General features: G+C 39.1%; 1 protein-coding gene across 2 annotated transcripts; it reads left to right on the top strand.

Annotated features, from left to right (window-relative positions):
• Nucleotides 1-56,799: 56,799 nt before the first annotated feature.
• On the top strand, nucleotides 56,800-71,626 carry LOC117324519 (transmembrane protein 178B-like). 2 transcript variants are annotated; one of them, XR_004532005.1, is made up of 5 exons: nucleotides 56,800-57,214; nucleotides 63,233-63,334; nucleotides 67,103-67,258; nucleotides 69,444-70,230; nucleotides 70,406-71,626. XR_004532005.1 is itself a non-coding variant. In XM_033880427.1 (4 exons), the coding sequence occupies exons 1-4, from the start codon at nucleotides 57,016-57,018 to the stop codon at nucleotides 69,668-69,670; spliced, it is 684 nt and encodes a 227-aa protein (XP_033736318.1). In that variant the 5' UTR covers nucleotides 56,800-57,015; the 3' UTR covers nucleotides 69,671-71,626. The 2 variants fall into 2 exon arrangements, 1 of the variants encoding a protein (XP_033736318.1); XM_033880427.1 differs by having other exon boundaries at nucleotides 69,444-71,626.
• Nucleotides 71,627-72,089: the final 463 nt, after the last annotated feature.

Below are 72,089 nucleotides of genomic sequence, written 5' to 3'. Positions count from 1 at the left end.
TGACTGTTAATGTGTATATAACAACAGGTACACTGACTGTGTTAATGTATATATAACAACAGGTATACTGACTGTGTTAATGTGTATATAACAACAGGTATACTGACTGTGTTAATGTGTATATAACAACAGGTATACTGACTGTGTTAATGTATATATAACAACAGGTATACTGACTGTGTTAATGTGTATATAACAACAGGTATACTGACTGTGTTAATGTGTATATAACAACAGGTATACTGACTGTGTTAATGTATATAACAACAGGTATACTGACTGTTAATGTATACATAACAACAGGTATACTGACTGTGTTAATGTATATATAACAACAGGTATACTGATTGTTAATGTGTATATAACAACAGGTATACTGACTGTGTTAATGTATATATAACAACAGGTATACTGACTGTTAATGTGTATATAACAACAGGTACACTGACTGTGTTAATGTATATATAACAACAGGTATACTGACTGTGTTAATGTATATATAACAACAGGTATACTGACTGTGTTAATGTGTATATAACAACAGGTATACTGACTGTGTTAATGTATATATAACAACAGGTATACTGACTGTGTTAATGTGTATATAACAACAGGTATACTGACTGTGTTAATGTGTATATAACAACAGGTATACTGCCTGTGTTAATGTATATATAACAACAGGTATACTGACTGTTAATGTATATATAACAACAGGTATACTGACTGTTAATGTGTATATAACAACAGGTATACTGACTGTGTTAATGTGTATATAACAACAGATATACTGACTGTTAATGTATATATAACAACAGGTATACAGACTGTGTTAATGTATATAACAACAGGTATACTGACTGTGTTAATGTATATATAACAACAGGTATACTGACTGTTAATGTGTATATAACAACAGGTACACTGACTGTGTTAATGTATATATAACAACAGGTATACTGACTTTGTTAATGTGTATATAACAACAGGTATACTGACTGTTAATGTGTATATAACAACAGGTATACTGACTGTGTTAATGTATATATAACAACAGGTATACTGACTGTGTTAATGTATATATAACAACAGGTATACTGACTGTGTTAATGTGTATATAACAACAGGTATACTGACTGTGTTAATGTGTATATAACAACAGGTATACTGACTGTGTTAATGTGTATATAACAACGGGTATACTGACTGTGTTAATGTGTATATAACAACAGGTATACTGACTGTGTTAATGTGTATATAACAACAGGTATACTGACTGTGTTAATGTATATATAACAACAGGTATACTGACTGTTAATGTGTATATAACAACAGGTATACTGACTGTGTTAATGTATATATAACAACAGGTATACTGACTGTTAATGTGTATATAACAACAGGTATACTGACTGTGTTAATGTGTATATAACAACAGGTATACTGACTGTTAATGTATATATAACAACAAGTATACTGACTGTTAATGTGTATATAACAACAGGTATACTGACTGTGTTAATGTGTATATAACAACAGGTATACTGACTGTGTTAATGTATATATAACAACAGGTATACTGACTGTGTTAATGTGTATATAACAACAGGTATACTGACTGTGTTAATGTGTATATAACAACAGGTATACAGACTGTGTTAATATATATAACAACAGGTATACTGACTTTGTTAATGTGTATATAACAACAGGTATACTGACTGTGTTAATGTATATATAACAACAGGTATACTGACTGTTAATGTATATATAACAACAGGTATACTGACTGTGTTAATGTATATATAACAACAGGTATACTGACTGTTAATGTGTATATAACAACAGGTATACTGACTGTGTTAATGTATATATAACAACAGGTACACTGACTGTTAATGTATATATAACAACAGGTATACTGACTGTGTTAATGTATATAACAACAGGTATACTGACTGTGTTAATGTGTATATAACAACAGGTATACTGACTGTTAATGTGTATATAACAACAGGGATACTGACTGTGTTAATGTATGTATAACAACAGGTATACTGACTGTGTTAATGTGTATATAACAACAGGTATACTGACTGTGTTAATGTGTATATAACAACAGGTATACTGACTGTGTTAATGTGTATATAACAACAGGTATACTGACTGTGTTAATGTGTATATAACAACAGGTATACTGACTGTGTTAATGTATGTATAACAACAGGTATACTGACTGTTAATGTGTATATAACAACAGGTATACTGACTGTGTTAATGTATATATAACAACAGGTATACTGACTGTGTTAATGTGTATATAACAACAGGTATACTGACTGTGTTAATGTGTATATAACAACAGGTATACTGACTGTGTTAGTGTATATATAACAATAGGTATACTGACTGTTAATGTGTATATAACAACAGGTATACTGACTGTGTTAATGTATGTATAACAACAGGTATACTGACTGTGTTAATGTGTATATTACAACAGGTATACTGACTGTGTTAATGTATATATAACAACAGGTATACTGACTGTTAATGTATATATAACAACAGGTATACTGACTGTGTTAATGTATATATAACAACAGGTATACTGACTGTGTTAATGTGTATATAACAACAGGTATACTCACTGTTAATGTGTATATAACAACAGGTATACTGACTCTGTGTTAATGTGTATATTACAACAGGTATACTGACTGTGTTACAGGGGGCTTTATCGGGCAATACAACAACAATGTAGATTGAAGAACATAATAATACAATCAAAAGAACCGTTTGATAGACCATTTATACCTTACGACATACAGATACTACTTAAAACAAAAGGGGAGTCAAGATATGTTTAAAACATTAAATAAAGCAAACATCTAAAGAAACACAGCAGAGATAAAATGGGGAAAAACAACACAATACACACCAGAAGTTTGGAAACAGTATTATATAATACCATTCACCACAACAAAAGATACAAACACATTGGTGTCAGTTCTGGCTACAGAACAGAATACTCCCAACAAACTACTATTTAAAATTAATAAACAAAATTCTTAATGACACTTGCAATTTTTGTACCGATCAGAAAGAAACTATAGAACACATATTTTGGAACAAGCTAGAACAATCTGGAGGACAATCAACATTGAAATTTGGGTATTGGAAAAAATCACAAATAAATCTAACACTAAATATCAAAATCATTTTATTCGGTATTTCAACAACTGATCAAAAACTAAAAAAATTCAAGCAATTTAATAATAATGTATTCAAAATACTTCATTCATCTTACACCAGGAAAAAAATCAGACATACATATCAATGGATTAAAAACATACATAAGGAAAAAAAAATATAAAATACATAAAACAATTGCACAAAAACAAAATAAATACATTTTTATTCAAACATGGGAAGACTTCCAACAATTATTTTCTCAATAACTTATATTTTACTAAGTTAACATTAAAATAAAATACTAAAATACATTGGTTTACTCAATTCTAGTCAATAAAGTATTTGTTTATTATACCCTATGTGGCCTGATCTTATTCTTGTTTCCTAACAAAGAATATTTAAAGTTAATAGGTATATATAGCACATGTATATTTGTACTTGTGTATCTGGCTATGGATTTACTCAATTTTAGTCAACTATATTTTATGTGCCTTGATCTTATTCTTGTTTCTGAACAAAGTATATATAAAGTTAATATATATACCACATGTTAAACTTGTGTATATGGCCATGGATTTACTTAATTATAATAATATAATAATATATTTAAATTGGTTTATTTCATCTTTTATGTGCCTTGATCACATTTTTGGTTTCCTAACTAAAAGTATTAAGATGTTGATAAAAATATGTAGCACAAATTTGTATTTCTATGTGCCTGGATATATTTTTTATTATTAATATTTTTTTATTCAGAAAACAGTTTGCTAGTTATCATTTATTGATAGAATGGGTGAGAGAAGGAGTGTGAATAGTTTGTGTTATTGTCATGTGGTAATTTAAGTGTGAGAGGATGAGATGTGTAACATGTGTCAGTTGTGTGGCGAGTGAGAGCCCCCCTGTGTGGAGACATGGCGAGTGAGAGCCCCCCTGTGTGGGGACATTGTTTATATTTTGAAGGCTGACCCCAAGGCCCCAACCTTGGCAGCCTTCCAATGCATACATGTTCTGGGGGATTAAATGTTTGTGTAAAAAAAGAAAATATTAGGTGACTCAGGCCTAGGGGTCCTTGTTTCTTTAGAGTACAGCACCAGTGGACGAATGGTCTATCTATTCAGAGGTACTGGATCAATGCAACAAATATACTTATATCAAAAACGAAATGGGTTATTAAGATTGAGTATTTTCAACTTCCTTTGTTTTAAAATTCATCCTTCGAACCAGAAATCTAAATTTTAGCTAAAGAGTTACTTTCCATACATTACACTGAAAATCGAATACCAGAATGAGAAATATCTACAAAAAAAAATACTGATGAAAGTGTCACAATATCTTAAAGGATTTTGCATCGGATCAGCACATAATATCGCTTTTTATGAAATCGTGTCCCATATCCTTTAATATTCCATGTGAGTGAAGCATGCCCTCTTATTGAACTTAGCGTGACAATGATCAAAAGTAAGATCTAACTTATTTCAGTCAGAAAAACAACTTCGGAGTTTGTATTGAGCAATCAGAGTTCTAAACGACTTCGGAGTTTGTATTGAGCAATCAGAGAAACGACTTCGGAGTTTGTATTGAGCAATCAGAGTTCTAAACGACTTCGGAGTTTGTATTGAGCAATCAGAGTTCTAAACAACTTCGGAGTTTGTATTGAGCAATCAGAGAAACGACTTCGGAGTTTGTATTGAGCAATCAGAGTTCTAAACGACTTCGGAGTTTGTATTGAGCAATCAGAGTTCTAAACAACTTCGGAGTTTGTATTGAGCAATCAGAGAAACGACTTCGGAGTTTGTATTGAGCAATCAGAGAAACGACTTCGGAGTTTGTATTGAGCAATCAAACACTTGGTATTAACCATAATTGATTTTTTGAACTTGTACTTGTTTTCGATTCCTTTGTGGTAACAGGATTAATCTGGCAAATGACGTACTCTCTGGAACATAAACTACGTCATAGTTTGTATGTAAATTATCCTGGTACAGCCATCTAATTATGTCGTAAGTTTAATTTCCAAGCCTTCTCCGCGTCTGGCGCCAGAGTCTAGCATCACTTGGGGAATCATCCGTGTCCCTCCAGAACTACCCTCATCACCAGTTCCCGGCTCCCCTATATGCCACCATCGAAAAGAACACTGCTGTATGTGCGGGTACGTGTCACAAGAAATCTAAGCATACAATTATGGCGCGACAATTTTAGAGAGATTTGACGACATTGCCTCGTGTATCTGTTAGGGGTGATTACGTAAGTGTTCATCATACTGATTACAGTTTTTTAAAATGAGAATTGTTTTTAAAAAGTTGACATGTCATGCTCAGGATATTCCAGCAAATCCAGTGTATGGTGCTTGATGTCCGATATCAGTAGCTCGTCGATAAGTTAGATCACATCGGATTACATATATCAAACAGAACTCATAAACACTAGCCACTCACCAATCTCTTAACTTCAACCAAACTAAAACTAACACAGATATCTTACCTCAAACATTCGCTCTTATCAGACATTTCTCATGTAAGATATCTTTGATACTCCTCGTAAGATATTTGTGTTACCCTTTCTGTTATGTGTCTGTGTTACCCTTTCTGTTATATATCTGTGTTACCCTTTCTGTTATATGTCTGTGTTACCCTTTCTGTTATATATCTGTGTTACCCTTTCTGTTATATGTCTGTGTTACCCTTTCTGTTATATATGTGTGTTACCCTTTCTGTTATATATCTGTGTTACCCTTTCTGTTATATATCTGTGTTACCCTTTCTGTTATATATCTGTGTTACCCTTTCTGTTAAGTGTCTGTGTTACCCTTTCTGTTATATATCTGTGTTACCCTTTCTGTTATATATCTGTGTTACCCTTTCTGTTATATATCTGTGTTACCCTTTCTGTTATATATCTGTGTTACCCTTTCTGTTATATAGTCTGTGTTACCCTTTCTGTTATATATCTGTGTTACCCTTTCTGTTATATATCTGTGTTACCCTTTCTGTTATATATCTGTGTTACCCTTTCTGTTATGTGTCTGTGTTACCCTTTCTGTTATATATCTGTGTTACCCTTTCTGTTATATATCTGTGTTACCCTTTCTGTTATATGTCTGTGTTACCCTTTCTGTTATATATCTGTGTTACCCTTTCTGTTATATATCTGTGTTACCCTTTCTGTTATATCTGTGTTACCCTTTCTGTTATATCTGTGTTACCCTTTCTGTTATATGTCTGTGTTACCCTTTCTGTTATGTGTCTGTGTTACCCTTTCTGTTATATGTCTGTGTTACCCTTTCTGTTATATATCTGTGTTACCCTTTCTGTTATGTGTCTGTGTTACCCTTTCTGTTATATATCTGTGTTACCCTTTCTGTTATATTCTGTGTTACCCTTTCTGTTATATAGTCTGTGTTACCCTTTCTGTTATATGTCTGTGTTACCCTTTCTGTTATATATCTGTGTTACCCTTTCTGTTATGTATCTGTGTTACCCTTTCTGTTATATATCTGTGTTACCCTTTCTGTTATATATCTGTGTTACCCTTTCTGTTATGTATCTGTGTTACCCTTTCTGTTATATATCTGTGTTACCTTTCTGTTATATATCTGTGTTACCCTTTCTGTTATATATCTGTGTTACCCTTTCTGTTATATATCTGTGTTACCCTTTCTGTTATATATCTGTGTTACCCTTTCTGTTATATATCTGTGTTACCCTTTCTGTTATGTATCTGTGTTACCCTTTCTGTTATATGTCTGTGTTACCCTTTCTGTTATATATCTGTGTTACCCTTTCTGTTATATATCTGTGTTACCCTTTCTGTTATGTATCTGTGTTACCCTTTCTGTTATATATCTGTGTTACCCTTTCTGTTATATATCTGTGTTACCCTTTCTGTTATATATCTGTGTTACCCTTTCTGTTATATATCTGTGTTACCCTTTCTGTTATGTATCTGTGTTACCCTTTCTGTTATATATCTGTGTTACCCTTTCTGTTATATATCTGTGTTACCCTTTCTGTTATATATCTGTGTTACCCTTTCTGTTATATATCTGTGTTACCCTTTCTGTTATGTATCTGCGTTACCCTTTCTGTTATATATCTGTGTTACCTTTCTGTTATATATCTGTGTTACCCTTTCTGTTATATATCTGTGTTACCCTTTCTGTTATATATCTGTGTTACCCTTTCTGTTATGTGTCTGTGTTACCCTTTCTGTTATATATCTGTGTTACCCTTTCTGTTATGTATCTGTGTTACCCTTTCTGTTATATATCTGTGTTACCTTTCTGTTATATATCTGTGTTACCCTTTCTGTTATATATCTGTGTTACCCTTTCTGTTATATATCTGTGTTACCCTTTCTGTTATGTGTCTGTGTTACCCTTTCTGTTATATGTCTGTGTTACACTTTCTGTTATATATCTGTGTTACCCTTTCTGTTATATGTCTGTGTTACCCTTTCTGTTATGTGTCTGTGTTACCCTTTCTGTTATATATCTGTGTTACCCTTTCTGTTATATATCTGTGTTACCCTTTCTGTTATATGTCTGTGTTACACTTTCTGTTATATATCTGTGTTACCCTTTCTGTTATATGTCTGTGTTACCCTTTCTGTTATGTGTCTGTGTTACCCTTTCTGTTATATATCTGTGTTACCCTTTCTGTTATATATCTGTGTTACCCTTTCTGTTATGTATCTGTGTTACCCTTTCTGTTATATATCTGTGTTACCCTTTCTGTTATATATCTGTGTTACCCTTTCTGTTATATGTCTGTGTTACCCTTTCTGTTATATATCTGTGTTACCCTTTCTGTTATATATCTGTGTTACCCTTTCTGTTATATGTCTGTGTTACCCTTTCTGTTATGTATCTGTGTTACCCTTTCTGTTATATATCTGTGTTACCCTTTCTGTTATATGTCTGTGTTACCCTTTCTGTTATATATCTGTGTTACCCTTTTTGTTATATATCTGTGTTACCCTTTCTGTTAAGTGTCTGTGTTACCCTTTCTGTTATGTGTCTGTGTTACCCTTTCTGTTATATGTCTGTGTTACCCTTTCTGTTATATATCTGTGTTACCCTTTCTGTTATATGTCTGTGTTACCCTTTCTGTTATATATCTGTGTTACCCTTTCTGTTATATATCTGTGTTACCCTTTCTGTTATATATTTGTGTTACCCTTTCTGTTATGTGTCTGTGTTACCCTTTCTGTTATATATCTGTGTTACCCTTTCTGTTATATATCTGTGTTACCCTTTCTGTTATGTGTCTGTGTTACCCTTTCTGTTATGTATCTGTGTTACCCTTTCTGTTATGTGTCTGTGTTACCCTTTCTGTTATATGTCTGTGTTACCCTTTCTGTTATATGTCTGTGTTACCCTTTCTGTTATGTGTCTGTGTTACCCTTTCTGTTATGTATCTGTGTTACCCTTTCTGTTAAGTGTCTGTGTTACCCTTTCTGTTATATGTCTGTGTTACCCTTTCTGTTATGTATCTGTGTTACCCTTTCTGTTATATATCTGTGTTACCCTTTCTGTTATGTGTCTGTGTTACCCTTTCTGTTATGTGTCTGTGTTACCCTTTCTGTTATATGTCTGTGTTACCCTTTCTGTTATGTGTCTGTGTTACCCTTTCTGTTATATATCTGTGTTACCCTTTCTGTTATGTATCTGTGTTACCCTTTCTGTTATATGTCTGTGTTACCCTTTCTGTTATATGTCTGTGTTACCCTTTCTGTTATATGTCTGTGTTACCCTTTCTGTTATGTGTCTGTGTTACCCTTTCTGTTATATGTCTGTGTTACCCTTTCTGTTATATGTCTGTGTTACCCTTTCTGTTATGTGTCTGTGTTACCCTTTCTGTTATATATCTGTGTTACACTTTCTGTTATATATCTGTGTTACCCTTTCTGTTATATATCTGTGTTACACTTTCTGTTATTTATCTGTGTTACCCTTTCTGTTATATGTCTGTGTTACCCTTTCTGTTATATATCTGTGTTACCCTTTCTGTTATATATCTGTGTTACCCTTTCTGTTATATATCTGTGTTACCCTTTCTGTTATATGTCTGTGTTACCCTTTCTGTTATATGTCTGTGTTACCCTTTCTTTTATATGTCTGTGTTACCCTTTCTGTTATATATCTGTGTTACCCTTTCTGTTATATATCTGTGTTTCCCTTTCTGTTATGTGTCTGTGTTACCCTTTCTGTTATATGTCTGTGTTACCCTTTCTGTTATATATATGTGTTACCCTTTCTGTTATATATCTGTGTTACCCTTTCTGTTATGTGTCTGTGTTACCCTTTCTGTTAAATTTTTGAGCTTCCCTTTCGGTAAGTTATCTATAATACCGTTCCTTTGATATATCTAGGTGACTTTTCTTAAGTATGTATGTGTTATTCTTCATTCGAGATATAGAGGTTACACAACGAGTGGTTGTTGTATTAGTCCTTGTAAATTTTGAAAAATAACCAGAGTGAAAGAAATGCCATATACAACAACGACTAGTTGTGTGACCTGTTTCTATCACAACAGAAAAAAAAGCTATTCTGATAATGAAATGACCTGTTTTATGTCAATGTGTGCTCTTTTCACAATATCAGGTGAGTGTTATGATATGACCTAATTTGATACGCAGGTAATTAATATGCAAAACTGACAAGTATGAAAATGTATGGAAATATTACAATTTAATACAAATCATAATAAAGTACTAAGTAGGTTTATTGTTTCAAAACAATAAATCTTCAAGAATACTACAAAACAACTGCGAACTGATTCTTGTGTATTATCATTTCAAGGACATTGGGAAGCGGCCTTCAAGCGTTAGAGTGTTAGCCAATCAAATTGCATTGACCCAAGTGATTTAAAAATAGTCCCGGTCAAAGGTCATCGTGTCAACCAATCAAAACGAATTTAGAGTTTATTCCACGTGTGTCTGAATGTTATTCAACGGTTGTAATGATTATTTCATGTCTTGGGAGTTGAATAACACCTACCTATAGTGGTAGAAATCTGTTTTACCCATTTGATACCCTTTCTAGAAGATATCCCCATGTAAGATATATGGTACCCTTCATGTAAAAATTCTGAGATATCTGTATTAACCTCCATGTGAGATATCTGTATTAACCTCCATGTGATATATCTGTATTAACCTCCATGTGATATATCTGTATTAACCTCCATGTGAGATATCTGTATTAACCTCCATGTGATATATCTGTATTAACCTCCATGTGAGATATCTGTATTAACCTCCATGTGAGATATCTGTATTAACCTCCATGTGAGATATCTGTATTAACCTCCATATCATATATCTGTATTAACCTCCATGTGAGATATCTGTATTAACCTCCATGTGATATATCTGTATTAACCTCCATGTGAGATATCTGTATTAACCTCCATATCATATATCTGTATTAACCTCCATGTGAGATATCTGTATCAACCTCAATGTGAGATATCTGTATTAACCTCCATGTGATATATCTGTATTAACCTCCATGTGAGATATCTGTGTTAATCTCGATGTGAGATATCTGTATTAACCTCGATGTGAGATATCTGTATTAACCTCCATGTGAGATATCTGTATTAACCTCCATGTGATATATCTGTATTAACCTCCATGTGAGATATCTGTATTAACCTCCATGTGAGATATCTGTGTTAATCTCGATGTGAGATATCTGTATTAACCTCCATGTGATATATCTGTATTAACCTCCATGTGAGATATCTGTATTAACCTCCATGTGATATATCTGTATTAACCTCCATGTGAGATATCTGTATTAACCTCCATATCATATATCTGTATTAACCTCCATGTGAGATATCTGTATTAACCTCAATGTGAGATATCTGTATTAACCTCCATGTGATATATCTGTATTAACCTCCATGTGAGATATCTGTGTTAATCTCGATGTGAGATATCTGTATTAACCTCGATGTGAGATATCTGTATTAACCTCCATGTGAGATATCTGTATTAACCTCCATGTGATATATCTGTATTAACCTCCATGTGATATATCTGTATTAACCTCCATGTGAGATATCTGTATTAACCTCCATGTGATATATCTGTATTAACCTCCATGTGAGATATCTGTATTAACCTCCATATCATATATCTGTATTAACCTCCATGTGAGATATCTGTATTAACCTCCATGTGATATATCTGTATTAACCTCCATGTGAGATATCTGTATTAACCTCCATGTGAGATATCTGTATTAACCTCCATGTGAGATATCTGTATTAACCTCAATGTGAGATATCTGTATTAACCTCCATGTGATATATCTGTATTAACCTCCATGTGAGATATCTGTGTTAATCTCGATGTGAGATATCTGTATTAACCTCGATGTGAGATATCTGTATTAACCTCCATGTGAGATATCTGTATTAAGCTCCATGTGAGATATCTGTATTAACCACCATGTGAGATATCTGTATTAACCTCCATGTGAGATATCTGTATTAACCTCTATGTGAGATATCTGTATTAACCTCCATATGAGATATCTGTGTTACCCTTCCTGTAAGATGTCAGTGTTACCCATCCTGTAAGATGTCTGCTTTTCTCTTCATTTAATATAGGTTTTACTCTTCATGTAAGATATCTGTGTTACCCCTCCTGTAAGATATCTGTAGTACCCCTCCCGTAAGATATCTGTAGTACCCCTCCCGTAAGATGTCTGTAGTACCCCTCCTGTAAGATATCTGTAATATCCCTCCTGTAAGATATCTGTAGTGCCCCTCCTGTAAGATATCTGTAATACCCCTCCTGTCAGATATCTGTATACCCTCCTGTAAGATATCTGTAGTACCCCTCCTGTAAGATATCTGTAATACCCCTCCTGTAAGATATCTGTATACCCTCCTGTAAGATATCTGTAATACTCCTCCTGTAAGATATCTGTATACCCTCCTGTAAGATATCTGTGTTACCCCTCCTGTAAGATATCTGTATACCCTCATGTAAGATATCTGTAATGCCCCTTATGTAAGGCATACATAAAAAGATAAAAAGAACAATTGATGGGTGATATCTGTTATGTACATATAACGATAATTAGAACAGCTGTCGGCCTCATTACTACGGAGCTGTGCTTGACACCTGCATTATCATTGTGTAATACTGCTAATGACTCAGGCTCTGGTAAGCGCTACAGACAAACATAATTAACAAATAGAAACTTAAAATAGAACAGAACATTTGGAATGTCACCATCACACTAGAATACCGAAATATAGTATGGAATGTCCAAGTATTGTATTGTAAGTAGACCCACGAGGAATTAGCCTGTCCCTAACAGTGGTAAGCTGCATTAGGGTGATACTGGGTGGAAACCTCAAGTTGGTTCCCAGTTTCTAATTCTGTTTAAAAAACGAAACTGGGAACCAGACCAAAACCATAGTCAGGGTGTCAGTTCCGTTTTAGATAAATTTAACTGAAGTTTGAGTGTCAGTTCCGTTTTAGATGAATTTCACTGAAGTTTGGGTATCAGTTTCCTTTAAGATAAAACGTAAACGGGGTCAAGGTGTCAGTTCCGTTTTAGATAAAGAGTGTCAGTTCCGTTTTAGATAAATGAAATTGACGTTTGAGTGTCAGTTCCGTTTTAGATAAATGTAACTGGAGTTTAGGTGTCAGTTCCGTTTTAGATAACGTAACTGGAGTTTAGGTGTCAGTTCCGTTTTAGATAATGTAACTGGAGTTTAGGGGTCAGTTCCGTTTTAGATAATGTAACTGGAGTTAAGGTGTCAGTTCCGTTTTAGATAATTTAACTGGAGTTTAGGTGTCAGTTCCGTTTTAGATAATGTAACTGGAGTTTAGGTGTCAGTTCCGTTTTAGATAATGTAACTGGAGTTTAGGGGTCAGTTCCGTTTTAGATAATGTAACTGGAGTTAAGGGGTCAGTTCCGTTTTAGATAAATTGTATCTGCAGTTTAGGTGTCAGTCACGTTTTAGATAATGTAAATGGAGTTTAGGTGTCAGTTCCGTTTTAGATAATGTAACTGGAGTTTAGGTGTCAGTCACGTTTTAGATAATGTAACTGGAGTTTAGGTGTCAGTTCCGTTTTAGATAATGTAACTGGAGTTTAGATGTCAGTTCCGTTTTAGATAATGTAACTGGAGTTTAGGTGTCAGTTCCGTTTTAGATAATGTAACTGGAGTTTAGATGTCAGTTCCGTTTTAGATAATGTAACTGGAGTTTAGGGGTCAGTTCCGTTTTAGATAACGTAACTGGAGTTAAGGTGTCAGTTCCGTTTTAGATAATGTAACTGGAGTTTAGATGTCAGTTCCGTTTTAGATAATGTAACTGGAGTTTAGGTGTCAGTTCCGTTTTAGATAATGTAACTGGAGTTTAGATGTCAGTTCCGTTTTAGATAATGTAACTGGAGTTTAGGGGTCAGTTCCGTTTTAGATAACGTAACTGGAGTTAAGGTGTCAGTTCCGTTTTAGATAATGTAACTGGAGTTAAGGGGTCAGTTCCGTTTTAGATAATGTAACTGGAGTTAAGGTGTCAGTTCCGTTTTAGATAATGTAACTGGAGTTAAGGTGTCAGTTCCGTTTTAGATAAATTGTATCTGCAGTTTAGGTGTCAGTTCCGTTTTAGATAACGTAACTGGAGTTAAGGTGTCAGTTCCGTTTTAGATAATGTAACTGGAGTTAAGGTGTCAGTTCCGTTTTAGATAATGTAACTGGAGTTTAGGGGTCAGTTCCGTTTTAGATAACGTAACTGGAGTTAAAGTGTCAGTTCCGTTTTAGATAATGTAACTGGAGTTTAGGTGTCAGTTCCGTTTTAGATAATGTAACTGGAGTTAAGGTGTCAGTTCCGTTTTAGATAATGTAACTGGAGTTAAGGTGTCAGTTCCGTTTTAGATAAATTGTATCTGCAGTTTAGGTGTCAGTTCCGTTTTAGATAACGTAACTGGAGTTTAGGTGTCAGTTCCGTTTTAGATAACGTAACTGGAGTTTAGGGGTCAGTTCCGTTTTAGATAACGTAACTGGAGTTTAGGTGTCAGTTCCGTTTTAGATAACGTAACTGGAGTTTAGGTGTCAGTTCCGTTTTAGATAACGTAACTGGAGTTTAGATGTCAGTTCCGTTTTAGATAAATTGTATCTGCAGTTTAGGTGTCAGTTCCGTTTTAGATAACGTAACTGGAGTTAAGGTGTCAGTTCCGTTTTAGATAATGTAACTGGAGTTAAGGTGTCAGTTCCGTTTTAGATAATGTAACTGGAGTTAAAGTGTCAGTTCCGTTTTAGATAATGTAACTGGAGTTTAGGTGTCAGTTCCGTTTTAGATAATGTAACTGGAGTTAAGGTGTCAGTTCCGTTTTAGATAATGTAACTGGAGTTAAGGTGTCAGTTCCGTTTTAGATAAATTGTATCTGCAGTTTAGGTGTCAGTTCCGTTTTAGATAACGTAACTGGAGTTTAGGTGTCAGTTCCGTTTTAGATAACGTAACTGGAGTTTAGGGGTCAGTTCCGTTTTAGATAACGTAACTGGAGTGTAGGTGTCAGTTCCGTTTTAGATAATGTAACTGGAGTTAAGGTGTCAGTTCCGTTTTAGATAAATTGTATCTGCAGTTTAGGTGTCAGTTCCGTTTTAGATAACGTAACTGGAGTTTAGGTGTCAGTTCCGTTTTAGATAACGTAACTGGAGTTTAGGGGTCAGTTCCGTTTTAGATAACGTAACTGGAGTTTAGGTGTCAGTTCCGTTTTAGATAACGTAACTGGAGTTTAGGTGTCAGTTCCGTTTTAGATAACGTAACTGGAGTTTAGATGTCAGTTCCGTTTTAGATAAATTGTATCTGCAGTTTAGGTGTCAGTCACGTTTTAGATAAATGTAACCGTATTTCGGTGGTCAGTTTCGTTTATTTTACTTTATAAAGGCTATGACAGGTTTTTAGCGAACGTTTGTTCGATTCTTGCACTGAATTCACATAATACTAATGTGCCTTGGGCTATTCGTTTTGCGAAGTAGAGTGAGCTGAGCACAAGAATTAGAAAGAAAAAACATACACGTATGCCTTTTTCTATAACGGAACTGGGGGTGGGGGGCGCTGGTTCCCAGTTCTATTTAGCTATACAGTTTGGATGTCAGTTCCGGGTTTAAGATGCATGTAGCTTACTCAGTAGAGGCTATGGTAGCCCTTGATTGAAATGTTGTAGATTGCTGTTGTGAGGCAAACAGGATCTTAAACCGAACTAGGGCCTGGTTACCATATTATATAACGTAATTCTGATACAGATCTAGTGTTTTGATATAATTCCGTTGTTGTTTGTATTTACATTTTGAAAGAAACGGAAACGGAGTCTGGTTCCCACTTCCGTTTATCTTAGGAACTTGGAAGCAACAGAAGGCTCTCATGCGAGGTGGTGCCATACATTTGAAATGTGAGTTATCACAGACATTTCACGGTTGCCTGGTTAGTAACAACTTACATATAACTGGCGCTATAATATGTATATTTAATTATTTTATCTAACTTGGCGAATTGATTAAATTATCTTTTTAACTATTTTGGATTGATCGCAAAAATTCAGGAAGGACAAGATGAGGAAAGGGAGTATTGAGATCATCTAATGTAAAAGTAGCATGTGTAGAAGATATAACACGTAACACGACTTGTTCATGAAATATTAGATCTATTGATCAGGTGTCCAATAGTAAATGTTTAATGAAATGTATGTTACACCAATACATTTAGTCCTGATATGATTGGGACAAGGTTGAACCGTAGAATTATCTTATTTACATGGTAGTGAACGTAGGTCCCATGACGTTACGGTAGTTTCTGTAAACTATTTACATGAACTTATGAATTTGAATGTGAAATATCCAAATTTGATAATACGTGATTTCCATTGAAGTGTGGTATTACGTGATTTCCATTGAGGTATGATGTTATGTATTTTCCATTGAGGTATAATATTACGTATTTTCCATTGAGGTATGATATTACGTATTTTCCATTGAGGTATGATATTACGTATTTTCCATTGAGGTATGATATTACGTATTTTCCATTGAGGTATGATATTACGTATTTTCCATTCAGGTATGATATTACGTGTTTTCTATTGAGGTATGATGTTACGTGGTTTCCATTGAGGTATGATGTTATGTATTTTCCATTGAGGTATGATATTACGTGTTTTCCATTGAGGTATGATGTTATGTATTTTCCATTGAGGTATGATATTATGTATTTTCCATTGAGATATGATATTATGTATTTTCCATTGAGGTATGATGTTAAATTTTTTCCATTGAGGTTTGATATTATGTATTTTCCATTGAGGTATGAGGTTACGTATTTTCCATTGAGGTATGATATTATGTATTTTCCATTGAGGTATGATGTTAAATTTTTTCCATTGAGGTTTGATATTATGTATTTTCCATTGAGGTATGAGGTTACGTATTTTCCATTGAGGTATGCTATTACGTGTTTTCCATCGAGGTATGATATTATGCATTTATGGCCCTGGGTGCAGGGAAATATGAAGGTTTGTTTACCCGAGGTATCATATTTCCCGAGGGCTTGCCCGAGGGAAATATGAGAGCTGAGGGTAAACAAACCTTCATATTACCCTACATCCAGGACCATAAATTGTTATTTATACCGAAAAATAATCAGTATATGATGATACTCAAAAATAAACTGAAGATATGAAACATTATTTTTATCACAAACCCCTGTGATCCCTGTCGCTTAATTGATACGATTCCAAGTCAAGGTGTTATTGACAGTTCTTTTAGAAATTTGTTGATATTTTCGCGTACTGAGCAATCTTGTTTTGCAGAATTTTTATCAATTTCTGCTTCTTCGACTGCACGAAAATGTTTGCTTTTCTGTTTGTCTGCCATTTGTAAATAACTGGAAGAGAGACAACTCCTCGCAACAGAATGTGAGGGTCGCCATGGGAGCACGCGCTCCAGGGAGATATGATATTTATCTCCCTGGCTTACACGCCTCAGGGAGATATGATGTTTAATCCGCCTTCCACGTGATGCGTTTCGGCTAATCACAGGCACTGTTATAAACAGGAGGTATAATAATACGTGTTTTCCATTGAGGTATGATATTGCGTGTTTTCTGTTAAGGTGTGATAATACGTGTTCCCATTAAGGTGTGTTAAATGCATAACGTGTTGTCCAATCAGGTGTGGTATTACTTGGTGTCCATTACGGTGTGTTATTACTTTTTGTCCATTAAGGTGTGGTATTAAGTCCTGTCCATTAAGGTTTGGTATTACTTGGTGTCTATTACGTTGTGGTATTACTTTGTGTCTATTACGGTGTGGTATTACTTGCTGTCCATTAAAGTGTGGTATTACTTGGTGTCTATTACGGTGTGGTATTACTTGGTGTCTATTACGGTGTGGTATTACTTGGTGTCTATTACGGTGTGGAATTAAGTCCTGTCCATTAAGGCGAGGTATTACTTGGTGTCCATTAAGGTGTGGCATTAAGTCCTGTCCATTAAGGTGAGGTATTACTTGGTGTCTATTACGGTGTGGTATTACTTGGTGTCTATTACGGTGTGGAATTACTTGGTGTCTATTACGGTGTGGTATTACTTGGTGTCTATTACGTTGTGGTATTACTTGGTGTCTATAAAGGTGAGGTTTTACTTTGTGTCTATTACGTTGTGGTATTACTTGGTGTCTATTACGGTGTGGTATTACTTGGTGTCCATTACGGTGTGGTATTACTTGGTGTCTATAAAGGTGAGGGTGTCTATAAAGGTGAGGTATTACTTGGTGTCTATTACGGTGTGGTATTACTTGGTGTCTATAAAGGTGAGGTATTACTTGGTGTCCATTAAGGTGTGGCATTAAGTCCTGTCCATTAAGGTGTGGTATTACTTGGTGTCTATTACGGTGTGGTATTACTTGGTGTCTATTACGGTGAGGTATTACTTGGTGTCTATTACGGTGAGGTATTACTTGGTGTCTATTACGGTGTGGTATTACTTGGTGTCTATAAAGGTGAGGTATTACTTGGTGTCTATTACGGTGTGGTATTACTTGGTGTCTATAAAGGTGAGGTATTACTTGGTGTCTATTACGGTGAGGTATTACTTGGTGTCTATTACGGTGTGGTATTACTTGGTGTCTATTACGGTGTGGTATTACTTGGTGTCTATTACGGTGTGGTATTACTTGGTGTCTATAAAGGTGAGGTATTACTTGGTGTCTATTACGGTGTGGTATTACTTGGTGTCTATAAAGGTGAGGTATTACTTGGTGTCTATTACGGTGTGGTATTACTTGGTGTCTATAAAGGTGAGGTATTACTTGGTGTCTATTACGGTGAGGTATTACTTGGTGTCTATAAAGGTGTGGTATTACTTGGTGTCTATTACGGTGTGGTATTACTTGGTGTCTATAAAGGTGAGGTATTACTTGGTGTCTATTACGGTGTGGTATTACTTGGTGTCTATTACGGTGTGGTATTACTTGGTGTCTATAAAGGTGAGGTATTACTTGGTGTCTATTACGGTGTGGTATTACTTGGTGTCTATAAAGGTGAGGTATTACTTGGTGTCTATTACGGTGTGGTATTACTTGGTGTCTATTACGGTGAGGTATTACTTGGTGTCTATTACGGTGAGGTATTACTTGGTGTCTATAAAGGTGAGGTATTACTTGGTGTCTATTAAGGTGTGGCATTACTTGGTGTCTTTTACGGTGTGGTATTAAGTGCTGTCCATTAAGGTGTGGTATTAAGTGCTGTCCATTAAGGTGTGTTCCTTAATTTGCATTGGCCGATTTTATGTAGACCTGGCCGTGCTAAAAATAACTCAGTTTGGAAACTCCCCGGCCATTGCGGACCTGTTCGTGCTATTAATAGCGCGAACAGGTCGGCAATCTTTGCCTCCAATCACACAAAGTGTTACTTTCGACAACCGCTAATCAGAATGCTGGAAACGAACTAATGTTCGGCATCACTTTATTTACCATATAGCAAACGAGATAATCCAACCACGTTTTGCTACAATAAACGAAGAGGAATTATAAGATTTTTTGAAGAAAAAAGACTTTTGCACACCCAGAAAAATACTTCAGGTGCAACACAACAATTGCGGCCATATTAAAGTGCCAAAGGTCAGTCTGCATGCCGACTTTGAAAACTTTCGTCAACATGATATGGATTTAGGACTGCCTTTTTATACACCTATTACTATTTTGTATTGACGAAACAGGACTTGAAATATTGGCTAAACGTAGAAAAAAGAGGAAACTACAGCTTTTGTATAAGATGTATAATAAGTTAACTCCTGATTATCTAAATACCCTTTTACCACCTTTGATTGGAGAAATATCAACTATGCTCTACGTAACATGAATGACTATAGAATTCCGCGATTCAGGCTCTCTCTTACTAACTCGTCTATTATACCGTCTACCCTTCATTGTTGGATTAATTTAGATAATTCAGTTCGACCCTTGCCGTCCTTGCATTCGTTTAAATTATCATTATCGAAAAATGTCCAGTCACGTCCTCCAGTGCATTTTAAATTTGGAAATCGCAAACTTAATATATTGTATACCAAACTAAGACACCAATGTAGTTTCCCTTAATTATGATCTTTTTAGAGTAAACCTTGTAGAAAACGCAGCTTGTATTTGTAGTCATCCTTGTGAGAATGCCTTTCACTTTTTTATGGAATGTCACCGTTTTACTAACGAATGGCATATTTTGTTGCAAAACCTAAATAATCTTAATGTTACAATAAGTTTAGAAGTTACGTTAAATGGAAACTCACAACTTTCCGTCGACCATTATAGAAATATCTTTAGATATGTGCAATGTTTTATCAAATCCAGTAACAGGTTTTGAATTTTGTAATTTGATCAGTTTATTTAGTAAACCGTTTATCATATCATTTTTGTCATCATCCATGTAAATGTAACTATGCCTTGTAATACATTGTATATATGTTGGGAAAAGGCGTTGATAAGTTGTTGTAACTTGTGCCTAATCCCGTATCTATGTTTTGACAATAAATATGTTTAACCAAACAGGAGATTTAGGATGTTTTCATTTATTTGTTTAAGTTGGCCATATCACAAAGCAGTTATTGCCATTTGTGACTATACAGACCTGGTCAAGAGTTTGTTCACCTTGGCCTTCGGCGTCGATGACCAAACTCTTGACCAGGTTCGTATAGTCTCGCGTACACCTCCACAAAAGTCAATAATTGTATAATGTTGGACATAACGTTTCAATATTTTAGTGTTGTACATTAAAGCTTCAATAATGTAATGTTGTACATTAAGGTTTCAATATTTTAGTGTTGTATATTAAGGTTTCAATATTGTAGTGATGGACATTAAGGTTTCAATATTTTAGTGTTGTACATTAAGGTTTCAATATTGTAGTGATGGACATTAGGTTTCAATATTGTAGTGATGGACATTAGGTTTCAATATTTTAGTGCTGTATATTAAGGTTTCAATATTGTAGTGATGGACATTAAGGTTTCAATATTGTAGTGATGGACATTAAGGTTTCAATATTTTAGTGTTGTACATTAAGATTTCAATATTTTAGTGTTGTACATTAAGGTTTCAATATTTTAGTGTTGTATATTTAGATTTCAATATTTTAGTGTTGTATATTAAGGTTTCAATATTTTAGTGTTGTACATTAAGGTTTCAATATTTTAGTGTTGTACATTAAGGTCTCAATATTTTAGTGTTGTATATTTAGATTTCAATATTTTAGTGTTGTACATTAAAGTTTCAATATTTTAGTGTTGTATATTTAGATTTCAATATTTTAGTGTTGTACATTAAAGTTTCAATATTTTAGTGTTGTATATTTAGATTTCAATATTTTAGTGTTGTATATTAAGGATTCAATATTTTAGTGTTGTACATTAAAGTTTCAATATTTTAGTGTTGTATATTTAGATTTCAATATTTTAGTGTTGTACATTAAGGATTCAATATATTAGTGTTGTACATTAAGGTTTCAATATTGTAGTGTTGTATATTAAGGTTTCAATATTTTAGTGTTGTATATTAAGGTTTCAATATTTTAGTGTTGTATATTATGGTTTCAATATTTTAGTGTTGTATATTAAGGTTTCAATATTTTAGTGTTGTACATTAAGGTTTCAATATTTTAGTGTTTACCTTATCTCATCGCCTTGATTTTCGACAGCGATCATGATTTATCTCCGCCAACATGTCCAATGTAGCTATTCTAACCACAAAACTTACTCGCATTTAAAATTACTACTGATACGTCTGAAGTACAGGTCTGAAGAAATAAAGGAAGCTATTCCGTACAGTCAGGTTCCATTGGGGGAGATTGCGGAGTATTGTTTTAAGTATAAGCAGATTTCTTGGCAAGAAAATCAATATAAGGGAAACAAGACTGAAGACATTCCATTGGTGCAGGACGAAAATCTAGATAACATATATATAATTGTTTTAAAGAAATCCCAAGGGTAGCGCAGAGGTTAGCGAGGCACATCGTACCCATGTAAACCAATTACTAATTAAAAAAAAGAGCTGGGAAGTTTTACACTGCCTTTCCTTTACTTGTTAAATATTCATGACAGACAAAATCACTTGAATTTTTGGACTCGTATCGTCACCACGATCAGCAGATTAGGTTGTCATTCCAGCATTTCAACGCCGCATTTGGTGATGCTTACTTCTGGTCTGAAATCAACATATGAACAGAAACAGTCTGCTTAATCACACCGATATTCAATATTTTATTGTAAACGAGTTTGATGTAAACAAGTACAATTTGTATTTATGATTAAAATAAAAGTTTTGTATTAGGGATATTAAGGCGTGTAACAGTTGTAACTAATGTATTTTTCTATCGTCTAGTGATGAAGGGCCGTTACAGTAGCTGAATTGAGGTAGGTGATGTAGACCTATTTAGGACCTGCTACAATAGCTGAATTAAGGTAGGTGATGTAGACCTATTTAGGACCAGCTACAGTAGCTGATTGAGGTAGGTGATGTAGACCTATTTAGGATCCTGCTACAATAGCTGATTTGAGGTAGGTGATGTAGACCTATTTAGGACCTGATACAATAGCTGAATTAAGGTAGGTGATGTAGACCTATTTAGGACCTGATACAATAGCTGAATTAAGGTAGGTGATGTAGACCTATTTAGGACCTGCTACAGTAGCTGATTTGAGGTAGGTGATGTAGACCTATTTAGGACCAGCTACAGTAGCTGATTTGAGGTAGGTGATGTAGACCTATTTAGGACCTGCTACAATAGCTGAATTAAGGTAGGTGATGTAGACCTATTTAGGACCAGCTACAGTAGCTGATTTGAGGTAGGTGATGTAGACCTATTTAGGACCAGCTACAATAGCTGAATTAAGGTAGGTGATGTAGACCTATTTGGGACCTGCTACAATAGCTGAATTAAGGTAGGTGATGTAGACCTATTTAGGACCTGCTACAATAGCTGAATTAAGGTTGTTGCTGTGACCTATTTGGGACCTGCTACAATAGCTGATTTGAGGTTGTTGCTGTAGACGTATTAAGAACTAGTTATGATAACTGATTTGAGTTTTGTTCTCTATAGCTACATTCGTTTATTTAGGACCTGTTACAATAGCGGATTTAAAGTTCGATGCGAATGCCATAGATATGACCTTTCGCTATAGCTAAATTGGGGTTGGTGTTGTAGACATTCCATGACCTGTTACAATAGCTGATTTGAGGTTGGTTTTGTAGACATTCCATGACCTGTTACAATAGCTGATTTGAGGTTGGGTTTGTAGACATTCCATGACCTGTTACAATAGCTGATTTGAGGTTGGTTTGTAGACATTCCATGACCTGTTACAATAGCTGATTTGAGGTTGGTTTTGTAGACATTCCATGACCTGTTACAATAGCTGATTTGAGGTTGGTTTGTAGACATTCCATGACCTGTTACAATAGCTGATTTGAGGTTGAGTTTGTAGACATTCCATGACCTGTTACAATAGCTGATTTGAGGTTGGTTTGTAGACATTCCATGACCTGTTACAATAGCTGATTTGAGGTTGGTTTGTAGACATTCCATGACCTGTTACAATAGCTGATTTGAGGTTGGGTTTGTAGACATTCCATGACCTGTTACAATAGCTGATTTGAGGTTGGGTTTGTAGACATTCCATGACCTGTTACAATAGCTGATTTGAGGTTGGGTTTGTAGACATTCCATGACCTGTTATAATAGCTGATTTGAGGTTGGTTTTTAGACATTCCATGACCTGTTACAATAGCTGATTTGAGGTTGGGTTTGTAGACATTTCATGACCTGTTACAATAGCTGATTTGAGGTTGGGTTTGTAGACATTCCATGACCTGTTACAATAGCTGTTTGAGGTTGGTGTTGTAGACATTCCATGACCTGTTATAAAAGCTGATTTGAGGTTGGGTTTGCAGACATTCCATGACCTGTTACAATAGCTGATTTGAGGTTGGTTTTTAGACATTCCATGACCTGTTACAATAGCTGATTTGAGGTTGGGTTTGTAGACATTCCATGACCTGTTACAATAGCTGACTTGAGGTTGGGTTTGTAGACATTCCATGACCTGTTATAATAGCTGATTTGAGGTTGGTTTTTAGACATTCCATGACCTGTTACAATAGCTGATTTGAGGTTGGGTTTGTAGACATTCCATGACCTGTTACAATAGCTGATTTGAGGTTGGGTTTGTAGACATTCCATGACCTGTTATAATAGCTGATTTGAGGTTGGGTTTTTAGACATTCCATGACCTGTTACAATAGCTGATTTGAGGTTGGTTTTGTAGACATTCCATGACCTGTTACAATAGCTGATTTGAGGTTGGTTTTGTAGACATTCCATGACCTGTTACAATAGCTGATTTGAGGTTGGGTTTGTAGACATTCCATGACCTGTTACAATAGCTGATTTGAGGTTGGGTTTTTAGACATTCCATGACCTGTTACAATAGCTGATTTGAGGTTGGGTTTGTAGACATTCCATGACCTGTTACAATAGCTGATTTGAGGTTGGTTTTTAGACATTCCATGACCTGTTACAATAGCTGTTTGAGGTTGGTTTGTAGACATTCCATGACCTGTTACAATAGCTGATTTGAGGTTGGTTTTTAGACATTCCATGACCTGTTACAATAGCTGATTTGAGGTTGGGTTTGTAGACATTCCATGACCTGTTACAATAGCTGATTTGAGGTTGGTTTGTAGACATTCCATGACCTGTAACAATAGCTGATTTGAGGTTGGGTTTGTAGACATTCCATGACCTGTTACAATAGCTGATTTGAGGTTGGTTTGTAGACATTCCATGACCTGTTACAATAGCTGATTTGAGGTTGGGTTTGTAGACATTCCATGACCTGTTACAATAGCTGATTTGAGGTTGGTTTGTAGACATTCCATGACCTGTTACAATAGCTGATTTGTGGTTGGTTTTGTAGACCATCGTAGGATATGTAATAATAGTAATTGCAAAAAGTACTTATTGTAACGGGCACACTATTCCTTCATTCCTTCTGTTGTATGAACGGACTGGATTCTTCCATAAAGATATATAATTAAGCATTTAACTGCTCTCAGTTGGTTGGTACGGGCTGATAATGCTAAATGCAAAAAGGCACATTTAGTGAAGCACGCTAGCGCTTCGTGTTAAATTTTCCTTTGTCCAATTGGCATTATCAGCTCATTACTGCAAACTTCAAGTGGTTTGATGCTTATATTTACCACATGCGAGTTTTAAATAATCACCATGATTAACGAAATTCAAGTTTCCCCGCCATTCTCTGCTGTGAGACTGCTAAAAGCTCTACCATGTCGATCCACGCAAAACTGATAGTGATAGAAAATCTGGTAAGAATAATCAATGCAATTTAAATATGTAATGTAAATTAACATTATATGAATACAAAATATAAACAGTCCATCAAGTTTTTCAACAGGAAAATGTGAATTTAATTTTTTTCCGCAATGCGGTGGACATAACTTGCCTTGCTGTTAATGCGCTGGTTGGAAGTTTATAAGATGTTAATACTCAACTACTGTTGGTAAGGTAAGAGTATTTCTGGCTAGGCGATTAGGTAGCGTAACGGACGAGCCTAACGTCATTGTTCGGAGTTCTGATGAATCCGAGACATCTTCTTACGTTATTAGAAGTTTTAATGTATTAACTAAAGATATTTACTAAGGAGATACTTCCTTGTTTCTTTTTAGCTCGGTGAGACTATTATAGTCGGTCCAAACGAAATCATCAATACCATGGTCAGGTGAGACTATTGTAGTCGGTCCAAACGAAATCATCAATACCATGGTCAGGTGAGACTATTATAGTCGGTCCAAACGAAATCATCAATACCATGGTCAGGTGAGACTATTATAGTCGGTCCAAACGAAATCATCAATACCATGGTCAGGTGAGACTATTATAGTCGGTCCAAACGAAATCATCAATACCATGGTCAGGTGAGACTATTATAGTCGGTCCAAACGAAATCATCAATACCATGGTCAGGTGAGACTATTGTAGTCGGTCCAAACGAAATCATCAATACCATGGTCAGGTGAGACTATTATAGTCGGTCCAAACGAAATCATCAATACCATGGTCAGGTGAGACTATTATAGTCGGTCCAAACGAAATCATCAATACCATGGTCAGGTGAGACTATTGTAGTCGGTCCAAACGAAATCATCAATACCATAGCCAGCTGCTGACAACCGCCAGGAAAACTCGATGAAGATCCTCCTAAGGATCGGAAGATTTCAAAACACCTTGAGAAGAGGAACTGTTTACTGTATACCAAGGGAGATAATGAGTAAAGTATCATGTTAAACTCTGATTCTATGTGGGTCGTGTACACCATACCGGGTCAATGTACAGAATTATTTTGATAGAGAATTTAAGATAGAATAAAAATGTGCGGAGATTATGAAGGAATAAGAAGAACGAATAAGAACCATAGAAGAGGCACTCTCAAAGAAGCGTGAAGGAAACCAAGTCAGAGATATGGTCAAAGACGACTTAGCGCGGTTACCCGAGAAATGACCAGCCTGGATAAGTCTCACACACAGAGTCAGAAACGTAAGAAAGTATGATAGAGTTGGAGCATAGAAAAAGAAGGGACCGCAATATTTCAATAGTCTTAATCAAGGAACAAACCAGTGGTGCCGGTTATCAACGACGGAATGCAGATGAGATCGAAGTTGAGAAGATATTACCAGCATGCAAACGTCCACAAGTGAGTGAAGATAAGATAACAAAAGTTTCTAGACTTGGAAAAATTCCTCAAGAGGATGTAAACGATTAGGCCAATCTATACCATTTTCAACACCACAGAAGACTAAGTAACTTCTTCAAAAATATACAGAAACCCTTTAGAAACATTAAAAATATAACTAATTTCCCATTAAAAGTTACCTCGCTTGACAAGAAATAGAAATAATTAGAACTGTAAGAGGAAGCATTAAGAGGCACAAACGATGATTGGGAAAAGAATATCTTCCGGGTAAGGGGCTCGCCATGGGAGAAAAATTTCCAACGGAAACAATTTCAAGACTTTTCCTTTTACCAATTGCTTTAAGTATGAGCTTACAGCTTTCTCCGCGGTTGATGAACCCAATCACTACTTCGGTTAGTAAATAGGACATGAAACTCCTGATTGACAGGTAGATTCCAAATCACTGATTGACAGGTAGATTCCAACCTCATTGGCCGATCCGACTCTATTTCCACGTCATCCTCTGGTTTTCAGGTCAGCAGTGGAGATCAATCACTGCTCACTGCGATTTTGTCCAGTTCTGCTCATCTCGTTTACACCGCAAACAACATGATGCCCTCTCTGCCTTCTCTGCTATTGTCTTAATAGCTGTCTTTAAACTAATGCATAAAGCCTTTGGAGTAAGTTAGATGAACCGAAATCACATATTTTTGAACAAGTAAATACAAATGTAAAATAGGACAATATTTGAATTTCAACCAATCAGAAGCCTCCATTTGGCAGCTATTTTTGATGCAAATCTCGGATATTGGTCATTTAAAACGGGTGCTGTTTCATTATCAACCTGTACTCAATGTTTCATATCGATCAATCAAAAGGAACAAGAGTTATCACTAGATATGATTTTGGCCATCTTGGATAGTCAATTTAACTTTGTATGCAAAGGTTGGAGAGAATCGCATCAGAAGTAACTGAGATTTGCCGCGGAAACAAAATTCAACTTGTATCATTTTGGACAATTAGAGGCCATTGCGGCCACCTTGGATGGTCGACCTAGGAAAAAAGAACAAACTGCACAACAACACATCGTACTGTTTATGCATGGGAGGTTTGGTCAGAATTGCATTAGTAGTAACTTAGATATATGCTTCGGAAACAAAGTGGTGGAATAATTATAATTATAATAAAAAAAACTAGAATAGCAATTGCGAGCAATAGCAGAAATCACCCAACCCAACAAAGCCGACCTTATATACATAGCCGACACTACATAGCTGATCCTACATAGCCGACCCTATATAGCTGACCCTACAAAGCAAGCCCTACAAAGCCGACCCTACAAAGCCGACCCAACCAAGCCGATCCTACATAGCCGATCCTACATAGCCGACCCTACCAAGCCGATCCTACATAGCCGATCCTACATAGCCGACCCTACATAGCCGACCCTACCAAGCCGATCCTACATAGCCGACCCTACCAAGCCGACCCTACCAAGCTGACCCTACATAGCCGACCCTACATAGCCGACCCTACCAAGCCGACCCTTCCAAGCCGACCCTACATAGCAGACCCTACATAGCCGACACTACAAAGCCGACCCTACGAAACCGACCTTACAAAGCCGACCTTACAAAGTCGACCCTACCTAGCCGACCCTACATAGCCGACCCTACCAAGCCGACCTTACAAAGCCGACCTTACAAAGTCGACCCTACATAGCCGACCCTACATAGCCGACCCTACCAAGCCGACCCTACCAAGCCGACCTTATAAAGTCGACCCTACATTGCCGACCCTACATAGCCGACCCTATATAGCCGACCCTACAAAGCCGACCCTACAAAGCCGAACCTACATAGCTGACCCTACATAGCTGACCCTACATAGCCGACCATACAAAGCCGACCCTACAAAGCCGACCCAACCAAGTCAATCCTACATAGCCGACCCTACAAAGCCGACCCAACAAAGCAAACCCTACAAAGCAAACCCTACATAGCCGACCCTTCAAAGCAAGCCCTACAAAGCAAACCCTACATAGCCGACCCTACAAAGCAAGCCCAACATAGCCGACACTACAAAGCCGACCCTACATAACCGACACTACATAGCTGACACTACAAAACCGACCCTACATAACCGACCCTACATAACCGACCCTACATAGCCGACCCTATAAAGCCAACCCTACATAGCCGACCCTACATAGCCGATCCTACAAAGCCGACCCTACATAGCCGACCCTACAAAGCCGATCCTACATAGCCGACCCTACAAAGTCGACCCTACAAAGTCGACCTTACATGGCCGACCCTACAAAGCCGATCCTACATAGCCGACCCTAGAAAGCCGACCCTTCATAGCCGACCCTACAAAGCCGACCTTACAAAGCCGACCTTACAAGGTCGACCTTACAAAGTCGACCCTACATAGTCGACCCTACAAAGCAAACCCTACATAGCCGACCCTACAAAGCCGACCTTACAAAGCAAACCTTACATAGCTGACTCTACCAAGCAAGCCCAACAAAGCCGACCCTAGCAAGCCGATCCTACAATGCCGACCCCAAAACACCGACCCTGCATAGCCGATCCTACCTAGCCGATCGTACATAGCCGACCCTACAAAGCCGACCCTACATAGCCGACCCTACAAAGCCGACCCTACATAGCCGACTCTACAAAGCCGATCCTACATAGCCGACCCTACAAAGTCGACCCTACAAAGTCGGCCTTACATAGCCGACCCTACATAGCTGACCCTACATAGCCGACCATACAAAGCCGACCCTACAAAGCCGACCCAACCAAGTCAATCCTACATAGCCGACCCTACAAAGCCGACCCAACAAAGCAAACCTTACAAAGCAAACCCTACAAAGCAAACCCTACATAGCCGACCTTACACAGCAAACCTTACAAAGCAAACCTTACAAAGCCGACCCTACAAAGCAAGCCCACATAGCCGACACTACAAAATCCGACCCTACATAACCGACACTACTAGCTGACACTCACAAAACCGACCCTACATACCGACCCTACCATAGCCGACCCGATACATAGCCGACCCTAAATAGCCGACAAGCCGACCTACAAAGCCGAACCCTACATAGCCGACCCTACAAAGCCGATCCTACATAGCCGACCCTACAAGGTCGACCTTACATGGCCGACCCTACAAAGCCGATCCTACATAGCCGACCCTACAAAGCCGACCCTTCATAGCCGATCCTACAAAGCCGACCTTACAAAGCCGACCTTACAAGGTCGACCTTACAAAGTCGACCCTACATAGTCGACCCTACAAAGCAAACCCTACATAGCCGACCCTACAAAGCCGACCTTACAAAGCAAACCTTACATAGCTGACTCTACCAAGCAAGCCCAACAAAGCCGACCCTAGCAAGCCGATCCTACAATGCCGACCCCAAAACACCGACCCTGCATAGCCGATCCTACCTAGCCGATCGTACATAGCCGACCCTACAAAGCCGACCCTACATAGCCGACCCTACAAAGCCGACCCTACATAGCCGACTCTACAAAGCCGATCCTACATAGCCGACCCTACAAAGTCGACCCTACAAAATCGGCCTTACATAGCCGACCCTACAAAGCCGATCCTACATAGCCGACCCTAAAAAGCCGACCCTACATAGCCGACCCTACAAAGCCGACTCTACATAGCCGACCCTATATAGCTGACCTACCAAGCAAGCCCAACAAAGCCGACCCTACCAGCGACCTACAACGCGAACCCACAAACACAACCCTTCAAGCCATCCTACAAAGCCGATCCTACAAGCCGAACCCTACAAGAAAACCCACAAGCCGACCTTACAAACCGACCTACAAAGCAAACCCTACAAAGCAAACCCTACACAGCAAACCTTACAAAGCAAACCCTACAAAGCAAACCCAACAAAGCAAACCTTACAAAGCAAACCTTACAAAGCAAACCCAACAAAGCAAACCCTACAAAGCAAACCCAACAAAGCAAACCCTACAAAGCAAACCCTACAAAGCAAACCCTACAAAGCAAACCCAACAAAGCAAACCCTACAAAGCAAACCTTACAAAGCCGACCTTACAAAGCAAACCTTACAAAGCAAACCTTACAAAGCAAACCCAACAAAGCAAACCCTACAAAGCAAACCCTACAAAGCAAACCTTACAAAGCAAACCCAACAAAGCAAACCCTACAAAGCAAACCCTACAAAGCAAACCCTACAAAACAAACCTTACACAGCAAACCTTACAAAGCAAACCTTACAAAGCAAACCTTACAAAGCCGACCCAAGTCAAGTTGACTCACAAGATTTAGAAATGGACATGAACCGCAAATAATAACGAAATTAATGAAAGCTGACAACAACAAGGGTGACAGCGACATAACACAGGCACAAGTATGACTTCGACATAACAAGGGTTATTACGACACAACAAGAGTTACTACAACAAGACAAGTGTGACTACGATACAACACGTTTGACTATGACACAACAAGGGTGACTACGACATAACAAGGGTGACTACGACATAACAAGGGTGACTACGACATAACAAGGGTGACTACGACATAACAAGGGTGACTACGACATAACAAGGGTGACTTCGACATAACAAGGGTGACTACGACATAGCAAATGTTAATCCGACACATTAAATGTGACTACGAAACAACAAGTGTGACTTCGACATAACAAGGGCGACATAACAAAGGTGACTACGAAACAACAAGTGTGACTTCGACATAACAAGGGCGACTACGACATAACAAGGTTGGCTACGACATAACAAGGGTTACTACGACATAACAAGGGTTACTACGACACGACAAGGATAACTACGACATGACAAGGGTGACTACGACATAACAAGGGTGACTACGACAGCATGAGTACTTACATCCAAATGAGAGAGGATTTTACAGGGAAAATAACAATGAATGTATACATCTTTATAGATATCATCGCTACTAGTACCAATAAATGTTTACATGTTTACAGATATCATAGTTACTAGTACCAATAAATGTATACATGTTTACAGATATCATAGTTACTAGTACCAATAGATGTATACATGTTTACAGATATCATCGCTACTAGTACCAATAAATGTTTACATGTTTACAGATATCATAGTTACTAGTACCAATAAATGTATACATGTTTACAGATATCATCGCTACTAGTACCAATAGATATATACATGTTTACAGATATCATAGTTACTAGTACCAATAGATGTATACATGTTTACAGATATCATCTCTACTAGTACCAATAGATGTATACATGTTTACAGATATCATCGCTACTAGTACCAATAAATGTATACATGTTTACAGATATCATCGCTACTAGTACCAATAGATGTATACATGTTTACAGATTTCATCGCTACTAGTACCAATAGATGTATACATGTTTACAGATATCATCGCTACTATAATACCAATAGATGTATACATGTTTACAGATATCATCTCTACTATAATACCAATAAATGTATACATGTTTACAGATATCATAGTTACTAGAACCAAAAGATGTATACATGTTTACAGATTTCATCGCTACTAGTACCAATAGATGTATACATGTTTACAAATTTCATCGCTACTAGTACCAATAGATGTATACATGTTTACAGATTTCATCGCTACTAGTACCAATAGATGTATACATGTTTACAGATATCATTGCTACTAGTACCACTAAATGTATACTTAAGCATTGAACTGTTACCATAACGGGCGACATTCTATTTATCTGTCACCCAAATTGTATTCATATCGACTGTATTTGGTAACAGTTCAATGCTTATATTTACATTCATACTTTTTTTTATTTACTGTAGCTTAAGACGCGTTTAAATTTGCCGCTTCCCCTATCACTGACGTCATCAGGTTCAAATACCGGAACAGCCGAAACTTCCAGAAGGATTAATATACTCCCTCATGTCGTTATATTTACATTCCTAATGTGGTTTGCTGATATGAACATACCAAGTGAAAACAACAAACATTTAAGCATTGAACGGCTTTCAGTTGGCATTCATAGTCAATATGAATGCCAACTGGACAGAGGCAAATTCCATGAAGCGCGCTAGTGCTTCATGTTGAATTTGCCTCTGTCCAGTTGGAATTCATATTGACTATGAATGCCAACTGAAAGCCGTTCAATTCTTATATTTACCATCTGCGATTTTTTATTTGTCATGCGATTTTTGTTTTGAAATTTTCAAATTCAAATTTCCCGCGCTTACCAGTAGCAGAGATCACTTCCTGTTGGCAGTTCATAGGCTGGTGAACACGCAACTGAATTGGTAGGGTTATATAGTGGCAGTGCCATTCAATGGTAAATATATGACCATGAATACACTATGAAAACCGTATGAAAACATTGTCTCTCGTGCTGATTTTCCACACATAACATCAGAAAAATATCAATACGCTTGAAAAATAATCCTCGTTTCATTTCCGTAAATTATGTTTTCTTTGTAATCTATTTACATAAATTAAATCTAAGTTAACACTAATTATTGTATTCGATGTTATTTCATGTCTCTTTGTTTTAAATAACAAGCAAAAAAAATAAGTAAATAAACTACTGCAAGCTGCGGAGCGGAAGGACACGGTAAACGATGGTGCATAGGCGGGATCTCCCGGCTGTTATAATAATTTGGCGTTTCGTCGTATACATGATAATTTTTTCTTTTTAATAAAATTTCTCGTTTTCTCGATATAATTTTTTTAAATCAAGGTTATGTAAATATATGAATTGAATAGATCTTTTTAATTTTCATTGCGGCTATGAATACCGGTAGCTAGCTACATATCCCGTGGCGCGCGGTAGCGCGCCTCGGAGGATATGTAGCTAGCTACCGGTATTCATAGCCGCAATGAAAATTAAAAAGATCTATTCAATCCATATATTAATACCAAACACATACAATGGTTGTGAACAAATTTGGCTTTATTTTCGATTTCATATACGTTTGTAGATATTGTAAAATTATTCGCAATTGCATAATTTCTGATTGTTTAAAATCCAAGCCGTTTTTTTTCGGCGCAATGCTATACTTTTGTTTTGTTTTGTTTTTGTTTAACGTCCTATTAACAGCCAGGGTCATTTAAGGACGTGCCAGGTTTGGAGGTGGAGGAAAGCCAGAGTACCCGGAGAAAAACCACCGGCCTACGGTCAGTACCTGGCAACTGCCCCACGTAGGTTTCGAACTCGCAACCCAGAGGTGGAGGGCTAGTGATAATGTGTCGGGACACCTTAACCACTCGGCCACCGCGGCCCCGCAATGCTATACGGTTAACATTTAGAAGTGATGCGGCTTTGAACGGGTATTGCACAGGACAGACTCGATTCCTCGGAAATACTTCAGTTTCTATCGACTGAATTTACATTATTTTCAGAGGAATATCATGTTCTTAAATTCTAAATGAAAGTCGTCTTGACAGTAGATGAAAACGATTCCAAAGATAACCATGTCAATGCTCCCGATTTTTCACAATTTTTTTTTTTATTATTTTTTTTTTTTATATAAATACTGGACTTTTATTGTTGTCGTGTCTTACATTTCTGAAAATTCGGAAACGAGCCCCTGTGAGTGTGACGACATTGACAATTTGATAATTCTTAGATCAAGAACGGCGCTTATAGTTATTTTGTGTTGACTACATTTTGTTTTAATTATAAAATATTACTCTCATAACTTGTGAAGTTGCTTTATCTTTTGTGTTGTGGATAATAAATGCTAGCATTCGAAATATCTACAGACCGAAAGTTACTGGCGGCCATTGTTTTGACCAGCAACACCTGGGGCTGTATTCCTACTCTGACCAAATCACTGTAAATTGTAGTATACAGTCTCATGAATACAATTTGGTTTACTAACGACATATAGGCAAATGCAACACAGAATGTAAATATATGTTTATAGATATCCTCGCTACTACAGAACGAATGAACATAAGTGAACCATTTGCAAACATCTTCAATAAATCCTTATTAGAAGGAAAGTTACCCCAAACATGGAAGGAGGCAAATATAATGGCTATTTAAAAAAAAAAGGGGGGGGGGGGGGGGGGGGGGAGATCAAAATCGAATCCAGGAAATTACGAACCTGTGAGTTTAACGAACTACGCGGTCCACATTCGTTCCGTACTACTTTCGGTGGTTAATCTGGCCCGCTTCGGTGCGAGAGGTCCTGGCAGATCCAAGATGGCGGCTCGCGGTGACAAGTGAACATCTGCAGATGGGACTGTCTGGGATATTGAAATAATAAAGGCGTTTCTGAACAAACCGGCGTTGTTACAAAAATAAGTTTATCTTAAATAACGAATACCACCTAATTAAGCTTTATAAACACTGTTTAAATTGCATTTTTAGGGCAAATATGACATTTCCCCATGCACAACTCAATATATTTCAATAACACTGACACTTGCAATCCCTGAAGTTAATCGTTAAAGTAACTTTGACCACACCTGTCTAGTAACTTTGACCACACCTAAGCAGTTATTGATCTTGACCACACCTGTCTAGTAACTTTGACCACACCTAAGCAGTTATTGATCTTGACCACACCTGTCTAGTAACTTTGACCACACCTAAGCAGTTATTGATCTTGACCACACCTGTCTAGTAACTTTGACCACACCTAAAGTGTAATAAATCTTGACCGCACCTGACTAGTAACTTTGACCACACCTAAGCAGTTATTGATCTTGACCACACCTGTCTAGTAACTTTGACCACACCTAAAGAGTAATAAATCTTGACCACATCTGTCTAGTAACTTTGACCACACCTAAAGAGTAATAAATCTTGACCACATCTGTCTAGTAACTTTGACCACACCTAAAGAGTAATAAATCTTGACCACATCTGTCTAGTAACTTTGACCACACCTAAACCGTAATTAATCTTGACCACACCTGTCGAGTTATTTTGACCACACCTAAGCAGTTATTGATCTTGACCACACCTGTCTAGTAACTTTGACCACACCTAAGCAGTTATTGATCTTGACCACACCTGTCTAGTAACTCTGACTTATAACACTTGCTTTCCCGTCATAATCTGTCATCATTGTCCCTGTAGTAAGGTAGCAAGACCTGTGCAACTAATACTATACCAGTCATCACTGAAAAAACAGGCGATAAATTTGAGAATTGTAAGAGAGATTTTTAGACAATGTGTAATAGCCTTTAAATTGCATTGGATTGCTAGAGCTGTGTTGTAAGTTTTCGACTGTCATTAACGAGTGTTAGGGACTTCATCCAACATACTAGTGATATTTCAATACGACCTATCGTCTCTCGGCGCTAAATTAATCATTGGAACCGACTAATAGGAATTTACATCAGGCATACACTTTGAACTTTTCCTGAATGTCAATAATGGAATCGACGCTTTCTAAACAGTATTTTAGTTCTTGGAATAGAAATACGTGTTAGAACATAATCACCAACATGTGTAGTGGGTAATTTGAGGGAACGTATAAGACAGGTGTGACTAGTGGTTAATTGTAGGGTACTCATAGGACAGGTGTGACTAGTGGTTAATTGTAGGGTACTCATAGGACAGGTGTGACTAGTGGTTAATTGTAGGGTACTCATAGGACAGGTGTGACTAGTGGTTAATTGTAGGGTACTCATAGGACAGGTGTGACTAGTGGTTAATTGTAAGTTATATACAGGACAGGTGTGACTAGTTGTTAATTGTAGGGTACTCATAGGACAGGTGTGACTAGTGGTTAATTGTAGGGTACTCATAGGACAGGTGTGACTAGTGGTTAATTGTAAGTTATATACAGGACAGGTGTGACTAGTGGTTAATTGTAGGGTACACACAGCACAGGTGTGACTAGTGGTTAATTGTAGGGTACTCATAGGACAGGTGTGACTAGTGGTTAATTGTAGGGTACTCATAGGACAGGTGTGACTAGTGGTTAATTGTAAGTTATATACAGGACAGGTGTGACTAGTGGTTAATTGTAGGGTACTCATAGGACAGGTGTGACTAGTGGTTAATTGTAGGGTATATAGACTATATACAGGACATGTGTGACCAGTGGTTAATTGTAGGGTACTCATAGGACAGGTGTGACTAGTGGTTAATTGTAGGGTATAAACAGAACAGGTGTGACTAGTGATTAATTGTTGGGTACAAAGAGGAAAAGTGTGGTTAGTGGTTAATTGTAAATGATATAGAGGACAGGTGTGACTAGTGGTTAATTGTAGGGTACACGACAGGTGTGACTAGTGGTTAATTGTAGGGTACATTGTCATAGCTGACCTCTTACAATCTTATCTATATCTCCTCCTACCCGTGTACCCCTCATCCCTTTATCAATCTCTCGTCATACCCGTGTACCCCTCATCCCTTTATCAATCTCTCATCATACCCGTGTACCCCTCATCCCTTTATCAATCTCTCGTCATACCCGTGTACCCCTCATCCCTTTATCAATCTCTCGTCATACCCGTGTACCCATCATCACTTTATCAATCGGTCGTCATACCCGTGTACCCCTCATCCCTTTATCAATCGGTCGTCATACCCGTGTACCCCTCATCTCTTTATCAATCTCTCGTCATACCCGTGTACTCCTCGTCCCTTTATCAATTTATCGTCATACCCGTGTACCCCTCATCCCTTTATCAATTTATCGTCATACCCATGAACCCCTCATCCCTTTATCAATCTCTCGTCATACCCGTGTACCCCTCATCCCTTTATCAATTTATCGTAATACCCGTCAACTCCTCATCACTTTATCAATCTCTCGTCATACCCGTGTACCCCTCATCCCTTTATCAATCTCTCGTCATACCCGTGTACCCCTCATCCCTTTATCAATCTCTCGTCATACCCGTGTACCCCTCATCCCTTTATCAATTCATCGTCATACCCGTCAACTCCTCATCACTTTATCAATCTCTCGTCATACCCGTGTACCCCTCATCCCTTTATCAATCTCTCGTCATACCCGTGTACTCCTCGTCCCTTTATCAATATCTCGTCATACCCGTGTACCCCTCATCCCTTTATCAATATCTCGTCATACCCGTGTCTCCTCATCCCTTTATCAATTCATCGTCATACCCGTGTACCTCACATCCCTTTATCAATCTCTCGTCATGCCCGTGTACCCCTCATCCCTTTATCAATTTATCGTCATACCCATGAACCCCTCATCCCTTTATCAATCTCTCGTCATACCCGTGTACTCCTCGTCCCTTTATCAATATCTCGTCATACCCGTGTACCCCTCATCCTTTTATCAATTTATCGTCATACCCGTGTACCCCTCATCCCTTTATCAATTTATCGTCATACCCATGAACCCCTCATCCCTTTATCAATATCTCGTCATACCCGTGTACCCCTCATCCCTTTATCAATCTCTCGTCATACCCGTGTACCCCTCATCCTTTTATCAATCTCTCGTCATACCCGTGTACCCCTCATCCCTTTATCAATCTCTCGTCATACCCGTGTACCCCTCATCCCTTTATCAATTTATCGTCATACCCGTCAACTCCTCATCACTTTATCAATCTCTCGTCATACCCGTGTACCCCTCATCCCTTTATCAATCTCTCGTCATACCCGTGTACCCCTCATCCCTTTATCAATTTATCGTCATACTCGTCAACTCCTCATCACTTTATCAATCTCTCGTCATACCCGTGTACCCCTCATCCCTTTATCAATCTCTCGTCATACCCGTGTACCCCTCATCTCTTTATTAATCTCTCGTCATACCCGTGTACCCCTCATCCCTTTATCAATCTCTCGTCATACCCGTGTACCCCTCATCCCTTTATCAATCTCTCGTCATACCCGTATACCCCTCATCCCTTTATCAATTTATTGTCATACCCGTGTACCCCTCATCCCTTTATCAATCTCTCGTCATACCCGTATACCCGTCGTCCCTTTATCAATTTATTGTCATACCCGTGTACCCCTCATCCATTTATCAATCGGTCGTCATACCCGTGTACCCCTCATCTCTTTATCAATCTATCGTCATACCCGTGTACTCCTCATCCCTTTATCAATATCTCGTCATACCCATGTACCCCTCATCCCTTTATCAATCTCTCGTCATACCCGTGTACCCTTCATCCTTTTATCAATTTATTGTCATACCCGTGTACCCCTCATCCCTTTATCAATTTATCGTCATACCCATGAACCCCTCATCCCTTTATCAATATCTCGTCATACCCGTGTACCCCTCATCCCTTTATCAATCTCTCGTCATACCCGTGTACCCCTCATCCCTTTATCAATCTCTCGTCATACCCGTGTACCCCTCATCCCTTTATCAATCTCTCGTCATACCCGTGTACCCCTCATCCCTTTATCAATTTATCGTCATACCCGTCAACTCCTCATCACTTTATCAATCTCTCGTCATACCCGTGTACCCCTCATCCCTTTATCAATCTCTCGTCATACCCGTGTACCCCTCATCCCTTTATCAATTTATTGTCATACCCGTGTACCCCTCATCCCTTTATCAATCTCTCGTCATACCCGTATACCCCTCATCCCTTTATCAATTTATTGTCATACCCGTGTACCCCTCATCCATTTATCAATCGGTCGTCATACCCGTGTACCCCTCATCTCTTTATCAATCTATCGTCATACCCGTGTACTCCTCGTCCCTTTATCAATATCTCGTCATACCCATGTACCCCTCATCCCTTTATCAATCTCTCGTCATACCCGTGTACCCTTCATCCTTTTATCAATTTATTGTCATACCCGTGTACCCCTCATCCCTTTATCAATTTATCGTCATACCCATGAACCCCTCATCCCTTTATCAATATCTCGTCATACCCGTGTACCCCTCATCCCTTTATCAATCTCTCGTCATACCCGTGTACCCCTCATCCTTTTATCAATCTCTCGTCATACCCGTGTACCCCTCATCCCTTTATCAATCTCTCGTCATACCCGTGTACCCCTCATCCCTTTATCAATTTATCGTCATACCCGTCAACTCCTCATCACTTTATCAATCTCTCGTCATACCCGTGTACCCCTCATCCCTTTATCAATCTCTCGTCATACCCGTATACCCCTCATCCCTTTATCAATTTATTGTCATACCCGTGTACCCCTCATCCCTTTATCAATCTCTCGTCATACCCGTATACCCCTCGTCCCTTTATCAATTTATTGTCATACCCGTGTACCCCTCATCCATTTATCAATCGGTCGTCATACCCGTGTACCCCTCATCTCTTTATCAATCTATCGTCATACCCGTGTACTCCTCATCCCTTTATCAATATCTCGTCATACCCATGTACCCCTCATCCCTTTATCAATCTCTCGTCATACCCGTGTACCCTTCATCCTTTTATCAATTTATTGTCATACCCGTGTACCCCTCATCCATTTATCAATTGATTGTCATACCCGTGTACCCCTCATCCCTTTATCAATCTCTCTTCATACCCGTATACCCCTCCTCCCTTTATCAATCTCTCGTCATACCCGTGTACCCCTCATCCCTTTATCAATCTCTCGTCATACTCGTGTACCCCTCATCCCTTTATCAATCTCTCGTCATACCCGTGTACCCCTCATCCCTTTATCAATCTCTCGTCATACTCGTGTACCCCTCATCCCTTTATCAATCTCTCGTCATACCCGTGTACCCCTCATCCCTTTATAAATCTCTCGTCATACCCGTGTACCCCTCATCCCTTTATCAATCTCTCGTCATACCCGTGTACCCCTCATCTCTTTATCAATCTCTCGTCATACCCGTGTACCCCTCATCCCTTTATCAATCTCTCGTCATACCCGTGTACCCCTCATCCCTTTATCAATCTCTCGTCATACCCGTGTACCCCTCATCACTTTATCAATCTCTCGTCATACCCGTGTACCCCTCATCCTTTTATTAATCTCTCGTCATACCCGTGTACCCCTCATCCCTTTATCAATTTATCCTTACACCCGTGTACCCCTCATCCCTTTATCAATTTATCCTTATACCCGTGTACCCCTCATCCATTTATCAATCTCTCGTCATACCCGTGTACCCATCATCACTTTATCAATCTCTCGTCATACCCGTGTACCCCTCATCCCTTTATCAATCTCTCGTCATACCCGTATACCCCTCATCTCTTTATCAATCTCTCGTCATACCCGTGTACCCCTCATCCCTTTATCAATCTCTCGTCATACCCGTGTACCCCTCATCCCTTTATCAATTTATCGTCATACTCGTCAACTCCTCATCACTTTATCAATCTCTCGTCATACCCGTGTACCCCTCATCCCTTTATCAATCTCTCGTCATACCCGTGTACCCCTCATCTCTTTATTAATCTCTCGTCATACCCGTGTACCCCTCATCCCTTTATCAATCTCTCGTCATACCCGTGTACCCCTCATCCCTTTAAAAATCTCTCGTCATACCCGTATACCCCTCATCCCTTGATCAATTTATTGTCATACCCGTGTACCCCTCATCCCTTTATCAATCTCTCGTCATACCCGTATACCCCTCGTCCCTTTATCAATTTATTGTCATACCCGTGTACCCCTCATCCATTTATCAATCGGTCGTCATACCCGTGTACCCCTCATCTCTTTATCAATCTATCGTCATACCCGTGTACTCCTCGTCCCTTTATCAATATCTCGTCATACCCATGTACCCCTCATCCCTTTATTAATCTCTCGTCATACCCGTGTACCCTTCATCCTTTTATCAATTTATTGTCATACCCGTCAACTCCTCATCCATTTATCAATCTCTCGTCATACCCGTATACCCCTCATCCCTTTATCAATCTCTCGTCATACCCGTGTATTCCTCATCCCTTTAATAATTTTGTCGCTATACCCGTGTACCCCTCATCCCTTTATCAATTTATCCTTATACCCGTGTACCCCTCATCCCTTTATCAATTTATCCTTATACCCGTGTACCCCTCATCCATTTATCAATTGATCGTCATACCCGTCAACCCCTCATCCCTTTATCAATCTCTTGTCATACCCGTGTATCCCTCATCTCTTTATCAATTGATCCTCACACCGTGTACCCCTCATCCATTTATCAATTGATCGTCATAACCGTGTACCCCTCATCCTTTTATTAATCTGTCGTCATACCCGTGAACCCCTCATCCCTTTATCGATCTCTCGTCATACCCGTGTACCCCTCATCCATTTATCAATTCATCGTCATACCCGTCAAGTCCTCATCCATTTATCAATCTCTCGTCATACCCGTATACCCCTCATCCCTTTATCAATCTCTCGTCATACCCGTGTATTCCTCATCCCTTTAATAATTTTGTCGCTATACCCGTGTACCCCTCATCCCTTTATCAATTTATCCTTATACCCGTGTACCCCTCATCCCTTTATCAATTTATCCTTATACCCGTGTACCCCTCATCCATTTATCAATTGATCGTCATACCCGTGTATCCCTCATCTCTTTATCAATTGATCCTCACACCGTGTACCCCTCATCCATTTATCAATTGATCGTCATACCCGTGTACCCCTCATCCCTTTATCAATCTCTCGTCATACCCGTGTACCCATCATCACTTTATCAATCTCTCGTCATACCCGTGTACCCCTCATCCCTTTATCAATCTCTCGTCATACCCGTATACCCCTCATCTCTTTATCAATTTATCGTCATAACCGTGTATCCATCATTACTTTATCAATCTCACGTCATACCCGTGTACCCCTCATCTCTTTATCAATCTCTCGTCATACCCGTGTACCCCTCATCCCTTTATCAATCTCTCGTCATACTCGTGTACCCCTCATCCCTTTATTAATCTCTCGTCATACCCGTGTACCCCTCATCCCTTTATCAATCTCTCGTCATACCCGTGTACCCCTCATCCCTTTATCAATCTCTCGTCATACCCGTGTACCCCTCATCCCTTTATCAATCGGTCGTCATACCCGTGTACCCCTCATCTCTTTATCAATCTCTCGTCATACCCGTGTACTCCTCATCCCTTTATTAATCTCTCGTCATACCCGTGTACCCCTCATCCCTTTATTAATCTCTCGTCATACCCGTGTACCCCTCATCCCTTTATCAATCTCTCGTCATACCCGTGTACCCCTCATCCCTTTATCAATCTCTCGTCATACCCGTGTACCCCTCATCCCTTTATCAATCTCTCGTCATACCCGTGTACTCCTCATCACTTTATCAATCTCTCGTCATACCCGTGTACTCCTCATCACTTTATCAATCTGTCGTCATACCCGTGTACCCCTCATCCTTGTATCAATCTCTCGTCATACCCGTGTACCCCTCATCCCTTTATTAATCTCTCGTCATACCCGTGTACCCCTCATCCCTTTATCAATCTCTCGTCATACCCGTGTACTCCTCATCACTTTGTCAATCTGTCGTCATACCCGTGTACTCCTCATCACTTTATTAATCTCTCGTCATACCCGTGTACCCCTCATCCCTTTATCAATCTCTCGTCATACCCGTGTACTCCTCATCCCTTTATCAATCTATGTCATACCCGTGTACTCCTCATCACTTGATCAATCTGTCGTCATACCCGTGTACCCCTCATCCCTTTATCAATCTCTCGTCATACCCGTGTACCCCTCATCCTTGTATCAATCTATGTCATACCTGTGTATCTCCTCCGCATTTTCCCCTACACAGTGGATATAGTGCGGCGATGGGAAATCATTTGCCTGTCATCAGAACACAAACACCAGTCCTAATCTAATAAGAGAGATGTTAATTTATTGATTCTCGCACCCCATACCAGTTCGTACGCTTAGCCAAATTACGCTGCGACACCTCCCGCCATGGTAGAGTCGATGGTGGCTCCCCCACCCTAGTGGCCCACTCGCTTCTAATCAATACACTCTCGAGATTTGTGGCCAAATCTATGACAGAGGTATATATGAGTAAATTGGTTGAGATAAGGCCAGTTTCATATATGTTAGAGTAGAGATCCGGATTGATGTCGCCCATTCTCCCCAATATATCTATACTGTATCAATCTGTTGACAACAGCCATGCAATCAGAGCTATGATTTGAGTACCGTTTTATAGTTACTAATATTTGTATGGGCTTTTACATGACGCTCAAAGTATTCCAATCATCGACCTTCAAACATTTGCAAAAAAATAGGTTTCTTTTTACAATAAACACTGAAACAAAGCACTATCGTATATGAACTCAACAATCGCTACGTTGTGGCAAGGAGAGGTAGAGTGTAGTATCGACAGTGCCCTGTTACATTTTGTACGCGCACGGTTATTGTTTGAGTCCAAGACCGATTATAGACTAATATAAAGAGAAAGGTCTGGAACTCCTCCGTCCTGCAAAAATTTGCCAATTTCATTCAAAGTGTCGTCAAAATTTTACCTGAAAATTATTTCAATGGCGATATTCTTAATAAAAAATAGTAAAAAACAGTAACCTTTAACATGACACCAAGAAATCATACCTAAATAATCCATTTCTTTTACGCGCAGCTTCGAAACTCAGAAAAGGGATGGATTTTCTTTAGTCGGACACGATCGAGAACATTTTTTTCAAACGAAAATGTCTATTCGCTACATAGAAAACGTGACGGTCTACAATTACAGAGTTTGGTGTTAACAAGTATAAGGTCAAAACAAACTGATTTACTTGTCTAACGCTTCACTCCATCTCTCCTCTCGTGCTCCCCATGGTTGTTTCCTGCATCGACAGGTATCGGTGTCAAGTCGACATCGACAGGTATCGGTGTAAGTCGACATCGACAGGTATCGGTGTCAAGTCGACATCGACAGGTATCGGTGTCAAGTCGACATCGACAGGTATCGGTGTCAAGTCGGCATCGACAGGTATCGGTGTCAAGTCGACATCGACAGGTATCGGTGTCAAATCGACATCGACAGGTATCGGTGTCAAGTCGACATCGACAGATATCAGTGTCAAGTCGACGACCATCTTGCCACTTGTCATTCATGTTTTGTAAACCGTGATTTCATTGGTCGGCTATAGGCAGTATTGTTTGATAGGGAGAGTATGATATCGATATTGTTTGACCAGGAGAGCGAGATATCGATATTGTTTGACCAGGAGAGTGTGATATCGGTATTGTTTGACCAGGAGAGTGTGATATCGGTATTGTTTGACAAGGAGAGAATGATATCGGTATTGTTTGACCAGGAGAGAGTGATATCGATATTGTTTGACCAGGAGAGCGTGATATCGGTATTGTTTGACCAGGAGAGTGTGATATCGGTATTGTTTGATCAGGAGAGTATGATATCGATATTGTTTGACCAGTAGATTATGATATCGGTATTGTTTGACCAGGAGATTGTGACATCGGTATTGTTTGACCAGGAGAGCGTGATATCGGTATTGTTTGACCAGGAGAGTGTGATATCGGTATTGTTTGACCAGGAGATTGTGATATCGATATTGTTTGATGAGTAGAGTATGATATCGGTATTGTTTGACCAGGAGATTGTGATATCGGTATTGTTTGAGCAGGAGAGTGTTATGTCGGTATTGTTTGACCAGGAGAGTGTGATATCGGTATTGTTTGACCAGGAGAGTGTGATATCGGTATTGTTTGACGAGTAGAGTATGATATCGATATTGTTTGACCAGGAGAGCGTGATATCGGTATTGTTTGACCAGGAGAGTGTGATATCGGTATTGTTTGAGCAGGATAGTGTGATATCGGTATTGTTTGACCAGGAGAGTGTTATATCGGTGTTGTTTGACCAGGAGAGTGTGATATCGGTATTGTTTGACCAGGAGAGCGTGATATCGGTATTGTTTGACCAGGAGAGTGTGATATCGGTATTGTTTGACCAGGAGAGTGTGATATCGGTATTGTTTGACCAGGAGAGTATGATATCGATATTGTTTGACGAGTAGAGTATGATATCGGTATTGTTTGACCAGGAGAGTGTGACATCGGTATTGTTTGACCAGGAGATTGTGATATCGATATTGTTTGAACAGGAGAGTATGATATTGGTATTGTTTGACCAGGATATTGTGATATCGGTCTTGTTTGACGAGTAGAGTATGATATCGGTATTGTTTGACCAGGAGAGTGTGATATCGGTATTGTTTGAGCAGGAGAGTGTTATGTCGGTGTTGTTTGACCAGGAGAGTGTGATATCGGTATTGTTTGAGCAGGAGAGTGTTATGTCGGTATTGTTTGAGCAGGAGAGTGTTATATCGGTATTGTTTGACCAGGAGAGTGTGATATCGGTATTATTTTACCAGGAGAGCGTGATATCGGTATTGTTTGACCAGGAGAGTGTGATATCAGTATTATTTGACCAGGAGAGTGTTAGGTCGGTATTGTTTGACCAGGAGAGCGTGATATCGATATTGTTTGACCAGGAGAGCGTGATATCGGTATTGTTTGAGCAGGAGAGTGTGATATCGGTATTGTTTGAGCAGGAGAGTATGATATCGGTATTGTTTGACCAGGAGAGTGTGATATCGGTATTGTTTGACCAGGAGAGTGTGATATCGGTATTGTTTGACCAGGAGAGTATGATATCGGTATTGTTTGACCAGGAGAGCGTGATATCGATATTGTTTGACGAGTAGAGTATGATATCGGTATTGTTTGACCAGGAAAGTGTGACATCGGTATTGTTTGACCAGGAGATTGTGATATCGATATTGTTTGAACAAGAGAGTATGATATTGGTATTGTTTGACCAGGAGATTGTGATATCGGTCTTGTTTGACCAGGAGAGTATGATATCGGTATTGTTTGACCAGGAGAGTGTGATATCGGTATTGTTTGACCAGGAGAGTGTTTTATCGGTATTGTTTGACCAGGAGAGAGTGATATCGGTATTGTTTGACCAGGAGAGTGTGATATCGGTATTGTTTGACCAGGAGAGTATGATATCGGTATTGTTTGACCAGGAGAGTGTGATATCGGTAGTGTTTGACCAGGAGAGTATGATATCGGTATTGTTTGACCAGGAGAGAATGATATCGATATTGGTTGACCAGTAGATTATGATATCGGTATTGTTTGACCAGGAGATTGTGACATCGGTATTGTTTGACCAGGAGAGCGTGATATCGGTATTGTTTGACCAGGAGAGTGTGATATCGGTATTGTTTGACCAGGAGAGTGTGATATCGGTATTGTTTGACGAGTAGAGTATGATATCGATATTGTTTGACCAGGAGAGCGTGATATCGGTATTGTTTGACCAGGAGAGTGTGATATCGGTATTGTTTGAGCAGGAGAGTGTGATATCGGTATTGTTTGACCAGGAGAGTGTTATATCGGTGTTGTTTGACCAGGAGAGTGTGATATCGGTATTGTTTGACCAGGAGAGTATGATATCGATATTGTTTGACGAGTAGAGTATGATATCGGTATTGTTTGACCAAGAGAGTGTGACATCGGTATTGTTTGACCAGGAGATTGTGATATCGATATTGTTTGAACAGGAGAGTATGATATTGGTATTGTTTGAGCAGGAGAGTGTGATATCGGTATTGTTTGACGAGTAGAGTATGATATCGATATTGTTTGACCAGGAGAGCGTGATATCGATATTGTTTGACCAGGAGAGCGTGATATCGGTATTGTTTGACCAGGAGAGCGTGATATCGATATTGTTTGACCAGGAGAGCGTGATATCGGTATTGTTTGACCAGGAGAGCGTGATATCGGTATTGTTTGACCAGGAGAGTGTGATATCGGTATTGTTTGAGCAGGAGAGTGTGATATCGGTATTGTTTGACCAGGAGAGTGTGATATCGGTAGTGTTTGACCAGGAGAGTGTGATATCGGTATTGTTTGACCAGGAGAGTGTGATATCGGTAGTGTTTGACCAGGAGAGTGTGATATCGGTATTGTTTGACCAGGAGAGTGTGATATCGGTAGTGTTTGACCAGGAAAGTGTGATATCGGTATTGTTTGAGCAGGAGAGTGTGATATCGGTATTGTTTGACGAGTAGAGTATGATATCGGTGTTGTTTGACCAGGAGAGTGTGATATCGGTATTGTTTGACCAGGAGAGCGTGATATCGGTATTGTTTGACCAGGAGAGTGTGATATCGGTATTGTTTGACCAGGAGAGTGTGATATCGGTATTGTTTGACCAGGAGAGTATGATATCGATATTGTTTGACGAGTAGAGTATGATATCGGTATTGTTTGACCAGGAGAGTGTGACATCGGTATTGTTTGACCAGGAGATTGTGATATCGATATTGTTTGAACAGGAGAGTATGATATTGGTATTGTTTGACCAGGATATTGTGATATCGGTCTTGTTTGACGAGTAGAGTATGATATCGGTATTGTTTGACCAGGAGAGTGTGATATCGGTAGTGTTTGACCAGGAGAGTGTTATATCGGTGTTGTTTGACCAGGAGAGTGTGATATCGGTATTGTTTGACCAGGAGAGCGTGATATCGGTATTGTTTGACCAGGAGATTGTGATATCGGTATTGTTTGACCAGGAGAGTGTGATATCGGTATTGTGTGACCAGGGGAGAATGATATCGGTATTGTTTGACCAGGAGAGTGTTATATCGGTATTGTTTGACCAGGAGATTGTGCTATTGGTATTGTTTGACCAGGAGATTGTGATATCGGTATTGTTTGACCAGGAGAGTGTGATATCGGTATTGTTTGATCAGGAGAGTGTTATATCGGTATTGTTTGACCAGGAGAGTATGATATCGATATTGTTTGACCAGGAGAGCGTGATATCGGTATTGTTTGAGCAGGAGAGTGTGATATCGGTATTGTTTGAGCAGGAGAGTGTTATATCGGTATTGTTTGACCAGGAGAGTGTGATATCGGTATTATTTTACCAGGAGAGCGTGATATCGGTATTGTTTGACCAGGAGAGTGTGATATCGGTATTGTTTGACCAGGAGAGCGTGATATCGATATTATTTGACGAGTAGAGTATGATATGGGTATTGTTTGACCAGGAGAGTGTGACATCGGTATTGTTTGACCAGGAGAGTGTGACATCGGTATTGTTTGACCAGGAGATTGTGATATCGATATTGTTTGAACAGGAGAGTATGATATTGGTATTGTTTGACCAGGAGATTGTGATATCGGTCTTGTTTGACGAGTAGAGTATGATATCGGTATTATTTGACCAGGAGAGTGTGACATCGGTATTGTTTGACCAGGAGATTGTGATATCGATATTGTTTGAACAGGAGCGTATGATATTGGTATTGTTTGACCAGGAGATTGTGATATCGGTCTTGTTTGACCAGGAGAGTATGATATCGGTATTGTTTGACCAGGAGAGTGTGATATCGGTATTGTTTCACCAGGAGAGTGTTTTATCGGTATTGTTTGACCAGGAGAGAGTGATATCGGTATTGTTTGACCAGGAGAGTGTGATATCGGTATTGTTTGACCAGGAGAGTATGATATCGGTATTGTTTGACCAGGAGAGTGTGATATCGGTAGTGTTTGACCAGGAGAGTATGATATCGGTATTGTTTGACCAGGAGAGAATGATATCGATATTGTTTGACCAGTAGATTATGATATCGGTATTGTTTGACCAGGAGATTGTGACATCGGTATTGTTTGACCAGGAGAGCGTGATATCGGTATTGTTTGACCAGGAGAGTGTGATATCGGTATTGTTTGACCAGGAGATTGTGATATCGGTATTGTTTGATGAGTAGAGTATGATATCGGTATTGTTTGACCAGGAGATTGTGATATCGGTATTGTTTGACCAGGAGAGTGTTATATCGGTATTGTTTGACCAGGAGATTGTGATGTCGATATTGTTTGACGAGGAAATATTTTGTTTTGTTAGTTCATAGAAGATTTCGCCGAAAGCATGTAGTAAAGAGATCGCGTATCCAGTTACTTTGGGGCCAGAGATGTATGTATGTTCTGTCTGTTACATGTCTGTCCATAGGATGTATGTACGTTCTGTCTGTCCATAGGATGTATGTACGTTCTGTCTGTTACATGTCTGTCCATAGGATGTATGTATGTTCTGTCTGTCCATAGGATGTATGTACGTTCTGTCTGTTACATGTCTGTCCATAGGATGTATGTACGTTCTGTCTGTAACATGTCTGTCCATAGGATGTATGTATGTTCTGTCTGTTACATGTCTGTCCATAGGATGTATGTATGTTCTGTCTGTTACATGTCTGTCCATAGGATGTATGTACGTTCTGTCTGTAACATGTCTGTCCATAGGATGTATGTATGTTCTGTCTGTTACATGTCTGTCCATAGGATGTATGTATGTTCTGTCTGTTACATGTCTGTCCATAGGATGTATGTACGTTCTGTCTGTTACATGTCTGTCCATAGGATGTATGTACGTTCTGTCTGTTACATGTCTGTCCATAGGATGTATGTACGTTCTGTCTGTAACATGTCTGTCCATAGGATGCATGTATGTTCTGTCTGTTACATGTCTGTCCATAGGATGTATGCATGTTCTGTCTGTTACATGTCTGTCCATAGGATGTATGTACGTTCTGTCTGTAACATGTCTGTCCATAGGATGTACGTAAATTATGTCTGTTACATGTCTGTCCATAGGATATACGTACGTTCTGCCTGTTACATGTCTGTCCATAGGATGCACGTCCGTTATATCTGTTACATGTCTGTCCATAGGATTATTACATTCTGTTTGTCACATGTCTGTCCATAGGATCAGGAACGTCATGTCTGTTACATGTCTGTCCGTAGGATTAAGTACGTTCTGTCTGTCCATAGGATGTACGTACGTTCTGTCTGTTAAATCTCTGTCCATAGGATGTACATACGTTCTGTCTATCACATGTCTATCCATAGGATATACGTACGTTCTGTCTGTAACATGTCTGTCCAAAGGATGTATGTGCGTTCTGTCTGTTAAATGTCTGTCCATAGGATGTACATACGTTCTGTCTGTCACATGTCTGTCCATAGGATATACGTACGTTCTAGAAGTCTGTTACATGTCTGTCCATAGGATGTATGTACGTTCTGTCCGTTACATGTCTGCCCATAGGATGTATGTTCGTTCTGTCCGTTACATGTCTGTCCATAGAATGTACGTACGTTCTGTCTGTTACATATCTGTCCATAGGATGTATGTACATCCTGTCCGTTACATGTCTGTCCATAGGATGTACGTATGTTCTGTCTGTTACATGTCTGTCCATAGGATGTACGTATGTTCTGTCTGTTACATGTCTGTCCATGGGATATACGTACGTTCTGTCTGTCACATGTCTGTCCATAGGATGTATGTACGTCCTGTCCGTTACATGTCTGTCCATAGGATGTACGTATGTTCTGTCTGTTACATGTCTGTCCATAGGATATACGTACGTTCTCTCTGTTACATGTCTGTCCATAGGATGCACGTCCGTTATATCTGTTTCATGTCTGTCCATAGGATTATGTACATTCTGTCTGTCACATGTCTGTCCAAAGGATTAGGTACGTCCTGTCTGTCCATAGGATGTACGTACGTTCTGTCTGTCACATGTCGGTCCATAGGATTAAATACGTTCTGTCTGTCCATAGGATGTACGTACGTTCTAACCGTTACATGTCTGTCCATATGATGTACATACGTTCTGTCCGTCACATGTCTGCCCATAGGATATACGTACGTTGTCTGTAACATGTCTGTCCATAGGATGTATGTGCGTTCTGTCTGTTAAATGTCTGTCCATAGGATGTACGTACGTTCTGTCTGTTACATGTCTGTCCATAGGATGTACGTACGTTCTGTCTGTTACATGTCTGCCCATAGGATGTATGTACGTTCTGACCGTTACATGTCTGTCCATAGGATGTACGTATGTTCTGTCTGTCACATGTCGGTCCATAGGATTAAATACGTTCTGTCTGTCCATAGGATGTACATACGTTCTGTCTGTCCATAGGATATACGTACGTTCTGTCCGTCACATGTCTGTCCATAGGATATACGTACGTTCTGTCTAACATGTCTGTCCATAGGATGCATGTGCGTTCTGTCTGTTAAATGTCTTTCCATAGGATGTACGTACGTTCTGTCTGTTACATGTCTGTCTATAGGATGTACGTACGTTCTGTCTGTTACATGTCTGCCCATAGGATGTATGTACGTTCTGTCCGTTACATGTCTGTCCATAGGATGTACGTACGTTCTGTCTGTCACATGTCTGTCCATAGGATTACGTACGTTCTGTCTGTTACATGTCTGTCCAGAAGTTTCTCTCGATATCTTTGTTTATGATACCTAGAGATTCCTCGCGTGCTTGATGAAGCGTGTTTGGTTTCCAATCAGAATTCTGTTATCAACTGTAGACGTCAACGTCTTCCTTTTCTACATGACATCGCCGAGTCTCGGTCCGCCACGTGTCCTCGCGTCATTCGTGATCTCATCATGGTCAGAACATTGACCGTAGTCGATGTATCGACTGTCAAGTGGTCAACAGTGAAAAAGGAAATTAAGAAAATAATTTTAATTTCCATTTAATTTCCATCTAATGTCACTACTTCATTGATTGTTGTCATAGCTAAAGTGTTTTTCGTTATAATTTAAGATGAATTGCTAAGTGGATGATCCAATATTGTATGTTTGGCGAATACGTCGGCATCGGCAATTTCCTTACTTCGCGGTACCACGTACTGGCTGGTGTATTTAAACCATGTTTGAATTTGAAAATTTCTACGTTATTTGCAAAGATGTGTTTCAGTTAAATAATAATAATTTGCAGATTTATAACAGAAATAGCAAAGACTGCGAATACAATATAATAATGGATTTTTCGCAAAGTGTGAATACAGGAAATGAAGCTTGTAAACTTCAGGTGGAGTTAGGACACGAAAGGGAAGGCGTCGTGTACAATCTATATATATATAGGAGTAAAAAGGACAGCTCCCACTAACGACATCAATCTAGATTCTCGGATGTGTATATCAACATGCAGCATCTTGTCTTTGTAGAAAAAGTTTGTGGGGATTCAAGACCTGTCGATTTCGCCAAATCCTTGGCATCAAGTGACGTGTTAATAAGAATGGCCGATATTCGTAACGTGTTATAGAATGTCAATAACTAAAGCTCCGCGCTGAATTTGAACAATAAGCGAATGAACATCTAAACTGAATAATTTTGGTTTTATCTTGGTTAACCTATTGGGTTGTTAGGTTGGTAGATAGTAAGAAATAAACGCTATGTCGTCTGCGTACTGCTTACACGTACATTACGTACATATATCAACACACCACTATATCCTTCCTATCTGTATATAAATTTGAATGACATTGTTCAAAGTCTTACCAAGTAAGGTAATCCCAGGACATTATCTCATTGATTTGGACCTACCTAAGGACACACTACCATTTTACATTGTTGAGCAATATACCGAAAACATCCAAAGATGTTAACAGGAAAATTTACTTAATATTGAAAAAAGGCGTTCCTACTGGACCATCATTCGAATACTCTCAACAGAACAACAGAGGATACAAATCTAACGTCCTACATCTACCTTCAGAGACAAGACTTCACAACATCTTTATAAGTGTCTGTCGTTAGAGGTGTTACACTATTGTTTTACTAGTGTTTGTCGTTAGAGGTGTTACACTATTGTTTTACTAGTGTCTGTCGTTAGACGTGTTACACTATTGTCTGTCGTTAGAGGTGTTACACTATTGTTTTACTAGTGTTTGTCATTAGAGGTGTTACACTATTGTTTGTCGTTAGAGGTGTTACACTATTGTCTGTCGTTAGAGGTGTTACACTATTGTTTTACTAGTGTCTGTCGTTAGACGTGTTACACTATTGTCTGTCGTTAGAGGTGTTACACTATTGTTTTACTAGTGTTTGTCGTTAGAGGTGTTACACTATTGTTTGTCGTTAGAGGTGTTACACTATTGTTTGTCGTTAGAGGTGTTACACTATTGTCTGTCGTTAGAGGTGTTACACTATTGTTTGTCGTTAGAGGTGTTACACTATTGTTACACTATTGTTACACTATTGTTTTACTAGTGTTTGTCGTTAGAGGTGTTACACTATTGTTTGTCGTTAGAGGTGTTACACTATTGTTTGTCGTTAGAGGTGTTACACTATTGTCTGTCGTTAGAGGTGTTACACTATTGTTTGTCGTTAGAGCTGTTACACTATTGTCTGTCGTTAGAGGTGTTACACTATTGTTTGTCGTTAGAGGTGTTACACTATTGTTTGTCGTTAGAGGTGTTACACTAGTGTTTGTCGTTAGAGGTGTTACACTAGTGTCTGTCGTTAGAGGTGTTACACTATTGTTACACTATTGTTTGTCGTTAGAGGTGTTACACTATTGTCTGTCGTTAGAGGTGTTACACTATTGTTTGTCGTTAGAGGTGTTACACTATTGTCTGTCGTTAGAGGTGTTACACTATTGTTTGTCGTTAGAGGTGTTACACTATTGTTTGTCGTTAGAGGTGTTACACTAGTGTTTGTCGTTAGAGGTGTTTACACTAGTGTCTGTCGTTAGAGGTGTTACACTATTGTTACACTATTGTTTGTCGTTAGAGGTGTTACACTATTGTTACACTATTGTTTGTCGTTAGAGGTGTTACACTATTGTCTGTCGTTAGAGGTGTTACACTATTGTCTGTCGTTAGAGGTGTTACACTATTGTTTGTCGTTAGAGGTGTTACACTATTGTCTGTCGTTAGAGGTGTTACACTATTGTTTGTCGTTAGAGGTGTTACACTATTGTTTGTCGTTAGAGGTGTTACACTAGTGTTTGTCGTTAGAGGTGTTACACTAGTGTCTGTCGTTAGAGGTGTTACACTATTGTTACACTAGTGTCTGTCGTTAGACGTGTTACACTATTGTTTGTCGTTAGAGGTGTTACACTATTGTTTTACTAGTATCTGTCGTTAGACGTGTTACACTAGTGTCTGTCGTTAGAGGTGTTACACTATTGTTTTACTAGTGTCTGTCGTTAGAGGTGTTACACTATTGTCTGTCGTTAGAGGTGTTACACTATTGTCTGTCGTTAGAGGTGTTACACTATTGTTTTACTAGTGTCTGTCGTTAGAGGTGTTACACTATTGTCTGTCGTTAGAGGTGTTACACTATTGTTTTACTATTGTTTGTCGTTAGAGGTGTTACACTATTGTTTTACTATTGTCTGTCGTTAGAGGTGTTACACTATTGTTTGTCGTTAGAGGTGTTACACTATTGTTTTACTATTGTCTGTCGTTAGAGGTGTTACACTATTGTTTTACTATTGTTTGTCGTTAGAGGTGTTACACTATTGTTTTACTATTGTCTGTCGTTAGAGGTGTTACACTATTGTTTGTCGTTAGAGGTGTTACACTATTGTTTGTCGTTAGAGGTGTTACACTATTGTTTGTCGTTAGAGGTGTTACACTATTGTTTGTCGTTAGAGGTGTTACACTATTGTCTGTCGTTAGAGGTGTTACACTATTGTCTGTCGTTAGAGGTGTTACACTATTGTTACACTATTGTTTGTCGTTAGAGGTGTTACACTATTGTCTGTCGTTAGAGGTGTTACACTATTGTCTGTCGTTAGAGGTGTTACACTATTGTCTGTCGTTAGAGGTGTTACACTATTGTCTGTCGTTAGAGGTGTTATACTATTGTTTGTCGTTAGAGGTGTTACACTATTGTTTGTCGTTAGAGGTGTTACACTAGTGTCTGTCGTTAGAGGTGTTACACTATTGTCTGTCGTTAGAGGTGTTACACTATTGTCTGTCGTTAGAGGTGTTACACTATTGTCTGCCGTTAGAGGTGTTACACTATTGTCTGTCGTTAGAGGTGTTACACTATTGTCTGTCGTTAGAGGTGTTACACTATTGTCTGTCGTTAGAGGTGTTACACTATTGTCTGTCGTTAGAGGTGTTACACTATTGTCTGTCGTTAGAGGTGTTACACTATTGTTACACTATTGTTTGTCGTTAGAGGTGTTACACTATTGTTTGTCGTTAGAGGTGTTACACTATTGTTTTTCTAGTGTCTGTCGTTAGAGGTGTTACACTATTGTTTTACTAGTGTCTGTCGTTAGAGGTGTTACACTATTGTTTTACTAGTGTCTGTCGTTAGAGGTGTTACACTATTGTTACACTAATGTCTGTCGTTAGAGGTGTTACACTATTGTTTTACTAGTGTTTGTCGTTAGAGGTGTTACACTATTGTTTTACTAGTGTCTGTCGTTAGAGGTGTTACACTAGTGTCTGTCGTTAGAGGTGTTACACTATTGTTACACTATTGTCCGTCGTTAGAGGTGTTACACTATTGTTACACTATTGTTACACTATTGTCCGTCGTTAGAGGTGTTACGTACACTATTGTTTTACTATTGTTTGTCGTTTTAGTAGTAATTTGGAGACAATTTTCATTATTTATTTTATTGTAGTGACCAACAAAATATTAACAGGTAAAAATTTTTTATCTCGATACTTTTATAAGACCGAGTGTTTTTAAATTCAAAACTAGTTTTAATTGTGTAGTAGATGATGAATTTGTTTCATTTGTGAAGTTGATTGTATTTAATCGACTTAACTCTATTCGAGTAGAGTCATTGGATATTAAATCATGAACAGTCATTATCAATATTAAATACTATAAAGATGATTTGAACTAAAAAAGGTTCTGAATTGGAAGACTCACAAGACAAATAAAAGTGTTGACAATGTAAACATATAATCATTGAACTGTGATATTTTCTATGGTCGCTACGTATTTTGCTTTTGAGTGCTAGTACACAATATGTTTTCTAACAAAGCTGTGTCATTTATGACAACTGTAATATCAGTGCGATGCTTCCTAAAATAAAGAACAGAACAGTTGTATTATTTACGTATTGAAATTCCAAATAAAGTACATTAAAAATAAATAAGATTGTTGATAATCAACTCACCTTTCAATTCAATATTCTGTCGCACTTCAAAATTACTATTTTAGAAATAAATCCCTGTGCTATAAGTACATTATGAACAGCATATATTGTACAAACGAAACTATCTTATTGTTAAAAACAGGCGTTAAACACATATTCTGATGACATATAGAAAATGTCACGGAAATATGTGTTATCACAGACTAAGGTGTTTAATCCATTATAGTATACGTCTTGGCTGACTTATTCTCTCTATATCTTACTACATTGTGTAACTTTAAAAGGAAGTTGTGCTGGAATGCCGTTGTTAATTTCCTCCTCGATCATTAAAGCGAGACTTCACGTCATCCAGGTGTGGCGTTCACCTGTATTACCAGCTCGGTGTATTGATTGTGTGTGTCACACAGGTAATCTTGTTGAGACGGCCCCCGATCAGCGCCATTTTCTACAGGTATTTAGCTGGAACCGGTTGAATGAAATTCATTTACATGAATAGGACAATGGCCGCTCCCCGCTGAGGACTCGCTTGGACCTGTACGCTGTAGGGACCGTATGTCTGACACGGGAAGTGTGTGTAGTGTGACACGGACTTACTAAACATCAGCACCTATATTTTGGTATAAACACCAGCATGGGTCGAGGATCGCTATGTCTACTGTTTTTTGCCTTGTCTTTCCTGCTCGTGTCCCTAGGTCTGACCCTGGCCAGTATTGTGACAGACTTCTGGTATACATCTGACGCATCTACAGCCACCAACCAAACCGTCCAGAGTGTCTTCTCTTACCACATGGGCATGTGGAGGAAGTGTTACACACACGGCATACCCGACAGTAAGTAGTTCTGGGCCACCTGGGTACTTATCACATGACACTCCCTGCCCCACCCATCATACACGTACTTTGTATGCTTAACACATACACATGTAAAGTTGAGTGGTCTTGTAACCATCTGAGTCCGTGGTGTAAAATGTCCCGAATCAATCGCAACCTTCCTTCTCTCACCTCACAATGGCAACATATACTGTCCATCTATGACAACAACCCCCCCCCCCCCCCCACCCCCCCCCCCCAATCGCTGGTTTGGTAGGTGTAATGACTCCCCCATCACTGTTTTGGTAGGTCTAATGACTCACCAAGGTCAAATGGTCTTTTGTAGTATTATTTATTTTTAATATATTTTACCCTCAGATCTCTATATAATGGACATATCAAAATAAAATGAAACTCGTCCTCGATGTCGCCCAAATCCCAATTGTTACAGGTTATATTTCTTCTAGTAACATTATTGTCTCCCTGGTATTTCTATATTGTATATTTAATTTGTGTGAGGATGCTCTAAATGTAGGTAACATACATTTATATGAAGTTTCCATAGGTTTACGTAGGTAAAACTGTACACAGTGGTTATCTGTTAGATACTGATGTAGTCTACCTTTCAATGAACCAGGTAGGTTTGTTAACATGTTTTGTTTTGTAACATCCATGGTTTGTCTACTGACCACACCATCCTTAATTTCGACTTCCCATCCGTGATTTGATACAGTATACTGACACTGACTTAACATCCCTTGTTTGGTACGGTAGACTGACTTTACTCCCCATGTTTGATACGGTAGATTGACTTTACTCCCCATGTTTGGTACGGTAGACTGACTTTACATCCGTGATTTGATACGGTAGACTGACTTTACATCCCCATGTTTGGTACGGTAGACTGACTTTATTCCCCATGTTTGGTACGGTAGGCTGACTTTACTCCCCATGTTTGGTACGGTAGACTGATTTTACATCCGTGATTTGATACGGTAGACTGACTTTACATCCATGTTTGGTAAGGTAGACTGACTTTACCATTCCCTGTTTGGTACGGTAGACTGACTTTACATCCCCATGTTTGGTACGGTAGACTGACTTAACCATTCCTTGTTTGGTACGGTAGACTGACTTTACATCCCCATGTTTGGTACGGTAGACTGACTTTACTTCCGTGATTTGATACTTTACCATTCCTTGTTTGGTACGGTAGACTGACTTTACATCCCCATGTTTGGTACGGTAGACTGACTTTACATCCCCATGTTTGGTACGGTAGGCTGACTTAACCATTCCTTGTTTGGTACGGTAGACTGACTTTACATCCCCATGTTTGGTACGGTAGACTGACTTTACATCCCCATGTTTGGTACGGTAGACTGACTTTACTTCCGTGATTTGATACTTTACCATTCCTTGTTTGGTACGGTAGACTGACTTTACATCACCATGTTTGGTACGGTAGACTGACTTTACTTCCGTGATTTGATACTTTACCATTCCTTGTTTGGTACAGTCGACTGACTTTACCATCCCCTGTTTGGTACGGTAGGCTGACTTTACCATCTCCTGTTTGGTACGGTAGACTGACTTTACCATCCCCATGTTTGGTATGGTAGACTGACTTTACCATTCCCTGTTTGGTAAGGTAGACTGACTTTACCATTCCTTGTTTGGTACGGTAGACTGACTTTACCATCCCCTGTTTGGTACGGTAGACTGTCTTTAACATCCCTTGTTTGGTACGGTAGACTGACTTTACCGTTCCTTGTTTGGTACGGTAGACTGTCTTTAACATCCCTTGTTTGGTACGGTAGACTGACTTTACCATCCCCTGTTTGGTACGGTAGACTGACTTTACCATTCCTTGTTTGGTACGGTAGACTGTCTTTAACATCCTTTGTTTGGTACGGTAGACTGACTTTACCATCCCCTGTTTGGTACGGTAGACTGACTTTACCATCCCCTGTTTGGTACGGTAGACTGTCTTTAACATCCCTTGTTTGGTACGGTAGACTGACTTTACCATTCCTTGTTTTGTACGGTAGACTGACTTTACCATTCCTTGTTTGGTACGGTAGACTGTCTTTAACATCCCTTGTTTGGTACGGTAGACTGACTTTACATCCCCATGTTTGGTACGGTAGACTGACTTAACCATTCCTTGTTTGGTACGGTAGACTGACTTTACATCCCCATGTTTGGTACGGTAGACTGACTTTACATCCCCATGTTTGGTACGGTAGACTGACTTTACTTCCGTGATTTGATACTTTACCATTCCTTGTTTGGTACGGTAGACTGACTTTACATCCCCATGTTTGGTACGGTAGACTGACTTTACTTCCGTGATTTGATACTTTACCATTCCTTGTTTGGTACAGTCGACTGACTTTACCATCCCCTGTTTGGTACGGTAGGCTGACTTTACCATCTCCTGTTTGGTACGGTAGACTGACTTTACCATCCCCATGTTTGGTATGGTAGACTGACTTTACCATTCCCTGTTTGGTACGGTAGACTGACTTTACCATTCCTTGTTTGGTACGGTAGACTGACTTTACCATCCCCTGTTTGGTACGGTAGACTGTCTTTAACATCCCTTGTTTGGTACGGTAGACTGACTTTACCGTTCCTTGTTTGGTACGGTAGACTGTCTTTAACATCCCTTGTTTGGTACGGTAGACTGACTTTACCATCCCCTGTTTGGTACGGTAGACTGACTTTACCATTCCTTGTTTGGTACGGTAGACTGTCTTTAACATCCTTTGTTTGGTACGGTAGACTGACTTTACCATCCCCTGTTTGGTACGGTAGACTGTCTTTAACATCCTTTGTTTGGTACGGTAGACTGACTTTACCATCCCTTGTTTGGTACGGTAGACTGACTTTACCATCCCCTGTTTGGTACGGTAGACTGACTTTACCATCCCCTGTTTGGTACGGTAGACTGTCTTTAACATCCCTTGTTTGGTACGGTAGACTGACTTTACCATTCCTTGTTTGGTACGGTAGACTGACTTTACCATTCCTTGTTTGGTACGGTAGACTGTCTTTAACATCCCTTGTTTGGTACGGTAGACTGACTTTAACATCCCTTGTTTGGTACGGTAGACTGACTTTACCATTCCTTGTTTGGTACGGTAGACTGTCTTTAACATCCCTTGTTTGGTACGGTAGACTGACTTTACCATTCCTTGTTTGGTACGGTAGACTGACTTTACCATTCCTTGTTTGGTACGGTAGACTGACTTTACCATTCCTTGTTTGGTACGGTAGACTGACTTTACCACCCATTGTTTGGTACGGTCTACGCGTATTCTTTTCAAAATGGTCGTTATAAGGAATGATGTGCTGGTGATTCTGCCATTCAATTCAATTTCATTCGATATACAACAATATATATAGGATTACAATATGCATATTACATTGTATTTCATTTTGTTTGCAAGATGGCGGAACCAACATAACTCGAACCATAAGAATAATACAGCTCACTACGTCATAACATCATGACTTGATCATGGTAAAATTAATGTTTATATATCAACCAGATCAAAGATGCCGAGTAAAACTGTAGGATAAGTGTATCAGTATGAGAGTCCTCCCCCGCCTTACCGATCAGGCTCGCGTGTTAAACAGTGGCGGTGATTGTCTTCAGATCCAAACAAAGGTCACGACGCCATTGTTTCCTCCAAATATCTATTAGTTTCTCTTACAATGCATCACAGGAAAATTGATATTTTTCCGGGTGTGTTGTGGTAGAGTTGTATGTTAAACAAGGTCCCTACCCTCTCTGTCGTGTAACGATCAGCGACAGGTTACAGTCTACTGGTCTCTATAACGAGTCAATGTAGACCGTCTCTGACCTGTCTATAACGAGTCAATGTAGACCGTCTCTGACCTGTCTGTAACGAGTCAATGTAGACCGTCTCTGACCTGTCTATAACGAGTCAATGTAGACCGTCTCTGACCTGTCTATAACGAGTCAATGTAGACCGTCTCTGACCTGTCTATAACGAGTCAATGTAGACCGTCTCTGACCTGTCTGTAACGAGTCAATATAGACCGTCTCTGACCTGTCTATAACGAGTCAATGTAGACCGTTTCTGACCTGTCTATAACGAGTCAATGTAGACCGTCTCTGACCTGTCTATAACGAGTCAATGTAGACCGTCTCTGACCTGTCTGTAACGAGTCAGTATAGACCGTCTCTGACCTGTCTATAACGAGTCAATGTAGACCGTTTCTGACCTGTCTATAAGTAGACCGTCTCTGACCTGTCTGTAACGAGTCAATATAGACCGTCTCTGACCTGCCTATAACGAGTCAATGTAGACCGTCTCTGACCTGTCTGTAACGAGTCAATGTAGACCGTCTCTGACCTGTCTATAACGAGTCAATGTAGACCCGTCTCTGACCTGTCTGTAACGAGTCAATATAGACCTCTCTGACCTGTCTATAACGAGTCAATGTAGACCGTCTCTGACCTGTCTGTAACGAGTCAATATAGACCGTCTCTGACCTGTCTATAACGAGTCAATGTAGACCGTCTCTGACCTGTCTATAACGAGTCAATGTAGACCGTCTCTGACCTGTCTGTAACGAGTCAATGTAGACCGTCTCTGACCTGTCTGTAACGAGTCAATGTAGACCGTCTCTGACCTGTCTATAACGAGTCAATGTAGACCGTTTCTGACCTGTCTAAAACGAGTCAATGTAGACCGTCTCTGACCTGTCTGTAACGAGTCAATATAGACCGTCTCTGACCTGTCTATAACGAGTCAATGTAGACCGTCTCTGACCTGTCTGTAACGAGTCAATGTAGACCGTCTCTGACCTGTCTATAACGAGTCAATGTAGACCGTCTCTGACCTGTCTATAACGAGTCAATGTAGACCGTTTCTGACCTGTCTATAAGTAGACCGTCTCTGACCTGTCTGTAACGAGTCAATATAGACCGTCTCTGACCTGTCTATAACGAGTCAATGTAGACCGTCTCTGACCTGTCTGTAACGAGTCAATGTAAACCGTCTCTGACCTGTCTATAACGAGTCAATGTAGACCGTCTCTGACCTGTCTGTAACTAGTCAATGTAGACCGTCTCTGACCTGTCTATAACGAGTCAGTGTAGACCGTCTCTGACCTGTCTGTAACGAGTTAATGTAGACCGTCTCTGACCTGTCTATAACGAGTCAATGTAGACCGTCTCTGACCTGACTATAACGAGTCAATGTATACCGTCTCTGACCTGTCTATAACGAATCAATGTAGAGTCTCTGACCTGTCTATAACGAGTCAATGTAGACCGTCTCTGACCTGTCTATAACGAGTCAATGTAGACCGTCTCTGACCTGTCTATAACGAGTCAATGTAGACCGTCTCTGACCTGTCTATAACGAGTCAATGTAGACCGTCTCTGACCTGTCTATAACGAGTCAGTGTAGACCGTTTCTGACCTGTCTATAAGTAGACCGTCTCTGACCTGTCTATAACGAGTCAATATAGACCGTCTCTGACCTGTCTATAACGAGTCAATGTAGACCGTCTCTGACCTGTCTGTAACGAGTCAATGTAGACCGTCTCTGACCTGTCTGTAACTAGTCAATGTAGACCGTCTCTGACCTGTCTATAACGAGTCAATGTAGACCGTCTCTGACCTGTCTATAACGAGTCAATGTAGACCGTTTCTGACCTGTCTATAAGTAGACCGTCTCTGACCTGTCTATAACGAGTCAATGTAGACCGTCTCTGACCTGTCTATAACGAGTCAATGTAGACCGTCTCTTACCTGTCTATAACGAGTCAATGTAGACCGTCTCTGACCTGTCTATAACGAGCTCATGTTGTGTGTTAAACGTTTTGACCTCTCTATATGGACCATTAGTGTCGATGCTACCTTGGATGATTTGTCGGGTGATGTCGTACTCAGCCAGAGACCATCTTCAGTTAACAAGGACTGACAAACTGTACCTCTGGTTATCCGAGGTAGATAACATCTGTTGTGTGTGTCATTTTTACCTGTTTCCGTTGTAGGTGTACCATTGGACCGTCGGACTGGGATGTGTGGCTACACGTACCAAGATCTCATCCCTGTCCGAGAAGATACCCGTACCTTCGAGGAGAAACGTTACTTACGTCAGTATAACATTTAATTCTTATCTTTTGCTCTGTTTTCAACATACACATACTAATGCAATGTCAGACTATCAAATTTTGATTTAAAAAGAGAGCTCCGAGTAGTGTTATATCGTCAAAACAGTGTTAAATTCGAGCAAACCAAAATAAATGTTATAGTGATATAAATAATGACTATTATTTGTGATTGTTTTGCATGCGTGTTGTATAATTTCAAAGTAGCCTTCTTGTTATCGTCCAGCTTCGCTAATGACAGATACTTGTATTTTATTGGACACAATGTAAGACCGATTGGCAGACATCAGTATTCAAACGAGGCCAATCACACACTGTTGACAGACAAGTATTCTTGTGGAGCAAATCACATAACGTTTGACATTATACAATTATTGATTTTTGTTGAGGTGTACACGAGGCTATACGAACCTTTGGTCAAGAGTTTGTTTATCGAGGCCGCAGAGTCTCGTGTACACCGCACACAAAAGGCAATAACTGTGTTGTAATATGACCAACAAAAAAAAACAAATATTTTTAAAAATCCCAAGTCTCCTGTCCAAATCATGTTGATTGTTAAAGAAACTTGTACTACTACTCTAACGGAGCCAGTAACGGACAGTTTGACAGACACTAGTACTACTACTCTAACGGAGTCAGTAACGGACAGTTTGACAGACACTTGTACTACTACTCTAACGGAGTCAGTAACGGACAGTTTGACAGACACTTGTACTACTACTCTAACGGAGTCAGTAACGGACAGTTTGACAGACACTAGTACTACTACTCTAACGGAGCCAGTAACGGACAGTTTGACAGACACTTGTACTACTACTCTAACGGAGCCAGTAACGGACAGTTTGACAGACACTAGTACAGTAACTCTAACGGAGCCAGTAACGGACAGTTTGACAGACACTAGTACTACTACTCTAACGGAGTCAGTAACGGACAGTTTGACAGACACTAGTACTACTACTCTAACGGAGTCAGTAACGGACAGTTTGACAGACACTTGTACTACTACTCTAACGGAGTCAGTAACGGACAGTTTGACAGACACTAGTACTACTACTCTAACGGAGTCAGTAACGGACAGTTTGACAGACACTAGTACTACTACTCTAACGGAGCCAGTAACGGACAGTTTGACAGACACTTGTACTACTACTCTAACGGAGTCAGTAACGGACAGTTTGACAGACGCTAGTACTACTACTCTAACGGAGTCAGTAACGGACAGTTTGACAGACACTTGTACTACTACTCTAACGGAGTCAGTAACGGACAGTTTGACAGACACTAGTACTACTACTCTAACGGAGCCAGTAACGGACAGTTTGACAGACACTTGTACTACTACTCTAACGGAGTCAGTAACGGACAGTTTGACAGACACTTGTACTACTACTCTAACGGAGTCAGTAACGGACAGTTTGACAGACACTAGTACTACTACTCTAACGGAGCCAGTAACGGACAGTTTGACAGACACTTCACTCTAACGGAGTCAGTAACGGACAGTTTGACAGACACTAGTACTACTACTCTAACGGAGCCAGTAACGGACAGTTTGACAGACACTTCACTCTAACGGAGTCAGTAACGGACAGTTTGACAGACACTAGTACTACTACTCTAACGGAGTCAGTAACGGACAGCTTGACAGACACTTGTACTACTACTCTAACGGAGTCAGTAACGGACAGTTTGACAGACACTAGTACTACTACTCTAACGGAGTCAGTAACGGACAGTTTGACAGACACTAGTACTACTACTCTAACGGAGTCAGTAACGGACAGTTTGACAGACACTAGTACTACTACTCTAACGGAGTCAGTAACGGACAGTTTGACAGACACTTGTACTACTACTCTAACTGAGCCAGTAACGGACAGTTTGACAGACACTTGTACTACTACTCTAAATGAGCCAGTAACGGACAGTTTGACAGACACTAGTACTACTACTCTAACGGAGTCAGTAACGGACAGTTTGACAGACACTTCACTCTAACGGAGTCAGTAACGGACAGCTTGACAGACACTTGTACTACTACTCTAACGGAGTCAGTAACGGACAGTTTGACAGACACTAGTACTACTACTCTAACGGAGTCAGTAACGGACAGTTTGACAGACACTAGTACTACTACTCTAACGGAGTCAGTAACGGACAGTTTGACAGACACTAGTACTACTACTCTAACGGAGTCAGTAACGGACAGTTTGACAGACACTTGTACTACTACTCTAACGGAGCCAGTAACGGACAGTTTGACAGACACTAGTACTACTACTCTAACGGAGTCAGTAACGGACAGTTTGACAGACACTAGTACTACTACTCTAACGGAGTCAGTAACGGACAGTTTGACAGACACTTGTACTACTACTCTAACGGAGTCAGTAACGGACAGTTTGACAGACACTAGTACTACTACTCTAACGGAGCCAGTAACGGACAGTTTGACAGACACTTGTACTACTACTCTAACGGAGTCAGTAACGGACAGTTTGACAGACACTTGTACTACTACTCTAACGGAGTCAGTAACGGACAGTTTGACAGACACTTCACTCTAACGGAGTCAGTAACGGACAGTTTGACAGACACTTGTACTACTACTCTAAATGAGCCAGTAACGGACAGTTTGACAGACACTAGTACTACTACTCTAACGGAGTCAGTAACGGACAGTTTGACAGACACTTGTACTACTACTCTAAATGAGCCAGTAACGGACAGTTTGACAGACACTAGTACTACTACTCTAACGGAGTCAGTAACGGACAGTTTGACAGACACTTCACTCTAACGGAGTCAGTAACGGACAATTTGACAGACACTAGTACTACTACTCTAACGGAGTCAGTAACGGACAGCTTGACAGACACTTGTACTACTACTCTAACGGAGTCAGTAACGGACAGTTTGACAGACACTAGTACTACTACTCTAACGGAGTCAGTAACGGACAGTTTGACAGACACTAGTACTACTACTCTAACGGAGTCAGTAACGGACAGTTTGACATACACTAGTACTACTACTCTAACGGAGCCAGTAACGGACAGTTTGACAGACACTTGTACTACTACTCTAACGGAGTCAGTAACGGACAGTTTGACAGACACTAGTACTACTACTCTAACGGAGTCAGTAACGGACAGTTTGACAGACACTAGTACTACTACTCTAACGGAGTCAGTAACGGACAGTTTGACAGACACTTGTACTACTACTCTAACGGAGCCAGTAACGGACAGTTTGACAGACACTAGTACAGTAACTCTAACGGAGCCAGTAACGGACAGTTTGACAGACACTAGTACTACTACTCTAACGGAGCCAGTAACGGACAGTTTGACAGACACTAGTACTACTACTCTAACGGAGTCAGTAACGGACAGTTTGACTGACACTAGTACTACTACTCTAACGGAGCCAGTAACGGACAGTTTGACAGACACTAGTACTACTACTCTAACGGAGTCAGTAACGGACAGTTTGACATACACTAGTACTACTACTCTAACGGAGCCAGTAACGGACAGTTTGACAGACACTAGTACTACTACTCTAACGGAGTCAGTAACGGACAGTTTGACAGACACTTGTACTACTACTCTAAATGAGCCAGTAACGGACAGTTTGACAGACACTAGTACTACTACTCTAACGGAGTCAGTAACGGACAGTTTGACAGACACTGCTGCTGATGAAATATTTTTTCCAATCAAAACACATGTTTAATTTCCCTTACAGATTTGGAGAGGTCGTGGCTGGGTTGTATGATGGGTTGTGCTGCTGTTCAGGTATTCAGCGTCCTAACATTGATCTGTGGACTATGGCCAGCCGATTGTAAAAGTTTAAGAAAGTCCAGTCTGTACCTGGTGTCCGCCATCTTGAGTCTGATTGCAGGTAAACACTAAATCAATGTGGCTATTTATTTATAACTTGTTCATATAATGTATAACCAGGAGGAACGTATTATTGCCTTTACTCGCCATGTGACGTCACATTGCGTCTCGCATTCTATAGTAAGACACGGTTTAGTATTGCTTCATGCAGAATCACGAGTCCGAAATGGATCTGCCATCGCCGTTGTAACACTTACCTGTAGGAACTTTGTCTATGTGTCTTTTATACGCCCGACGAAAGACGGGACGTAATTATGTTATCATGTTGGCGGGCGGGCGGGCACATAAGGTGTCCGGACCATAACTCAAATACTACTCGACTCAGGCTCTCCATACTTGACACAAATATACATCTTGATGAGCCGGAGTGTCGCATACCAAAATCATGCCCCTTATCCCCTTATTTGTGGAGTTATTCCCCTTTGATGATTTTACTTGTCCGGACCATAACTCCAATACTACTCAACCCAAGCTCTCCATACTTGACACAAATATACATCTTGATGAGCCGGAGTGTCGCATACCAAAATCATGCCCTTTACCCCCCGCCCCGTATTTGCGGAGTTATTCCCCTTTGATGATTTTACTTGTCCGACCATAACTCCAATACTACCCGACCCAGGTTCTCCATACTTGACACAAATATACATCTTGATGAGCCGGAGTTTTACATACCAAAATCATGCCCCTTGCCCCATTATTTGTGGAGTTATTCCCCTTTGATGATTTTACTTCGGGCACATATGGTGTTGAGCTCTCCATACTTAACACAAATATACATCTAGATGAGCCGGAGTGTCACATACCAAAATTATGCCCCTTACCCCCTTATTAGCGGAGTTATTGCCCTTTGATGATTTTACTTATCCGGACCGTAACTTCAATACTACCCGACCCAGGCTCTATATATTCTGTATATAAACATGTGAACTAATTTTTGTGTTGTTGTGTCTAAACCAAGGTTTCCCATATTTGCAACATATATACATCTCATCATTTAAAGTTGCCCTTCGGTTTCAACTACACACCATTATGTGTATCAATATCTCCTTCCAACTTTCCAACAATGATACTTCATTTTAAAGCATTACAACCTGTGAAACTACCCCCTTCCAAGTGTCAAATATTGCGGCGGGCGTATGTTGTGGCCCTCCAACGGGCCCTTGTTTTGTTTTTGTTGTTTTGCTGTTGTTTATTTTACTCGTTCTTGTCTCACTATGGTACACGTGTTCTTACACGTATATCCGTTACTTCCGTTTCGGAGAAATGTTACTGTTTTGTAGATCTACGTTAAGTATTGAATCGAGAAAAGTTACTGTTTTGTCGGACTATGTTAAGCTATAATAGAGAAATGATACTGTTTTGTAGACCTGCGTTAAGTTATTAATAGAGAAATGTTACTGTTTTGTAGATCAATGTTAAGTTATTAATAGAGAAATGTCACTGTCTTGTAGATCTACGTTAAGTTATTAATAGAGAAATGTTACTGTTTTGTAGATCAATGTTAAGTTATTAATAGCGAAATGTCACTGTCTTGTAGATCTACGTTAAGTTATTAATAGAGAAATGTTACTGTTTTGTAGATCAATGTTAAGTTATTAATAGCGAAATGTCACTGTCTTGTAGATCTACGTTAAGTTATTAATAGAGAAATGTTACTGTTTTGTAGATCAATGTTAAGTTATTAATAGAGAAATGTCACTGTCTTGTAGATCTACGTTCAGTTATTAATAGAGAAATGTTACTGTTTTGTAGATCTACGTTAAGTTATTATTAGAGAAATGTTACTGTTTTGTAGATCTACGTTAAGTTATTTATAGAGAAATGTTACTGTTTTGTAGATCTACGTTAAGTTATTAATAGAGAAATGTTACTGTTTTGTAGATCTACGTTAAGTTATTTATAGAGAAATGTTACTGTTTTGTCGGACTACGTTAAGTTATTAATAGAGAAATGTTACTGTTTTGTAGATCTACGTTAAGTTATTTTATAGAGAAATGTTACTGTTTTGTCGGACTACGTTAAGTTATTAATAGAGAAATGTTACTGTTTTGTAGATCTACGTTAAGTTATTATTAGAGAAATGTTACCGTTTTGTAGATCTACGTTAAGTTATTAATAGAGAAATGTTACTGTTTTGTAGATCTACGTTAAGTTATTAATAGATAAATGTTTCTGTTTTGCAGGCATGTGCGGCATAGCGAGCGGTATCTGCTTTATTGCCCTTCGGGACAATGACATTTACACACGTATGATCTACCCGAGTCAAGTGACATACGCTTACGGTTGGTCCTTTGCGTTAGGCTGGGGAGGGACAGGACTTTGTCTCCTGGAAGGATTTATCTTCTTGTGTCTCCTCAGGAAGGACTACGATGACGTCAACGAAACCCGAAAGTATAACTCTTTTGGCTGACACTGGGACAGAACTGTTTAGTGATGTACTATAATGGGACACAAATACATGCTTGATTACACTAGAAGTATTATTTATTCTCTCTGTACTGGCCACATCTATTGATGTCACGACAGATTCTGAAGACTATCGAAATGCTGTCGCTTAATGGATATTGTGTGACCACCATTATATACCTACCTGGATCTGTCTCTGTTTAACTTCCGGTTGACCTGTTTCCTATGCATTCTGGACCTGTCTCGGTTTACTTCTGTTTGAGCTGTCTCTGCCGCTTTTTGTATTGTTTGATCCTACATACATGTGTCTCCTTAACGACAGCATTCCGTTACTGTCTCAATATCTGTGCACCAACATTTAAATCAATGGTTTTATTCATGAATTACAATTATAATACAGAATCGTAATGTTGTGCTGAGACCTTCTGTAGTAATACACAGGTAATGATTTTCCAGTCGACTCCGGAAATATCGAGGTATATGTTGAAAAATTCCAATAAGAAATCCGAGGACTATAAACAATTGGTGTTCTAGCCTGCTGGTTATAGTTTGTACACATAGTCGGTACCGTTAAGTGTACACATTGTAGGTACCGTTAAGTGTACACATAGTAGGTACAGTTAAGTGTACACATAGTAGGTACCGCTAAGTGTACACACAGTCAGTACCGTTAAGTGTACACATAGTAGGTACAGTTAAGTGTACACATAGTAGGTACCGTTAAGTGTACACATAGTAGGTACAGTTAAGTGTACACATAGTCGGTACAGTTAAGTGTACACATAGTAGGTACAGTTAAGTGTACACATAGTAGGTACCGTTAAGTGTACACACAGTCAGTACCGTTAAGTGTACACATAGTAGGTACCGTTAAGTGTACACATAGTAGGTACAGTTAAGTGTACACATAGTAGGTACAGTTAAGTGTACACATAGTCGGTACAGTTAAGTGTACACATAGTAGGTACAGTTAAGTGTACACATAGTAGGTACAGTTAAGTGTACACACAGTCAGTACCGTTAAGTGTACACATAGTAGGTACAGTTAAGTGTACACATAGTAGGTACAGTTAAGTGTACACATAGTAGGTACCGTTAAGTGTACACATAGTCGGTATAATTAAGTGTACACATAGTAGGTACCGTTAAGTGTACACATAGTAGGTACCGTTAAGTGTACACATAGTAGGTACAGTTAAGTGTACACATAGTAGGTACCGTTAAGTGTACACATAGTCGGTACAGTTAAGTGTACACATAGTAGGTACAGTTAAGTGTACACATAGTCGGTACAGTTAAGTATACACATAGTAGGTACAGTTAAGTGTACACATAGTAGGTACCGTTAAGTGTACACATAGTCGGTACAGTTAAGTGTACACATAGTCGGTACAGTTAAGTGTACACATAGTAGGTACAGTTAAGTGTACACATAGTAGGTACAGTTAAGTGTACACATAGTCGGTACCGTTAAGTGTACACATAGTCGGTACAGTTAAGTGTACACATAGTAGGTACAGTTAAGTGTACACATAGTAGGCACCGTTAAGTGTACACATAGTCGGTACAGTTAAGTGTACACATAGTCGGTACAGTTAAGTGTACACATAGTAGGTACAGTTAAGTGTACACATAGTAGGTACCGTTAAGTGTACACATAGTCGGTACAGTTAAGTGTACACATAGTAGATACAGTTAAGTGTACACATAGTAGGTACCGTTAAGTGTACACATAGCCGGTACCGTTAAGTGTACACATAGTCGGTATAATTAAGTGTACACTTCAGTTTATAATCTAATGAACTGATGCTTTACATGCTAGACCTTCCCTTCCGAAAAACAAACAAACAAAATTAAGATGCTGGCCACTCTTGCCTTCCTGTGTCTGCCCCCATCCCTACCTGTGTTAAAGATCTGTCTGCGGCTATTACGGCCTACCTGTGTCTGCCCCCATTCCCATTAATATACAGACCTGTCTGCGGCTATTACGGCCTACAGTACTCTACAGTATAATTTAAAATCATATTAGATTTTAAAGTTTTAAAGCATTAGACTTCCGATTGGTTTAATAATTCCATATACACTGTATAGTATTACGTTACCGGTGTATGTAAAGTAACAGGCGCTGTTTCTGTAAATGATATTATTATTGTCGTTTATTTCATTAATTTTACACCATTTAGAATATATACTTAATTATATTTTTGTCAATATATTAAATAAATGTTACTGAAATATCTACATGTTGGTGTTATTTATGCCGATGTTTCAGTCATGTTGAACTGAACACCAACACACACCCAAACAAGGAGTAAGGGGGATAACTCTACACAACGTGTAAATATAGGCGAAACGAGTGAAATTCTCCGGTAGAAATTTGAAAGTGACACTTACCAAGTACACAGGTTAAAATTGAAATCTCA

This window comes from Pecten maximus, chromosome 1 (assembly GCF_902652985.1).
Source record: "Pecten maximus chromosome 1, xPecMax1.1, whole genome shotgun sequence".
NCBI lineage: Eukaryota > Metazoa > Mollusca > Bivalvia > Pectinida > Pectinidae > Pecten > Pecten maximus.
The sequence above is the reverse complement of the archived record's forward strand: the minus strand, read 5'-3'. Positions and strand labels throughout refer to the sequence as shown.

Excerpts from the sequence above, each read along its gene's own strand:
- LOC117324519 (XM_033880427.1), top strand. The coding sequence starts at position 57,016 with ATGGGTCGAGGATCGCTATGTCTACTGTTTTTTGCCTTGTCTTTCCTG. Across the intron at positions 57,215-63,232 it reads CACACACGGCATACCCGACA|GTGTACCATTGGACCGTCGG; the intron begins GTAAGTAGTTCT and ends TTTCCGTTGTAG. Across the intron at positions 63,335-67,102 it reads CGAGGAGAAACGTTACTTAC|ATTTGGAGAGGTCGTGGCTG; the intron begins GTCAGTATAACA and ends TTTCCCTTACAG.